The sequence below is a fragment of the Nicotiana tomentosiformis genome, chromosome 12, assembly GCF_000390325.3.
Source record: "Nicotiana tomentosiformis chromosome 12, ASM39032v3, whole genome shotgun sequence".
Classification (NCBI taxonomy): Eukaryota; Viridiplantae; Streptophyta; class Magnoliopsida; order Solanales; family Solanaceae; genus Nicotiana; species Nicotiana tomentosiformis.
In genome coordinates, this window is record NC_090823.1 from 40,020,806 (window position 1) to 40,092,894 (window position 72,089).

A 72,089-nucleotide genomic window follows, 5' to 3' on the forward strand; every position below is an offset into this window, starting at 1 on the left:
TTCGTAAGATTTTTTTTAGATTATTCTGGCATGAGCCGTGAGTTCTTTATTATTGAAAAATATTGTTGTTGATTCTTTTGTGGAAAATTGAAATATTGGGCACTTGAGGTGCAAATTGTGATATATTGTGATATTGATACGCATGCGGTGGTATAAGGTCTGGGTGTTGAAACGCATGCGGTGAGATAAGGGTGGCTTGATACGCGTGGCTAGTAGGGGTGACTACTAGAAGTCATGCGGTGTGATAAGAGTGGCTAAAATGCGGGATGCTATTTCGGGAAAAAAATACTTTCTTTAAATAAATTGTGAAGACTCCTGCGGTGGTATAAGGAAATGAGATATTATGAAATTATTTATAATTTGGGGCTACGAGGCGGTACCTCGGTAGTGCCCTTGTTGATATTGACTTATGGCCATAGATGCTTTCGATTAATTGTTATGATTTTCATAAAGTTAAAAAAAATTATGTTTTGATTCCACGAGATATTATTTGTAATTATTTGGTGTCATTAAATGTGACATACTATTTGATTCATTTCCAATGTTATTTTATTTTACTATATTGATAAACATTTTACCATGCCATTATTATATTCCAGTATGGCCTCACCTGACCTCGTCACTACTCTACCGAGGTTAGGCTTGGTACTTACTGGGTACCGCTATGGTATACTCATACTACACTTCTGCACATCTTTTGTGCAGATCCAGGTACATTTTACCAGCCTAGACGTCAATGAGTTACCTGCGCACGGAGACTTTGAGGTATATCTGCTAGCGTTCGCAGACTCCGGAGTCCCCTTCTATCATTTTATGTTGCTTCCTTATATTTTATTTAGACCTTGACATATAGAGACATTGAGAATAAATTCTTAAAAATTTGTGACTTATTTCTACCGGATTTTGGGAGTTGTAATCATTTGAATTGTAGTTTATTTATTTTTAAATATTTATGATTATTCCGCATTGATAGGCTTACCTAGTCTTAGAGACTAGGTGCCATCACGACCTCCTACGGAGGGAATTTGGGGTCGTGACATGGATATTGTTAGTAAAATGATTGTTAACAAATTTATGGAATATGAAATTATTTATTTAATGGAATATTTTAGTTATTAAGGATACAAAAAGAAAAGGCAAAAAAAGAGAACATGTTTAGGACAACTAAAATATTATCGAACATGTTAAGGAGAACATATGTTGGGAAAGTTCAGTTAAATTTAATGTTAAGATTTTATACACAGTTCAAATAAGGAAGGATTTAATAATTAAAAGTTTAACTAATTTCAAACTCCTAAATATTAGGAAAATAATTTAAATGATAATTTTGTCTAGTGTAAAATCTATTTTTAAGGGGTAAAAAAGGCGAACAATATTTCACTAAGGACCTTCGTGGTTTTAATATAGTACTAGTCTTAGCGTACATGCGTTGCGCGTGTATCCTTTCTATTGAAAATAAAAAATTTAAAAATAACATAAATAATATTTAAATTAAAGATGTATTTAAATTATAAAGTATTTAATAAAAATTACACGTTCTAAAATCGTATTTGATTTTAAAGTCATGCTATAATTTTAGGATTTCCTACAAAATTTATTTTATTAAATTATTTTTAGAAAATTGGTTTACCGTGGTATTGTCCAAATTATCTTTAGGAATAACAGATTTGTTTTAATAGTTTAAGGTTATGGTTTAGGTCTCTTAGCGTTTTGATATTTTAAATGGTTAGTCATTTTGGTATATGCTTATATTTTTATTTCTTTTTGAGAAATGGTATATGTTAATACATTGAACATAAATGATCTTCTATTTAATTATGAAAATAAAAGGTTCTATCAAATATATCTCAAACTCTTTTTTATTTATTCGGAAAATAAATCGCAAACATGCTACGTGAGTTTTAGTAGAAGTATATGAATAACTTTTGAACACCGTTGTTGCTAACACAATAGAATTAAAATTATGTTTCTTTGCTAAAATAAGAGAATGATTTGTATAAGGTAATATTTTACCATTATAAGGTCCTAAATTTTAGGATATTTTAAATAAGGAAATATTTAATAAGTAAAATTTTAGTTGATTTAGAAGTCCTAAATATTTGGAAACATTATTAAATTATAATTTTATCCAATGTAAAATCTATTTTAAAGTGTAAAAAAGGCTAATGACATTTCGTCGTGCTTTTAATATAGTACTAGATTTAGTGTATGTGCGTTGCACATATTTTTGCGTCTATTAATAAAAAGTGTATAAAATTTAGAATAAGAATGAACTACATGTGATAACAATTGACATCAAGATAAATGTAATATTTATTTAAATTAAAAAATAAATATTACATTGATGAAATAGTTGAATACATAATTATTGGTTATCTTTTGACTTTGCAACGATTAAGAATTTATGTAAGTTATTTATATATTTTTTATGAAGACAAGCATGATATATTACGTTTTTGTATCTGACTAATAACTTTTATAGATGATTGTGATGACCCGATAGGTCATCTCGTATTTTGAAACCTAATTCTGTGATCCGAAGCCCTAAAAATCATGATTTAGCCTTCTTCGATTTGCGTGCGCAGTCCGAACGTCTTTCCAAAAAAACGTTTATGTTAAAAACTAATAAAAATGAAAAATTTTGCCTAAAACTTCATTTGAGTTGACTTCGGTCAATATTTTTAGTAAACGGACCCGGATTCGTATTTTGACGGTCCCGATAGGTCCCGTATCGTGATTTGGGACTTGGGCGTATGCCCGAAATTGAATTCGGAAGTCCCTAGCCCGAGATATCGGACTTTGTCGAAATTCGAAAGTTAAAGACTTACTGAATTTGAAATGTTTGACCAAAGTTTAACTTTTTGGATAACGGGTCTGTATTTTAGTTCCGAAATCCGGTATAGGATCAATACCACATTTATGACTTGTCTGTGAAATTTGGTGAGAAACGGAATTGGTTTGACGTGATTCGGACGTCCGGTTGTAAAAATAAAAATTTCAAAGCTTTCTTGAAAAATCTCACTTGATTGGTGTTCAATTCGTAGTTCTATGTGTTATTTTGGCAATTTGATCACTCGAGCAAGTTTGTATGATATTTTTAGACTAGTGTGCACTTTTGGTTTAGATTCCGAGGGCTCGGGTGAGTTTCGGATAGGCTTCAGAGTGAATTTGGACTTGGTGAAATTGCTGGTGTAACTGATCTTATTGCAGGCCTCTGATCTCGCATTTGCGAGATCAGGCATCGCATTTGCGACCTCTGAGGGGTTCACATTTGCGAAGCTTCTCATCGCAAATGCGAAGAGAATCTGGGCCACACATGTTTCGTATTTGCGAAATAACCTTCGCATTTGCGAAGTGGGTCTGGGGAAGGCATCCTTCGCATTTGCGACGATAGTATCGCATTTGCGGTCATCCGGAGTTTGCATTTGCGCACAATTCTTCGCAATTGCTAAGACAATAGAGGGATGAAGGATTTCGCATTTGCGATTGTTTCTTCATATTTGCGGGCTTCGCCCAGGTCGCAAATGCGATATTTGCAGCTAATGAAATAGGACTTAGACAGGATTTTTGGTTTATTTAGCAAATTTTCAAAACCTAAAACCTTAGAGGCAATTTTTCCTAGACTTCTTCTCCCCCCAAATTGTTAGTTAGTGATTCGAACCTATTTCCTTTCAATCTTTCTCTACTTTTCCTAAGATTTCAACCTAAAATCTAAGGTTTTCAGGGTGGAATTTGGGGTTTTGGGGTAGAAATTAGGGATTTGGTAATTTGGGAATTTAGACAGCAAATTGAGGTCGGATTCTAAAATCAATTATATAACCGGGTTCGGGGGTGAATAGGTAATCGGGTTTTGGTCCGAATTCCGGGTTTGGACCAAGCGGGCCTGGGTGTTGACTTTTATTGACTTTTTAAAAAATGGCCTAAATTGAATTCTTTACAATCGTGGGTAGTTCCTAAGGCTTATATTGAATTGTCTGGTTGGTAATTTGCTAGATTTTATCGGTTCAGAGGCTTGTGTGAAAAGAAAAGTTGTGATTGAGTTTTGAGTTTAGCCGTTGGAGCGAGGTAAGTGTCGTGGTTAACCCTAACTTGAGGGATTAGGAATCGTTTGTCTATTTGCTATATGTTTAGATGTTGGGTACAACGTATATGTGAGGTGACGAGTACTTATGCGTTGTTGTCGGGTTAAAGCATGCGGGTGAAACTTGTTCCTTGTAGTTTCTTGCGTACTTGATCTTGTTATCCATGCTTGGACTAGTTACTTACTAAATTGATCGTACTTATTGTGTTTACGGGTTTTGTGATAATTGATTACCGATTCCAAAGTTGAGGTTTGTATTGTGGAACCATTGTTGAAGTAAGGCTTGTTCTTGTTGATTCTATCTTCCTACTATTACTTGTTCATTGATATGTGGTAAGGGAGAGCGTTAATGCACGAAGGGTGATGTCGTACCATATTGTGAGTGTTAATGCACGAAGGGTGATGACATGTCATATTGTGAGTGTTAATGCACGAAGGGTGATGCCGTGCCATATTGTGAGTTAATGCACGAAGGGTGATGCCGTGCCATATTGTGAGCGTTAATGCACGAAGGGTGATGTCGTGACATATTGTGAGTGTTAATGCACGAAGGGTGATGCCGTGCCATATTGTGAGCATTAATGCACGAAGGGTGATGTCGTGCCATATTGTAAGTGTTAATACACGAAGGGTGATGCTGTGCCATATTATGAGAGTTAATGCACGAAGGGTGATGCCGTGAAATTTTCTTCATTATGTTTAGTTGTTTTCACTGGTTAAAAGCATGTTGACTGTTCTGGTTATCATTTCCGCTATATCTCCTATATCCTGCGCCCCTTTAGCATGTCCCCCTCCCAATAGTACATGTTTAGCTGTTATTGTTGTTTTCTTGTACATATACTGTTATTTGCACAGGTTTATTATGTGGGTATCTTGTTATAGCCTCGTCACTACTTCATCGAGGTTAGGCTCGACACTTACTAGTACATGGAGTCGGTTGTACTGATACTGCACTCTGCACTTTCTGTGAAGATTTTGGTACTGGCTTGGGTTGATCGAGAGTTTAGCTATTGGACCCACTATCCGGAGACTCAAGGTAGGTCTGTCAGCATTCACAGACCTTGAAGTCCCCGTCTATCTTTTATGTTTTACTGTTTCTTTCATTCAAACAGTCGTACGTCTCTCAGACTATTACTTGTAGTAAATTCTAGAATGCTCATGAATTGTGACACCAGATACGGGAAGTGGTAAATGATGAAGTTGTTATAATATTGTACACCCGTTATAGCTTAATTACTATTAATTACTGTAATGTATAAAAGTTGAATTCATAATACTTTAACATCGGCTTGTCTAGCAAGTGGGATGTTAGGTGCCATCACGGTCCCGACTATGGGGGATTTTGGGTCGTGACAAATTGGTATCAGAGCACTAGGTTGCCTAGGTCTCACAATTTACGAGCGAGCTTAGTAGAGTCTGGGGGATCGGTACGGAGACGTCTGTACTTATCGCCCATAGGCTATGAAGTTTAGGAACAAATTTCACTTCTATTCTTCTCTGTCGTGCAATTTTGTTTTCTCAATACTGATTGAACTCTTCTACTCTTATTCTCTCGCAGATAGCGAGAACACGTACCGCTTCTTCAGCTGAGCAGCAGCTAGAGCCTCCAGTGGCACCTCCTACGAGGGGCAGAGGTCGAGGCCGAGGCTGTGCCAGAGGCCAAAGTAGGGGCAAGGCTCAGCCCAGAGCCCCAGTAGTGGAGCCTCAGGTAGAGTTTGAGGAGGAGGCTCCAGCCAAGACTGTTCCTGCCGGGCCAGCTCAGGTTCTAGAGGGGTTCATTGCTACCCTAGTGCTTCGGGATGCTTTGGTCCGTTTGGTGGGCCTTATAGAGAGTGTGGCCTAGGCTGGCATATTTTCCATGGCACCAGCCGTCTCTCAGGCTGGAGGAGGAGCCCAGACTCCTACTACTCATGCTCCGGAGTAGATGGCTCCCCAGTATCAGACTCCAACTGCTCATCCAGTCAGAGTAGTTCAGCCGGTTGTTGTGGCAGAGATCGGTGATGGGTCAGTTATGTCTTCTAAGGCTTTATGGAGATTGGACAAGTTTGCCAAGCTCTTCCCGATTCACTTTAGTGGTGCTCCTTCATAGGATTCCCAGGAGTATCTTGACAGTTATCATGAGGTGCTATGGAACATGGGTATAGTGGAGACCAATGGGGTCAATTTTGCTGCATTTCAGATGACTGGTTCCTCCAAGAAATGGTGGAGGGATTATTTGTTAACCAGACCAGCTGGGTCTCCTGCTCTTACTTAGGACCAGTTCTCTCAGCTCTTCCTAGAGAAGTTTCTTCCTATCACAGTGAGAGAGGAGCATCGTCGTCAGTTCGAGCGTCTCCAGTAGGGCAGTATGACTGTTACTCAGTGTGAGACCCGTTTTGTGGATTTGGCCCGTCATGCTCTTCTCCTGCTTCCTACCGAGAGAGAGAGAGAGAGAGAGAGAGAGAGAGAGAGAGAGAGAGAGAGAGAGAGAGAGAGAGAGAGAGAGAGAGAGAGAGAGAGAGAGAGAGAGAGAGAGAGTGAGGAGGTTTATTTACGGACTCGCTCAGCTTATCAGATTGCAGATGGCTAAGGAGACTGGGAGTGAGATTTCTTTTCAGGCGGCTACCAATGTCGCTAGGCTAGTCGAGATGGTTCTTGCTCAGGAAGGTCAGGGGTATGACAAGAGACCATGTCATTCCGGGGGGGGGTTCAGCAGTGCCTCATCTGGAGGCAGGGGTGCTTTTGGTAGAGGCCATTCTCCCAGGCCATTTCATTCAACACTCCAGGCATCCCACGGTGCCTCAGGTATTATTATTATTATTATTATTATTATTATTATTGTTGTTGTTGTTGTTGTTCTTGTTGTTGTTGTTGTTGTGAAATAAACTACCTTATCATTTGTTCCCATTTGGAAAGATTGTTGTGGAGGAAAAATTGATTTGGAAAGATTATTATTATTATTATTATTATTATTATTATTATTATTATTGTTATTATTATTATTATTGTTATTACTATTATTATTATTATTATTATTATTTTATTATCTTATTATTATTATTATTATTATTTTATTATCTTATTATTATTATTATTATTATTGTTATTGTTATTGTTATTGTTATTATTATTATTATTGTTATTATTATTATTATTACTGTTATTACTATTATTATTATTATTATTACTGTTATTACTATTATTATTATTATTACTGTTATTATTATTATTATTATTGTTTCGGATCGGGATGCACGCCGCAGCAGGCCTTATAGGCTTTTGATTAGTGCTTGGGTAGGATCCGCCCCTCCAGAGTCAGACATACAAGTATTAAGCGCAAGCACAATGATATATATACATGTGCTTTGGTGAGGGGCTTATGAGTCGTGCACCCGTACAGTGCAAAGTTATCGTGTGTGCGTGTGTGATGAAGTAGGCATTTGAAACAGATAACTTGAGTATGTTGAGGGTGAGAGTACCTGGGAATATCACCGTGAAATCATTCATTTGACATGCATGCTTGGCATATAAGCAGAGAGTACCATACCTTCTACAACAACAACTATAACAAACATGCCTCAAACCAAAACTAGTTCGGGTTGGCTCACACCAGCAGAGTTGTACCATTCATTCTAGCATATATCAGGTGTGGTTAGGGGCATATTTTTAATCAGTTTTCTTTTGGTTTGCAGCGTGTCCCCTGGAATTCACCCCGTTGACCCCTCATGGCACATGCTTGGCTTGGGCTATCAGAATAAGTCCAACATTGAGAACGTTAAGAAGGCTGCTGTAATTCATTACAATGGCCAATCCAAACCTTGGCTGGAGTTAGGCTTTGAGCATCTCCGTCCTTTTTGGACCAAGTATGTAGACTACTCGAACGATTTTATTAAGAATTGCCACATATTGGAGTAATCAATGGATTATACTTCAAGGACAAAACACAAAGCAGGAATCCGAATGAACCTTTTTGGCTAGGAAACTTCAAGATCCAATTGATAAGGAGATTCTTAGACTGACTGAATTTGGTCAGGTATAATATTCAGGTTATCGGATTTGCTGCTTTGGCTCACTTCTATGAAGAGAACCTGCATTTCTAGCATTGGTATAAGATTCATTCTTTCAGTCTGTAAGAAGTTCAACTATTTTCGTTGACCGGAGATAAATGACATTCTTTTTGGCCTCTTAGCTGGGGTGTAGCTTATTCTCACTATTGTTTAGGGGGCACAAAATGCTACTCATTTGCCATTGGTAATGGGAGCTGATATGAGAAGAAAAACTAGGATGCAGGCCATGTTGAAAAGCTCCTACTTTGGCCCCCTTAGATATAGAGATCATTCTTTTTTATCTTAAAATATCGAATCTTTTTCTTTATATTGTTGACCCACTTCAGCCACGAAGATCATGAGCTTCTTGGGTTTGGAGGGTTATTACCGTCGATTTGTGGAGGGGTTTTCATCTATAGTAGCCTCGTTGACCAGGTTGACCCAGAAGGGTGCCCCGTTCAGATGGTCGGACAAGTATGAGGCGAGATTTCAGAAGCTCAAGATGGCTTTGACTACAGCGCTGGTGTTGGTGTTGCCCACAGGTTCAGGATCTTACACGGTATATTGTGATGCTTCCCGTGTTGGGCTCGGTTCAGTATTGATGCAGGAGGGCAGGGTGATTGCATATGCGTCGCAACAGTTGAAGGTTCATGAGAAGAATTACCCTGTTCATGATTTAGAGTTGGCAACCATTGTTCATGCGCTGAAGATTTGGAGGCACTATCTTTATGGCGTGTCGTGCGAGGTTTTCATGGATCATCGGAGCCTTCAGTATTTGTTCAGGCAAAAGGATCTCAATTTGAGGCAGAGGAAGTGGTTGGAGCTATTGAAAGACTATGATATCACCATCTTGTACCATCGCGGGAAGGCCAATGTGGCGGTCGACGCATTGAGTAGGAAGGCAGTGAGTATGGGCAGTCTTGCATTCATTCTAGTTAATGAGAGGCCGCTTGCATTAGATGTTCAGGCTTTGGCCAATCAGTTCGTGAGGTTGGATGTTTCTGAGCCTAGTCGTATTCTAGCTTGTACAGTCGCCCAGTCTTCGTTGTTTGAGCGCATCAAGGAGCGACAGTATAATGACTCTCATTTGCTTGTCCTTAGGGACACGGTGCGGCATGGTGATGCCAAGCAGGTTACGGTTGGAGATGATGGAGCTTTGAGGATGCAAGGTCGTGTTTGTGTGCCTAATGTGGAAGAACTTCGTGAGATGATTCTTAAGGATGCCCACAGTTCCCGGTATTCTATTCACTCGGGTGCCGCCAAGATGTATCAGGACTTGCGGCGGCATTATTGGTGGAGGAGGATGAAGAATGATATAGTTGCTTATGTAGTTCGGTGCCTGAATTATCAGCAAGTGAAGTATGAGCATCAGAGACCTGGTGGTTTGCTTTAGAAGATAGAGATTCCCGAGTGGAAGTGGGAGTGTATCACTATGGATTTCATTATTGGACTCCCACGGACTCAGAGGAAGTTCGACGCAGTTTGGGTCATTGTGGACAGGATGACTAAGTCAGCGCACTTCATTCCTATGGCAGTTACCTATTCTTCGGAGCGGTTGGCAGAGATATATATCCGCAAGATCGTCCGTCTTCACGGTGTGCCCATGTCTATTATTTCTGATCAAGGGACGCAGTTCACCTCGCATTTCTGGAGGGCAGTACAGCGTGAGTTGGGCACGCGAGTTGAGTTGAGCACAACGTTTCATCTTCAGACGGATGGACAGTCCGAGCGCACTATTCAGATCTTGGAAGATATGTTCCGCGCATGTGTTATAGACTTTGGAGGATCGTGGGATCAGTTCTTTCCCCTTGCAGAGTTCGCCTACAACAACAACTACCAGTCGAGCATTCAGATGGCTCCCTATGAGGCATTATATGGTAGGCGATGCCGGTCGCCAGTTGGGTAGTTCGAGCCGGGGGAGGCTTGGTTGTTGGATACAGATTTAGTACAGGATGCCTTGGATAAGGTCAAGATTATTCAGGATAGACTTTACACAACTCAGTCCAGGCAGAAAAGGTATGCCAACTGTAGAGTTCGTGATGTTGCATTCATGGTCGGAGAGAGGGTGTTGCTCCGGCTATCACCCATGAAGGGTGTGATGAGGTTTGGAAAGAAGGACAAGTTGAGTCCTAGGTACATCGGACCTTCTGATATTCTTTAGAGAGTGGGTGAGGTGGCTTACAAGCTTGCATTGCCACCCAGTTTATCATCAGTTCATCCGGTATTCCATGTGTCCATGCTCCAGAAGAACCACGGCGATCCGTCCCACGTGTTAGATTTTAGTTCTGTCTAGTTGGACAAGGATTTGACTTACGAGGAGGAGCCGGTGACTATTCTAGCCCAGCAGGTTGGTTAGTTGAGATCGAAGAGTTATCCTTCAGTTCGAGTGCAGTGGAGAGGTCATCTCGTCGAGGAAGCTACTTGGGAGTCCAAGTCGGACATGCGAAGTAGATATCCCCACCTATTCACCAATTCAAGTACTTTTCTATGTCCGTTCGAGGACGAACGATTATTTTAGAGGTGAAATATGTGATGACCCGATAGGTCATCTCGTGTTTTGAAACCTAATTCTGTGATCCGAAGCCTTTAAAAATCATGATTTAGCCTTCGTCAATTTGTGTGCGCAGTCCGGACGTCTTTTCGGAAAACATTTATGTCAAAAACGAGAAATTTTGCCTAAAAACATTATTTGAGTTGACTTCGGTCAACATTTTTCATAAATGGACCAGGATTTATGTTTTGACGGTCCCGGTGGGTCCGTATCGTGATTTGGGACTTGGACGTATGCCTAGAATCGAATTCGAAAGTCCCTAACCCGAGATATCGGACTTTGTCAAAATTTGAAAGTTAAAGACTTATTGAATTTGAAATGTTTGACCAAAGTTTGACTTTTTGGATAACTGATCCGTATTTTGGTTCTGGAACCCGGTATAGGTCCAATACCACATTTATGACTTGTCTGTGAAATTTGGTGAGTAACGGACTTGGTTTGACGTGATTCGGACGCCCGGTTGTGAAAATAGAAATTTCAAAGCTTTCTTGTAAAATCTCACTTGATTGGTGTTCAATTCGTAGTTCTTGGTGTTATTTTGGCGATTTAATCGCGCGAGCAAGTTCGTATGATATTTTTAGACTAGTGTGCACATTTAGTTTAGAGCCCGAGGGCTCGGGTGAGTTTCAGATATGCTTCAGAGTGAATTTGGACTTGGTGAAATTGCTGGTGTACTGATCATGTTGCAGGCCTCTGATCTCGCATTTGCGATGATAGTATCGCATTTGCGGTCATCCAGAGTTCGCATTTGCGAACAATTCTTTGCAATTGCGAAGACATCAGAGGTGTGAAGGACTTCGCATTTGCGATTGTTTCTTCGCATTTGCGGGCTTCGCATTTGTGAAGCCCACGACGCAAATGCGACATCTGTAGCTGATGAAATAGGACTTATACGAGATTTTTGGTTCATTTCCCAAATTTTCAAAACCTAAAACCTTAGAGGCGATTTTTCCTTGACTTCTTCTCCCCCAAATCGTTGGTAAGTGATTCGAACCTATTTCCTTTCAATCTTTCACTACTTTTCCTAAGATTTCAACTTAAAATCTAAGGTTTTCATGGTGGAATTGGAGTTTTTTTGGGTAGAAATTAGGGATTTGGTAATTTGGGGATTTAGACATCAAATTGAGGTTGGATTCCCAAACCAATTATATAACCGGGCTCGGGGGTGAATGGGTAATCGGGTTTTGGTCCGAATTCCGGGTTTGGACCAAGCGAGCCCGGGTGTTGACTTTTGTTGACTTTTTAAAAAATGGCCTAAATTGAATTCTTTACAATCGTGGGTAGTTCCTAAGGCTTAAATTGAATTGTTTGGTTGCTAATTTGCTAGATTCTATCAGTTCGGAGGCTTGTGTGAAAGGAAAAGTTGTGATTGAGCTTTGAGTTTGGTCGTTGGAGCGAGGTAAGTGTCGTGGTTAACCCTGACTTGAGGGATTAGGAATTGTTTGTCTATTTGCTACATGTTTAGATGTTGGGTACAACGTATATGTAAGGTGACGAGTACTTATGCGTTGTTGCCGGGTTAAAGCATGCAGGTGAAACTTGTTCCTTGTAGTTTCTTGCGTACTTGATCTTGTTATCCATGCTTGGACTAGTTACTTACTAAATTGATCGTACTTATCGTGTTTACGGGTTTTGTGATAATTGAGTATTGATTCGAAAGTTGAGGTTTGTATTGTGGAACCATTGTTGAAGTAAGGCTTGTTCTTGTTGATTCTATCTCCCTGGTATTACTTGTTCATTAATATGTCGTAAGGGAGAGTGTTAATGCACGAAGTGTGATGCCGTGCCATATTGTGAGTATTAATGCACGAAGGGTGATGTCGTGTCATATTGTGAGTGTTAATGCACTAAGGGTGATGCCGTACCATATTATGAGCGTTAATGCACGAAGGATGATGCCGTGCTATATTGTGAGTGTTAATGCACGAAGGGTGATGCCGTGCCATATTGTGAGCGTTAATGCATGAAGGGTGATGCTGTGCCATATTGTGAGTGTTAATGCACGAAGGGCGATGCCGTGCCATATTATGAGAGTTAATGCACGAAGGGTGATGCCTAACCTCGTGAATTGTGACACCAGATCCAGAAAGTGATAAATGATAAAGTTGTTATAATATTCCGCACTCATTATGGCTTAATTACTGTTAATTACTGCAATGTATAAGAGTTGACTTCATAATACTTTAACGTCGGCTTGCCTAGCAAGTGGGATGTTAGGCGTCATCACGGACCCGACGGTGGGGGATTTCGGGTCGTGACAACGATATTCTTGGTGTAAGGAAAATTTCTCTATTTTTTTATTAAGATACTAAAATTATATACAATTAAGATATTAGTTCATTGAAAATTTAGAAAATCAATTGTAATATCCAATATATAAAATGTTAATGGTAGTTATTATTATATCTAACATGGAAAGTATATTTATGTTGATATATTTATTTCTCATTATTGTTTAAATATTTACCACTAATTAATTTATTCTAATAGAATATAAATGATTAATTATATTTAAGCAAAAAAGAAAAAATAGACAAACCTAACGTGTACTATGTGCATATGGAGAAGTTTACCATAAATTGATATAATTCTTTTATTAATTGAAAAGGTCATAAAATTTCGGAAATGTTAAGGACTTCTTACCTAATTCAAATAAGGTTTGAATTAGTAAATAAAAATTTGATTTGATTTTAAAGTCCTAAATATTAGGAAAGTTATTTAAATTATAATTTTATCCAATGTAAAACTGATTTTTAAAGGGTAAAAAAGGCGAACGACATTTCGCTAAGGGCTTTCGTGCTTTTAATATAATATAGATAGATAGATTTTCTATCTAGAGGCATAAAACCACCATTGTCACGACCCAAAATCCTAACCTGTTGTGATAGCGCCTATCTCGATACTAGGCAAACCGAAAATCTCAATAAACCATAATTTCTCTTAAGTTAGAAATACAATAATTTAATACAATATAAAATTTCACAAATACTGACACGAACACTCCCCAAAAACTGGTGTCACTGAGTACTTGAGCATCTAATATGAATACAAGTCTGAAAAATACGGTCTACAATAGTATGAGACCAAATACAGTAAACAAGGAGATACAGAAGGAGAGAAAAGGTCTGCAGAACATGGCAGTTACCTCATAATCTCCTGAAAATCAACTGCGCGAAATGATCAACACCCGCTATGTTCGGGAGCACCTGGATCTGCACACGAAGTGCAGGGTATAGTATGAGTACAACCAACTCAGCAAGTAACAATAATAACTAAGGAACTGAAGATACTGACGAGCTAAACAGTTATAGTTCACTTTCAGTAATTCCAGAAAAGAAGAGACATGCTTTCAAATCCGACAGTTTAAGTCAAATCAATTTTATACAGTTCAAGTTTATGTAATCCGGATATAAAATCTTTCAGAGATTTCACAACAATGACAGATAACAACCAAGTGAAACAACAAATGCAAAGCAAGTACAGCCTCTTAGGAAACAGTCACTCAACTCATCACAACAGCTCAACCACTCGGCTCTCAGCCGTCAGCCCTCAGCACTCACACTCAATGGGTACCCGCGCTCACTGGGGGTGTACAGACTCCGGAAGGGCTCCTACATCCCAAGCGCCATAATCTGCACAAACAACTCTTGTGCTGCACGGACAACTCACGTGCTATAATATCCTGCACGGACAACTCACATGCCATAATATCCTTACCTCACCGACAGGCCCTCGGCCTTACTCAGTCTCTCGGGCTCTCAGAAATCACAAAGATCAACCCAAACAAAGATAACATAGTGTATCAACGAATATCCAGAAAAGCCTGAGGTATAATACGCAATAAAAATTATGACTGAGTACAAGACAGCAATTAGCAAATAATTCAACAAGTACGCGACATCGGTGGGTCCCAACAGTACTATCACATAGCCTAAGCATGATTTCTAACATGATTTATAGTCAAATTTTTCAACACATAGAGACCATATAGCTAACAAAATATTATTCAACTTTACAGTTTCAAGGGACAGACTAAGTCACAATCCCCTCGCTGCACGCCCACACGCCCGTCACCTAGCATGTGCGTCACCTCCTAAATAATCACATGACACAAAATTCCGGGGTTTCATACCCTCAGGACCAAATTTAAAATGGTTATTTGCCTCAAGCCGTAAAATTCTTATTCTGCAATGTCCTTTCCTCGTGAATTGGCTTCCCAATGCCTCGAATCTAGCAATAAATATTTCGTTTCAGTCAATAAAATTCATTGGAATTAATTCCATAAAAAAATACTAATTTTTAATAAAAATCTGAATTTTAGCCCAAACCTTGCCCGGGGGCCCCATGTCTTGGAACTCGACAAAAGTTACAAAATTTGGGAGCCCATTCAACCACGAGTCTAACCATACCAATTTTATCAAAATCTAACCCCCAACTCGACCCTCAAACTTCAATTTAAACTAAGAGGGTTTTCAAACTCTTCCAACTTAATTCACCAATTAAATGATAAAAACAACCATGGATTAGGGTAATTTAACCAATATTGAGTTAAGAACACTTACCCCGTTGTTTTCCTTGAAACATTCCCGAAAATTGCCTCTTCCCGAGCTCAAATCCGTCAAAAACTGAAAATGGGACGAAGTCCCATTTTCAGAACTTAAACTCTCTTCCCAAACATTTTCTCTACGCGATCGCGAAGAACAATTTTCCATCGCTCAGATTTTACTCTACGCGATCGCGGACTCGTCCACACGATCATGAAGCACAAAATGCGTGACTTCTATTTTCGCTCCACTTACTCTACGCAAACGCAACCTTCTTCACGCACTCGCGAGTCACAAAATCCCAGAGCTACGCGATAGCGTCCCGCTTCATGCGATAGCGAAGCACAAAATGCCACTGCCTCACATTAACCCTACATGATCACAGATATCCCCACGCGATCGCGTAGAAAATAACCCCCACTGACCAACTAAGCCTATGCGATCGCAGACGCATTCACGCGATTGCGTAGAAGGAAAACATCATTAGATAACAGAAAATTTCAGCAGCTATTCAAGTTCAAATTTTTGATTCGTTAACCATCCAAAACTCACTCGAGCCCCTCGGGACCTCAACCAAATATACCAACAAGTCCTAAAACATCATACGAACTTAGTCGAATCCTCAAATCACCTCAAACAACGCTAAAACCATGAATTACACCCCAATTCAAGCCTATTGAACTTTGAAATTTCTAATTTTTACAAATGACTCCAGAACCTGTCAAATCACGTCCGATTGACCTCAAATTTTGCACACAAGTCATAAATGACATAACAGAGGTATTACAATTTTTAGAATCAGATTCCGACCCCGATATCAAAAAGTCAACCCCCCGATCAAACTTCCCCAAAAGTCAACTTTCGGCATTTCAAGCCTAATTCTACTACGGGCCTCCAAAAACTTTTCCGAACACGCTCCCAAGTCCAAAATCACCATACCGAGTTATTGGAATTATCAGAATTTGAATCCGAGGTCATTTACATATAGGTCCATATCCGGTCAACTTTTTTAACTTAAATTTTCAATTATGAGACTAAGTGTCTCATTTCACCCCGAATTCCTTCCGGACCCGAACCAACTAACTCGATAAGTCATAAATAAATTGTAAGGTAGAAATTGAGTAGTAAATGGGGAAACAGGGTTATAATATTCAAAATGACTGGCCGGGTCGTTACATTCTCCCACTCTTAAACAAACGTTCGTCCCCGAACGTGTTTAGAATAATACATGGAGTCTCAAATAAGTGTTGATATTTGCTCTACATCTCCTACTCAATCTCCCAAGTAGCTTCTCTGACTGAGTGGTCTCTCCATTACACCTTCACTGATGCTATGCTCTTTGACCTCAGTTTTCTAACCTGCCGATCTAAAATAGCCACCGGCTCCACACGTAAGTCAAATTACTGCCCAACTGTACTGTACTGAAATCCAGAACGGATCCCTAACATACTTTCGGAGCATGGATACATGGAACACTGGATGAACACCTGATAGACTAGGTGGCAAAGCAAGTTCATAAGCCACCTCTCCAATTTTCTTAAGTATCTCAAAAGGCCCAATATACCGAGGGCTCAACTTGCCTTTCTTCCCAAACCTCAACACACCCTTCATGGGTGAAATCTTGAGCAGAACCTTCTTCCCAGCCATGTAAGCAACGTCATAGACCTTCCTGTCGGCATAACTCTCCTGTCTAGAATGTGCCGTGCGAAGCCGTTCCTGAATTACTTTGACCTTCTCTAAAGCATCCTGAACCAAGTTAGTACCCAATAGTCTAACCTCCCCCGGCTCTAACCAACCCACTAGAGACCGACACCGTCTCCCATATAAAGCTTCATACAGAGCCATCTGAATACTCGACTAGTAGCTGTTATTGTAAGCAAACTCCGCGAGTGGCAGAAATTGATCCCAAAAACCCCCAAAATCAATGACACAAGCGCGTAACATATCCTCCAATATCTAAATAGTGCGCTCGGACTATTCGTCCGTCTAACGGTGAAATGTTGTACTCAACTGAACCCGTGTGCCCGATTCTCATTGTACTGCCCTCCAAAATTGTGAGGTAAACTGCGTACCCCAATCCAAAATAATGGACACTGGCACACCGTGTAGGCGAACAATCTCACGAATATAAATCCCAGCCAACCGCTCCGAAGAATAATTAGTACCAACTAGAATAAAATGCGCGGACTTGGTCAACCGATCTACTATTACCCAAACAACATCAAACTTTCTCAAACTCCGTGGGAACCCAAATACGAAGTCCATGGTAATACGCTCCCACTTCCACTCCTGAATTTCAAGTCTCTGAAGCAATCCTCCTAGCCTCTGATGTTCATACTTTACCTGTTGACAATTTAGACCCCGAGCTACAAACCCAACTATATCTTTCTTTATTCGCCTCTACCAATAGTGTTGCCTCAAATCCTGATACATCTTCGCGGCGCCTGCATGAATAGAGTACCGCGAACGGTAAGCTTCATGGAGAATCAACTCACGCAAACCATTTACATTAGGCACACATAGCCTGCCTTGCATCTGTAATACACTGTCATCTCCAATAGTGACTTTCATGGCATCTCCGTATTGAACCGTGTCCTTAAGGACAAGCAGATGTGGGTTATCATACTAACGTTCTCTAATACGATCATACAGAGAAGACTGGGAAACCACACACGCCAAAACTCGATTCGGCTCCAAAACATCCAATCTAACAAACTGATTAGCCAAGGCCTGAACATCCAAGGCTAAAGGCCTCTCAGCTACCCGTAAGTATGCTAAGCTGGCCAAACTCTCCGCCTTACGACTCAAGGCATCGGCCACCACATTGGCCTTTCCGGGATGATAGAGAATGGTGATATCATAATCCTTAAGCAACTCCAACCTTCGCTGCCGCAAGTTAAGATCATTCTGTTTAAACAAATGTTGTAGACTCCGATGATCGGTATATACCTCACACTGTACAAGTAATGCCGCCAAATTTTCAAGGCATGAACAATAGCTGCTAACTCAAGATCGTGGACTAGATAATTCTTCTCATGTACCTTTAACTGTCTGGATGCATAGGCAATCACCCTACCGTCTTGCATAAGCACTGCGTCGAGACCAATACGCGACGCGTGACAATACACAATACAAGACTCTAAACCTGTAGGCAACACCAATACTGGAGCTATAGTCAAAGCTGTTTTGAGCTTTTGAAAGCTCTCTTCACACTCATCCGACCACCTGAACGGAGCACCTTTCTGGGTCAATTTAGTCATAGGTGATGCAATAGACGAGAATCCCTCCACGAAGCGATGATAATAACCGGCCAAGCCGAGAAAACTCCGAATCTCAGTAACTGAGGATGGTCTGGGCCAATTCTGAACTGCCTCTATTTTCTTCGGATCCACCTTAATTTCTTCATTGGACACTATATGTCCCAAGAATGCCACCGAACTAAGCCAGAACTCACACTTAGAGAATTTAGCATAAAGTCTCTCCTCTCTCAGCCTCTGTAATACAATACCCAAGTGTTGTGCATGCTCCTCCTAGCTACGTGAGTACACCAATATGCGACGCATCACAATACACAGTATAAGAGTCTGAACCTGTAGGCAACACCAATACTGGAGCTGTAGTCAAAGCTGTTTTGAGCTTCTGAAAGCTCACTTCACACTCATCCAACCACCTGAACGGAGCACTTTTCTGGGTCAATTTAGTCATAGGTGATGCAATAGACGAGAATCCCTCCACGAAGCGACGATAATAATCGGCCAAGCCGAGAAAACTCCGAATCTCAGTAACTGAGGATGGTCTGGGCCAATTCTAAACTGCCTCTATTTTCTTCGGATCCACCTTAATTTCTTTATTGGATACTATATGTCCCAAGAATGCCACCGAACTAAGCCAAAACTCACACTTAGAGAATTTAGCATAAAGTCTCTCCTTTCTCAGCCTCTGTAATACAATACCCAAGTGTTGTGCATGCTCCTCCTAGCTATGTGAGTACACCAGAATATCATCGATAAATACCACGACAAATAAATCAAGATATGGCTGGAATATACTATTCATCAAATGCATAAATGATGTTGGGGCATTGGTTATCCCAAAAGACATCACAGGAAATTCATAGTGGCCATAACGAGTTTTGAATGGAGTCCTGAGAATATCCAAATCCTGAATTTTCAACTGGTGATACCCAGATCTCAAATCAATTTTGGAGAACACCCTCGCTCCCTGAAGCTGGTCAAATAAGTCATCAATACGTGACAATGGATATTTATTCTTGATTGTAACTTTGTTCAACTGCCTATAATCAATGCACATCCGCATAGTACCATCTTTCTTTTTCACAAACAGAACCGGTGCACCCCAATGTGACACACTAGTCCTAATAAACCCCTTTTCAAGGAGTTCATGAAGTTGCTCTTTTAATTTTTTTAACTCAGCTGGTTCCATACGATACGGAAGAATAGAAATAGGCTGAGTGCCCTGCACCAAGTCAATACCGAAATCAATATCCCTGTCGGGTGGAATACCCGGCAGGTCTGCAGGGAATACATCTAGAAAGTCTCGCACGACCGGTACTGAATCAATAATAGGAGTATCTGCATCAACATCTCTCACAAAGGCCAAATATGACAAGCATCCCTTTCCAACCATATGTTGGGCCTTCAAATAAGAAATTACCCTGCTAGGAACAAGATCTAGAGAACCCTTCCATTCAACCTTAGGCAACCCCTGCATCGTTAACATCACGATTTTTGTGTGACAGTCCAGAATAGCGTGACATGGAGACAACCAATCCATACCCAGGATTACATCGAAATAAACCATACCGAGTAATAAGAGATCAACTCTAGTCTCCAGTTCCCCAATAGTTACCACGCACGACTGATATACATGATCCACAATAATAATATCGCCCACCAGTGTAGATACACAAACAGGTGAAACTAAGGATTCATAGGGCATATCCAGATAATGGGCAAAATATGATGATACATATGAATAAGTGAAACCAGGGTTAAATAATAAAGAAGCCTCCTTGTGGCACACTGAAACAATACATGTGATCACTGCACTCGAGGCAACAACATCTGGCCTAGCAGGAAAAGCATCGAATCGAGCCTGCCTGCCGCCTGATCGGCCTCCCCCTCTTGGGTGACCCCTAGCTGCCTGACCCCTACCCCGAGCTGGCTGGGCAGGTGGTGTAACTGCTGGTGCTGGTGTCGTTGGTCGAGAACTTTGCTGCGGAGTCCCACTCAACAGCCTAGGACAATCTCTCTTGAAATGACCCAATTCTCCGCACTCAAAACAATCCCTCCTATGACGGAACTGCTACTCCTGATAACTCGAAGAATTGCCTATAGAAGACTGAGCAGACGAGGCATGATGAGAAGTCTGTGCTGGTAGTGCACTGAATGAAGACTGGCCTGAGTGAGAACTGTAAGAACCGTGGCTAGCTGATACACCACGATGAGCTGGACGACCCGCCTGAGCGCGTCTGTATGAACGGCCCCTACCGCGGTAAAACTGAACCCCTGAAGGAACACCGCTGAAATCACCGAAACCACGAGGCCTCTCAGCCTCCTCTCAACCCGCTCTTGGCTGCAAACCATCTCAATCCAACGAGCAATGTCGACAACCTCGTCGAAAGTAGCACCGGATACTCTTTCTCTCTCTTTCTCTAGCCATGAGTAATCGTAGCTGAAAAGTGAGGCTATCTATGAACCTCCTGATCCTTTCGCTGTCTATGGGAATCAACCAGATAGCATGACGGTCCAGTTCTGAAAATCTCATCTCATACTGCGTCGCGGAAATATCACCCTGGCGAAGCTGCTCGAACTGCCTGCGCAGCTCCTCTCTACGGGACTAAGGCACGAACTTCTCCAGGAATAGACCGGAGAATTGTTGCTACGTAAGGGGTGCTGCACCGATCGGCCTACACCTCTCGTAAGACTCCCACCATCTGAAGGCAGCCCTAGAACACTGAAAAGTAGTGAATGAGATGCCACTAGTCTCTAGAATACTAACTGTCCAAAGTATCCGCTGACACTTATCTAGAAAACCCTGGGCATCCTCTGACTCAGCACCGCTAAATGGTGGAGGTCGAAGCCTCTCAAATCTCTCAAGTCTCCTCTGCTCATCATCTGCTATAACAGGAACTACCGGGGCCTGAGCAGCTGCAACCGGCTGGGTTGGTAGTACCCCCGGTATCTGAAGTCCTTGTACTACCTGGTCTAGAGTACGGGCAACAGGGGTATGAGTACCTCCCCCGGCCTGAGAAGTGGAAGGTGCGGCCTGAGCCAAAATCACCTGAGCCAGACCAGTGCAGGCTGCCAATATCTGGGCCAAAGTCTCCTGAAGGCCTGAAATCTCAATGGGCACAGCTGGTGCCTGAGCTGATCATGTCTGCTCAGCTATATGAATTTGCTCCTGAGCTGGAGCAACTGGTGGTACTACAGGTGCTGGTCTAACTGTGGTACGAGCTACACCTCGACCTCTACCTCGACCCCGGCCTCTACCACGGCCCCGGCCTCTCGCGGCCCTAACTGGTGGCACTGGTGGTTGACCGTCCGATCCGGTAGTATGTGTCCTCACCTTCTGTGAGAGAATAGAATAGCAGAAATTTAGTTTCCAGAATCAACAAATTCGCACGACAGAATAGAAGAAAGTGAAATTTTCCTAAGGGTTCTGCAGCCTCTCGAAGATAAGTACACATTTCTCTGTACCGATCCGCAAGACTCTACTAAACCTACTCATGACTCGTGAGACCTATGTAACCTAGGGTTCTGATACCAACTTGTCACGACCCAAAATCCTAACATGTCGTGATGTTGCCTATCTCGATACTAGACAAGCCGGAAATCTCAATAAATCACAATTTCTCTTAAGTTTGAAAATAGAATAATTTAATACAATATAAAATTTCACAAATACTGACACGAACACTCCCGAAAACCTGGTGTCACTCAGTACATGAGTTACAAGTCTGGAAAATACGGTCTATAATAGTCTGAGACCAAATACAATAAATAAGTAGATAGAGAAGGAGAGACAAGGTCTGTAGAATACGGCAGCTACCTCAAAATCTCCTGAAAATCAACTGCGAGAAATGATCAACACCCGCTATGTCCGGGAACACCTGGATCTGCACATGAAGTGCAGGGTGTAGTATGAGTACAATCAACTCAGCAAGTAACAATAATAACTAAGGAACTAAAGATACTGACGATCTACAAAGTTATAGTTCACTTTCAGTAATTCCAGCAAAGAATAGACATGCTTTCAAATCCGGCAGTTTAAGTCAAATTAATTTTATACAGTTCAAGTTCATGTAATTCAGATATAAAATCTTTCAGAGATTTCACAACAATGACAGATAGCAGCCAAGTACAACAACAAATGCAAAGCAAGTACAGCCTCTCAGGCAACAGTCACTCAACTCATCACAACACCTCAACCACTTAGCTCTCAGCCCTCAGCACTCACATTCAATGGGTACCCACACTCACTGGGGATGTACAAACTCTAGAGGGGCTCCTACAGCCCAAGCGCCATAATCTGTACGGATAACTCACGTGTTATAATATCCTGCACGGAGAACTCACATGCCATAATATCCTTACCTCACCGACAGCCCCTCGGCCTTACTCAGTCCTCAATCTCTCTAGTCTCCCAGGCTCTCAGAAATTACAAAGATTAGCCCAAACAAAGATAATATAGTGTATCAACAAATATCCAGAAAAGACTGAGGTATAATACGCAAGAAAAATCATGACTGAGTACAAGACAGTAATTAGCAAATAATTCAACAAGTACGCGACCTCGGTGGGTCCCAAAAGTACTATCACATAGCCTAAGCATGATTTCTAACATGATTTATAGTCAAATTTCTTCAACACATAGAGAGCATATAGCTAACAACAAATTATTCAACTTTACAGTTTCACGGGACGAACCAAGTCACAATCTCCTTGGTGCACGCCCACACGCCCGTCACCTAACATGTGCGTCACCTCCAAAATAATCCTATGACACAACATTCCGAGGTTTCATACCCTCATGACCAGATTTAAAACTGTTACTTACCTCAAGCCGTGAAATTCTTATTCTGCAATGTACTTTCCTCGTGAATTGGCCTCCCAACGCCTCGAATCTATCCATAAATAATTTGTTTCAGACAATAAAATTCATTGGAATTAATTGCATAAGAAAATGCTAATTTTCCATAAAAATATGAATTTTAGCTCAAACATCGCCTGTGGGGCCCATATCTTGGAACTCAATAAAAGTTACAAAATTCGAAAGTCCATTCAACCACGAGTCTAACCATATAAATTTTATCAAAATCCGACCCCAACTCGACCCTCAAATCTTTAATTTAAACTAAGAGGGTTTTCAAACTCTTCCAACTTAATTCACCAATTAAATAATAAAAATAACCATGGATTCGGGTAATTTAATCAATATTGAGTTAAGAACACTTACCCCGTTATTTTCCTTGAAAAATTTCCGAAAATCGCCTCTTCCCGAGGTCAGATCCGTCAAAAACTGAAAATGGGACGAAGTCCCATTTTCAGAACTTAAACTCTCTGCCCAGATATTTGCTCTACGCGATCGCGAACATCCCCACGCGATCGCGAAGAACAATTTTTCATCACCCAGATTTTACTCTACGCGATCACGGACTCGTCCACACGATCGCGAAGCACAAAACGCGTAACTTCTACATCCGCTCCACTTACTCTACTCGAACGCGACCTTCTTCAAGCGTTCGTGAGTCACAAAATCCCAGAGCTATGCGATCGCGTCCCGCTTCACACAATCGCAAAGCACAAAATGCCACTGCCTCACATTAACCCTACGCGATCGCGTAGAACAAAACCCCCACTGACCAACTAAGCTTACGCGATCGCGTAGAAGGAAAATATCATCAGATATGAGAAAATTTCAGCAGCTGTTCAAGTCCAAATTTGTTATCCGTTAACCATCCAAAACTCACCCGAGCCTCTCGGGACCTCAACCAAATATACCAACAAGTCCTAAAATATCATAGGAACTTAGTCGAATCCTCAAATCACCTCAAAAAATGCTAAAACCATGAATTACACCTCAATTCAAGCCTATTGAACTTTGAAATTTCTACTTTCTACAAATGACCCCGAAACCTGTCAAATCACGTCTGATTGACCTCAAATTTTGTACACAAGTCATAAATGACATAACAAAGGTATTTTAATTTTTAGAATCGGATTTTGATCCCGATATCAAAAAGTCAACCCCCGGTCAAACTTTCCCAAAATTCAACTTTCGTCATTTCAAACCTAATTCTATTACGGACTTCCAAAAATATTTTCGGATACGCTTCTAAGTCCAAAATCACCATACAGAGCTATTGGAACTATCAGAATTTTAATCCGAGGTCGTTTATATATAGGTCCATATCCGGTCAACTTTTCTAACTTAAATTTTCAATTGTGAGACTAAGTGTCTCATTTCACCCCTCATTCCTTCCGAACCCGAATCAACTAATCCGATAAGTCATAAATCAATTGTAAGGCAGGAATTGAGCAGTAAATGGGAGAATGAGTTATAATATTCAAAACGACTGGGCGGGTCACAACCATCAGAACATTATTTGGTAATTTCCTTCTCACTACATTGGATACTCTCATTCTAAACTATGTAAAGTATTTCATATTAGTTCCTTTATCAGTTACTCTATACATTACGTGTGGTTTCTCTTAATATTTTGTACATACGTAATTTAATTTGTATACTGATAAAAGCGAAGAACAATCGTGGAAGAACAAAAGAGGCTCGAAATAATAGTTACATATGAATGATAAATTAAGCTATTTAATATTTATACTAAGTAACTAACAACAGATAGAATGATTACTTATTTCTTGCAACTAATACGTATTCCAATTGTAAAATTTAGGCATGATCGTTAGAACTGTGACCAATGTGGGGTCATTATTAACGCGTAACGCACGTTTATAAGAACTAGTACTATATATACTATATTATATTAAAAGTACGAATACCCTTAGCGAAATGTTATTCGCCTTTTCTTCCCTTTAAAAACAGTTTTTATAATGAATAAAATTGTAATTTAAGTTACTTTCCTAATATTTAGGAATTTAAAATCAATTAATTTTTAGTATATTAAATCTTTCCTTATTAAACTAGGTAAGAAGTCCTAATATTTAGGAATTTAAATCAATAAATATTTTACCTTATATGAGCTATACTAATTGACCATAAATCCTTTCTGATGAGAACGTTCTTATATGGTGACTTCAATTGATTTTCAATTAAGAACTTAAAAATATGGGGACATATAAATTAAAAGTATTTAATACAATAACGTCTAAACTAAAAGAAAATTAACGCGAAACAATTAAATGTATTTTAAAAATTCTTATTTTAATCAAACAAAATAATTAATCCATGTTCAATTAAGCACCCAAAATGATTATTTGATGCCTTATTTAATCATATTAAATAGTACAAGCCTAAATTTATATAATAAAAGAACGAAACGTCTACACGAAATATAATTAATTTTTTTTTCTTTAAAACTAAATTTCATGTCGAATAAAAATGCAATGTAAATATTTTACTTATATTCAAGACTTTAAAATTAATTAAAAATTTGCTTTTCTTTTTAACTATATAGGAAATTCAAATATTTAGGACTTTCAAATGACTTATATATTAAAAACAATGTCTAAATTAATATGTATACACACACTTAGTGAATTAAATAAGTTTTTATAGTAATTTGTTCATCCTATAATTTTTTTTTATGTTTTAATGCCCATGCACGTTTTGACAGAGTTATATAAATAATCATAAATTCTTTTCTTCTTTTTATTTTAACAATTAAAACCTCACTACATGGATAATATTGAAACCTTTGAATGGATATAAATTGAGAAAACATATTATTCATATTTTTAAAATATGTTATTCGATAAATCTTTAAAGAATCGGAATAAAAGTCTATACCTTGTTTATGTCTTCTCGAATGAACTTGAGAATAGATTTTAAAAAAAATTAGAATAATCTTAAAGTTTCAAGGGCTATACATTCTTACTGAAACTAACAAAGAAGCACAATATAACTCGTGAAATTAAAATGACAAATTATAAAATTGGAACATAATTAAAAGTTGAATAATGATTGAGGACTTTTATGGAATTTTTTTTTATTGAGTTAGCTATAGAGGATTAATAGTCATCAATTTCAAAAGCTTACATTTTATTTTATAACTCAAACATAATTTAAAAAAATATATGTAATTTTCTTATTAAATATTACTCATTGAGATGGGGAACACGTGCAACGCGCGCGTATACTAAGACTAGTATTTCTTACAAAGCTTGATCTTATATATGTAATAGATCACGTAATATAGTCCTACATCCGGAGAACGAAATTGATAATTCCAAAAAAAAAAAAACTTAAAAAAAGGTCTTACATAATAGGAACAACAAGATTTGACATCAAGTTGGTACTTTATATAGTATGCATTTTAATTATAAGCTCATATGCCACCACACTCAAGCTAGAAATTACAACACAAATGTCTAACTTAAGCCTTGGATTCAGAAGCAGAAGCCATAGTCAATGGGCTAAAACCGTGATCAAGACTTGCTTTCCAGACTTTCTCAATATCAAACATCATGTTCCCACACTCATGCTCATTCCAGCCTTTCAGTGCGTGCAATATTCCAGCTACTCGCCACGCGCTCATCACTCTTCTTGGAAGCCAATTCTATTGTTATTAAAAGAAAAGATTGAATTTTTTAGTGAAAGAAGAAGAAGAAGAAGAAACTAAGGGAATTTAGTAGTATATTATTACCTCACAGGAGTCCACGTTTTCAAAGTGTTTTGGAGTGATCATGGCTGGTGTGTGAAAGTAGAGGCAATCCTTGCGAGCTTTCCTTGGTGGGAATTGTGAAAAGGGAATGAATAATGTTCCTTTTGGTGCTTTCAATTGTTCATCTTCACTCAATCCATCCCCTACTAGCCATATCTGAAATCCAATGCTTTATTAAGTACAGTAACTTTCTTATTTACAAATCTTTTTTTTCTCTTTAATTTGTTCTTCTCGTTAACTTGGGGGACCGGGGGGAGAGGAAACAGGTGTTCAAATGGTATAGAGGGGTTTGTTTTTAATAAAGAGTTTAAGTCATATATATTGTTGGCGTAAATTTTTTTTACTGTGCTATCAAGTAATCCAATTAATATATATAAGTGAGCTTTCTTAAAATATGATATCTATAATCTTAAAAATAAAACAAGCTTTCTGCTATAATAGATAAAAGTGATCTAGTAGTGTAAAAAATTCTTAGATTGACTATAACTTAAACACTTTAATAAATAATCAAGATTAACAATCTTATTTCATTGTTTTTTGACATTTGTACCTTTGAAGCATATGTTTTTGAGGGAACCAAATTAATTGCGACTTCAGGGGTAAGACTTGATTTGAGCTTCTTGTACTCTTCTTCTCGCAATGTCACAACCTATCACAATCACAATAAATGAGAAAAAGGACACCATGTGAGGGAATTCACTATAATAATATTTACAATTAAAGAGACCTTTACTCCTCCTTGGCATAAGGCAAGGGCAATCGCATTTGCAACTTTCGACAAATGGCCTCCAAGGACCACTTGTGTGGTTCCTTTAGGAATAGAGTTTAGGACCACAGCAACAGCTAGGCTACTTCCATCAACCACCTTCACTTTGAGCTGAGGATGCCTTCTTATGTAAAGCTCACCATTATTATTCAGTTGCTCCTCCTGTAAAATTTCATGTATAGAGGCATGAGAGTTAACTATTACATCTATAGAAATTAAATTTCTCCAAGTAAAACTTACAGATAAGCATTATTTGAATCTTAAAACTTCCTCCGTTCCTACATGGTAAGGTTCGTTGTGCCATGTTCAAAGTACTCTAATCTTTTGTGTGAATTCAAATATAAATTTATTTAGAAACTACGTAAAAAGTACTTTAAACCATAATAGTTAATAATTTAAATTATTTATAAAATATTACCCAAAGGCATGGTAAAAAGAACCTGATTGACTCTCAAACAGAATGATATTGCCACATAAATTGGAAAAAAGGGAGTATGTTACTCGCCTGATTTAAGAGTCCAAGGCTCAATACTTTTATGCCTTTTCGATCTGCTTCCATGATAGCTTCCTCAATAAAGTTGTTAATCGTCTCTCTTTGCCATTGCATAAAATACTGGAACCAAATCAGGCCAAAAATAAATAAATACTTGAATAGTGAACAATAACATAGTGAAAATGTTGATAAATATTATGAATACTTACTTGTATGCGATATTTTGGGATCGCCCAAGTTTGCAAATTCAGACTCTTGAACACATTTCTCTCAACAGTAAATGTGTGACCATAAATCCAAGTAATCATCATAGACCACAATGTAACAGGCCACATTAACCAAAAATACCACTTAGAGGTGTAAGGTTCCGAGGCAAAAGAAGCAAATCCTAGCCTGAGATGGTAAATGGATTCTGGGGTTGTTAGGTGTGTTAGGTGCACCACATCCGGCGATTTGCCTTGCCTTTCAAGTGATTTTTCGTATAATGTGTCTGAAGATTTGTCTAGTGTATCGTAAATGTAATCGTACATTGGCATAAAAAGCGAGTAGTTTGTTCTAAATTGAGTGTGATGGAGTGAATGATACCTGTGCAATTAAATAACTGCATTTAGCTGACTGCGTTCTGAAAAATAAAAATCATGAGAAATTTGAAAGCTAACTTTATTATGTGCATCACACAACTCTCCTATTTTCTGGCCTTTTGTCTATCTTTTAATTTTCTTTTAAGGTGAAATAAATTTATAGAATATTTACATAATATTCACAGTATAATTTACGTTATATTATTTTATACAAATATATATTGATGGAATCTGAAGAGTAATAGGTGAAATATTTTGATGAAATATTTACATTATATCCACATTATAATTTCAGTTAATAATGATTTTTTTTATTGAAGGAATATTAAAATTGTATAAAACTTTTACAATATAATATATTATAAATATATTAAATGTATATTTTGTTGAAAAAATAAAACTGTCCACCATAAAAATAAAATATTGGAAGAAAATACCAAAATTCCCCTTGGTGTAAATGTATTTTTGAGGTATAATTTTATTATAAAACATACTCAATTGTGTGTATTTAAAACATCGTATAAATATGATATGTTTTTAATTCAGATGTTGTTATGTAATATTTTTGGTATATTATAGGTATGAAGTATATATAAACGTATATATTTAATATGTCATAATTTAAAACAGACATACTGTATCAAATATTTGGGAAAATCTGCCATACCGATGAGCAATGCAACATATCAGAAAGGAATTTTATACTTGAACACTTTAGTTGTGTGGCAGGTGATGATACTCTATATATTACACCAAATTATATATCATTAAAGAATAAGAAGTATGAGGAGAAAGAAACATTTGGTTTAACTCTTGCGTTGATAATTTGTTAGAAGATTGTGAGAAAGCAACAATAGTATTTGAGCATCATTTTCGAAAAAATAAAGTTAAATTGATAAGTGATGTGAAGAACTTCTACTGATATAAGGGAAGACACGAAACTTCTCTCAAGGAGAGAAGAGAAATCTTCTCGGCGTTTATTTATTATGAGAGAAAAAGAGAAATAAGATATCAAGAATTTAAACATAATCCCTTGTTTTTAGGAAGAGTTAAAAAATAAATACGTTATTATTAAATACTAGTATTTTATTTATATATGTTGTATTTGTAATAAAATGTGCTATTATTGAAATAATCCAAATATGGTAACAGTAATATAAATACTATTTTATAAGAGCCCTACAGTGTAAAAAAATCGAGACAGTACAAAGCTTCACACAGCTAGTGTCAGTTGTGTGAGCCATAAAATAAAAATTTTCTTCTATGATTCAATTCTTTACGGAGATATAAAATATTTTTATTTTAATAAAGTTCGTCTTTCCTATCTCCCAATTTTTTTACAAACTCGTAAGGGCTACATTTGACTTGCTATCTCCCAATTTTTTTAAAGCTTAAGATCTTCCTAAATTTCCAATGAAACCTTCCTAGCTACGTGAATACATAAGTTCGACAAATAAAGGAGAATATATTGATGCACCAAATGAAGATACATATAAAAGACAAGACAAACATATAAGTAGAGGAATAAGAGACTTACGAGGGTGTATACATCAAGTATTTGAGAGGGGGAAAGCTGGAGAACATCCACTTTGGAATGATCTCAAAGTTGCAATGCCCCATGTTATTCATAAAATCAATATAAGTAATATATCCACCAAATGAAACTATTGAAGCAGTCCCAGTTAGCACAGTTGTGAGAAGTGGGATGGCAAATAGCAAGAAGTATGCTATATGCTCTGCAAATGGATGAATCACAGCTGCCAAAACACAGAAATGAACTTTGTAAGGCAATAATTCATGGTTCTTTCTTTTTTTTCAATTGTTATTTTGGTGGAAAGTGGCATAGAAAATATGGATTAAATTAAACATCTAACATAATAATTGCACCTTTCTCTATATGTTCTCAAGTTATCTTTACCGAAATAATCAGCCACATTCACTTTAATTTTATTTTTTTCTAGCCGGTACGCATAGATTAAACACGATATGATATACATATTATATGTGGATATACAAATATTATACGTATGCTGCCTATTTTTAGTCAAAGTAGTCGGATGGACGGCTATTTAATTTAGATTAATCTATATCTATCTATACTATATTAAAAGTACGAAGGCTCTTAGCAAAATGTCGTTCGCCTTTTTTACCCTTTAAAAATAGATTTCACATTAGACAAAATTGTCATTTAATTATTCTTCCTATCATTTTAGGAGTTTAAAATCAACTAAAATTATGGCCATTAAATATTTTCCTATTTGAAATGTGTAGGACTTCCTAATATTTAGGAGTTCAAAATCGATTATATTTTTCCCTATATAAATTCTGCCTTATTTGAACTATATAATATAATTATATTTTTTTAATATTTAAAACTTTGACATCAAATAAACTTTTACTTAATAAAAAAGATGCATTTACAAAAGTACAAAACTTTGAATGAAGTCCGTAATGCAATTTACCTGTTAGAATACAGTTCCTTCAATATGTTCTGTTATTAGAATACATTTAGTTGGGGCCGAGGAAAAATTGTTTATATTTTTTGGTTAATTTTGGATGCTCTTCTTTTAATATTTTGTTACCTTTGTAGTGTGTGTATATATATATATATATATATATATATATATATATATATATATATATATATATATATATATATATATCACATGTTTACTCTATATTGAAGTCATAGATAGGTAAATATTTTAATACTAAGCTCAACAACTAGAATGACAAATAAAATATTTGAGAATATAAATGAGAAAGACAGTGAGCGAAAAGTGGTCAACGAACGTTAAATAGCACTAATGTCCAACAAGCATGAAGATACAAAAATAAAATAGTCATTGATTCTTTACTATTTTAAAATAAAATTTTATTTAAAAATAAAATTTTGTAATGCATTTTATAAAAGTGTAACTACAATTAATATTTCAAATTTGGGACGAGCTATATATCTTAAACTTTTTATTTTATATTTTACACTTAGATTATATCAAAGTAAAAAAATCATCAGTTAAAAATCCGTAATCTATTTATCTACATTAAAATATTTTACACTTTTATTTTATAACTCAAGCACAATTTTTAATATAATATTAATGTGATCTTATTTCTTAAAAAAATAATCATTGTGACGGTACACTAAAACTAGTTATTCTTAAAAAATCATGAGCTATTAGCTACTCTATTTATTTTCAATGTTAAGAACTTCAAGTTTTCTCACTACCTATATATGTAGGCCAATTTAAACAGTCACAAAGAGCCAACTATATTGCACTTTCATTTCTTTTATAATACACTATTGCATTTATTTATTTATTTATTTTTGTAATCAAATGGAATATATTAGCTTAGCAGTTCTTTGTTGCTCTCAGGTTCTTGTTTATTGTTAGGTGCATCTTTGGGGACCTTCATAACGTGCAGTCCTCCATAAATGGGACAGAAATTTAATGCGCGCGAGAATACTTTTTTAGAATTAAAATCCCAATACAAAGGTAGATTACTAAAATAATTACTCTCTCGTTTGAATTTAGATGATGTAACTTGATTTGGTATAAAGTTTAAGGAAAAAAAAACTTTTGAAACATGTGGTCGTAAAAGCTTAAGGGCAAAAGCTTTGTGGGATCATAATATTTTTTTATTAAAGATAAAGTGGATAAAATAAAATGTTTAAAGTTACACTACTTCTAAATATAGAAATGTGTCATTGCTTTTGAAAAAATGTATCATTTAAATTGAAATGAAGGGAATAAGAATTATATTGGACTGTCGTTTTCCTGATTGATATGCAGTTGAAACTATTTAAGAGGAAGGTACAATTTTCCAATTTTGTTTTTCTGGACCAATGTGCTTAAATTAGGTAGGGGTTGTTTTCATAGAAGGATTCGCTCTGAATATGGTAGGATTCATATCATGCCAGCTTGAAAAGTTGAATTGGGTGCTAGAAAGATAGGCCTTCAATTCTATAGTTAATGTCCCAACGTCTTGTCATCTACTTCGCCTAACAAATTACTCCTCCGTTTTAATTTAAATAAAATAGTTTGATTCGGCACGAAATTTAATAATTTTTTCTTTTAAAACTTGTGATATTAAAAACTTAAAGTTAGAGATCTTCCAAATATATAAACATTCATATTACTTTTTTTAACCAGAAATGAAACATATGAAGTAATATATAAATGCTCTTGAAATTTAATCAAATGTAACTGTTGAAATTGAGATGACTTACAAGTAATGGGTTCAGTGACAATGGAGGAATGGTGATGAGAATGATAGCGAGAGTAAAGGAAATGGTGGTGTAAAGCTCTGTGAAGCCAATAGTAGAGAAATTCAACAGGACCAGTTTGGAGCAAAGCTGTCATAATGATCCCATCTGTCCTCCAAATAGGCATGTGATGAGACTGCTCCAGCTTCGTGTATCCATAGTAGAACAGCAGTCCGTTAAGTATGATCTGATCATCCCTGCAAATATAAACTCAGTTATATAAACTAACTAGTTGATTTATCCGCGCGCGGTCATAAAAAAAGATCATAAATTTACGTTAAGAAACAAAATTTTCATGTGTTATAGGAGTATATTGTTACTCCATTCCAATTTATTCAAAGTTGTTTGACAAAATACAGAGTTTAAGAGAAAATTTACTTTTGAATGTTGTAGCCTAAACGTGTCATAAATATATTTGTGGTTATAAAATCATTTAAAATAAAATTATTTCTTTATATAAAAAAATATCATTCTTTTTAACTAAAAAGGAAAAAATATGAAATAAAATGTGACAGAGAATACATCTTAATTTTTATTTTACTTTAATTTCCTCTTACAAATGCAGGGCATGCCCTTACCTAATGCAAAATTATCAACTATTGGAAGAGAAAGCTTGTAATATTATGAGAGAAACCGAGAAAGAGAGAGAATAATATATATCCAAGATTACATCTTTAGCTTTGAGAAAACATCTGTATTTTGAGGGTGTGTTTGGTTTCTCGAAAAATATTTTCTTTAGAATATTAGTAGTTTTATCACTTATTTTCTCATGTTTAGTTGGGGAAAAACTTTTTTCAAAAAATATTTTTTAATATTTGATTAGTATGTAAGTAAGGGAAATATTATTTGTTGGGGTGGAGGGGGGGTAGGGAGTTGAGTGGGGGAGTGTGGGGGTGGGTTTGGTGGTTGTGGCAGGGTGGGCGGGTGGGGTTGGGAGGCTGGGGGCTGGCGGGTGTTGGGGTGGGTTAAATTAGTGAAGTGGGGAATAGAGTGGGGAAGACTGAAAAAGAGTTTTGAAAAATATTTTTTCTGCTATTGGTAGGGAAAATATATTTCTCCAAATGAAGGAAAATGAGTTCATGAAAAAAATATTAAGGCAACGAAATATAAAAAAATAAAAAAATATTTTTCAAAAAATATTATCCTTTCGTACCATACACACCCGGAGACAAAAAATGTACGAACACAAAATTGGGTCTTATAGCTACAAGGGATTTACTTATGCGCCGCGTGAGGAGCTTCTTATTAAATGACCACTCAGTACTCCCATGCAAAGACAGATAAGTGTCTTTTTCAGAAAACTAACTTAGATGTATGCCCCCACATCTCCAAGCTTGGTGCTATTGTTATTATGTACAATGTACTCCTTCATCTCCAAGATTGGTTCTTTTTGCCTATTTGCATTTACTCAATAAAAATATCTCAGATAGACTGATAGAGGCAAGTTTCTGACTGAATAACGCTCTTAAATCTTGCCACCATATTAGCATATTATAGACAAAATATTAAGGTTTGTCAAGATATAGTGTATGAAATTGTGGGCGGGGGTTGGCACAAAAGCACTTTGTCAGGGTACTATTAAAAGGGAAAAAAACATTACTGCAGGCATCAAGATGCAGGAGTTTGTTTTTTTATTTTTTTAATATTTTTTTAATTACTCCAAATGTAGCTCTCAATATGCATACAAGAAAACATATTTGTTACTGCTCAAAAGCACATCGTATATTCTTTCCTGCAAAATTGGCCAGACACTTTAACTCTCCAAAATAAACACTTTTTTTGGGAAGAAAAGTAAAACAATTTCTAAAAGTTTGACCAAACGGGCTGTTAGAAAGATACATACCAGTTTCTTTCTCTGTCAACTTGATCAAATTCAATGCTCTTGTCAACAATTCGGTTATCACCCTTGGCAGTTCTGTAGCGAGATAAGGATATCCATATCTGGTTGTGAAGCATTCGGAAGAGTAGAAATGGAAATATAATTAAGTATGTGATATCCCTCTTGCTTTCATCTTCGCTCATGAAGAATGAGTGTAGGCTGTGAGCCACATATGGTGCCAAAACCACGTACTACATTCAAACAAAATAAAGCGCATGTCAATAATTAATAACGTCCAACTGTTTGTTGAAATTATTTGTACAGACGAAAGAAGGCAGTACACGGTGATTAACTGACAATGACTACCGCACATCAGAGAAAATATCAACGAGAATTAGTGGTATATGGGACTCAAATGTACACTGTGCAATGTGGATGATTGCTACATATTTGTCTTGCTTATTGGATGTATTCAGGGAATAGATTTTCTTTAGCAACAGAGAGAAAATAAGAAGATAGTTTCTTAAAAACTTCCTAACCATACATGTTTTACTGTATAATTTAGCGTATACATGTTTTACTGTATAATTTAGCGTTGGCGAAATTAGGAAGAATTTTTAAGGATGCTCAAAATATATATATAGACACCAAAAGTAGAATTTGACTTATATACATAGTCTAGTTTTTCCTACTAAAGGTGTTCAACAGACCACATCATCCTTCACTTGCTGCAGTGCCGCCTCTGTAGTTTAGTATACATAGATATTTGGACTATAAAGGGAGAATAAATCAGATGGAAAATTCAAGAGAAGCCATGAGAAGAAAGATGAGTATGTATATACCTTGAAGTTCCCAAGCCATGTCCATGGCCATTCTGTTAGAATGCCTGGTTTAGAAGCCATGTTGTTGTGATGTTTAATGACGAGTTTAAACTAAACTACTCCCTAGCTTTACCCAACCTGTTTTCCTGTGCCCTTTTGAGGCTTTGCTTTTGCTTGGACAGAACTGCACTATATAGAAGTCCCTTGTAGAGGCATATTCAATATTGTCATTAATGTTCAACGCTCCCTAATCGCTATGTGACACGTGTCTCTTTCACAACCTTGATCCTGCAACTATCATTTTTACTTGCAGCCTCCAGCTTGCAGAAATTCTCTTTGAAGATTTTCATCGTGCATAGGTCTAATTTTTGGATGTGGAACATCTTTGACCGCAATGGTTACAGAACTTATTAGACCTCGACCTTGTTTAAATGATTTCAATTAATCTAGAAAATAGTAACTGGCCTCGATTTATTAGTTTTTCATCACTTGATCTAAATCGTTCAAATCTTATTTCAATAAGTAAGTGCCTATGTCTTTTTTTATTTTTTATAATTACTTATTTGCTCTGAAGAGGTTTGAATTATCACATTTTGGGAATTTGTATCTTGTTTCATGTTTTGAGATTTTTAATAGGTTGTTAGTACATTTTGAGACTTGTTAGTTGATAGTAGGCTAGAAACTCACATTTTAAACTATGGCTGTCCAACGGAACGAGACAAAATTAACGGGACGGGACGAGACGGCATTTAGCCGGGACGGTGGCGGGACGGGACGAAACGGGATGGGACGGGACGGGATGGGACGGACGGTAGGCCCATCCCGTCCCGCTAACAAACGGGATGGGACGGGTTCGCGGGCCTTAAGTGCCGTTTTTTAAAAAAAAAAATATTTAAGCATTGACTTTGGCAACGGATATTATTTTGACAATGACTAAGTTTTTAAAGTTTGCAACATCTAGTTTTTTGACTTATTTAATAAACTTAAAAATTAAATAAAAATTAGAAAACTAAGTAAAGAATTATAAAATATTAAAACAAAAGACTTGTAATAAAATATTCTAGTAATTATAAATTTATAATAGAGTTATAATTTATTTAATATAATTTCAAGCCATTAAATAACTAAGTAAGAGTGTAAGACAATTCATAAAACAAATTCAACGCTTAAAGCCTTTTATTTTATTAATAGAACTTTCAAATCTCACATACAAATATAATTCTTTTGAAGAGCACCTAATCTACGCAGCCACCTTCTAGGAAGGGTTCTGTTTGAACTAGGCCTCTTAGTAGCCAATTACAAATTATCATACTAATATTTGTAAGCTCCTATATAACTTCGTTGTAACTTATCTATAATTTCTCTCGGACATTGTTCTGGAATTGGCAATGTTGATTGATGTTCCATGAGTTGTATGCCGTCATCGCTCCCAGTGCTAAGTATCTCATTGTATTCTTCTTCTTCCCTAGCGGTTAATTTTTCAAAACCAAGATTTCTTCTTTCTGAATTAATCCAATATCTGAATAATACGGACATCTCTAGGCTGTCCTCCGCTAATGAATGTCTATGATCTCCGATTTAAAATCTTGCCGCGCTAAAAGCACTCGCCGATGCTACTGATGATGCTTGAATAGCAAGGATATCTCGGGCCATTATTGAAAGTATTGGAAAAGCCTTGCCACGCTCCCTCCACCATGCCAAAAGTTGTTCGTTGCCTTCTTCGTCTTTAATACTTTCCAATCCTTGATTAAGTTAAGAATCAAGTTCATCATCAATAGAGGAATCAAAACCTGTTATATCATCCATATCTTCCCATAGAACTTCTACTCTAGACGTAGAAGTAGAAGGAGCAGTTTCACCACCTGTTGTTTTCATAGATTTATATTTATCAAACATTGATCTAACATAAGAATATATGTTAGCTTGGCATTCTTCGAGAGATGGTTGTTCATTTTCTTGAATTGCTAAATTCTCATAAATTTTACGAACAAGTCCCTTTGCACCTCTTAATTTTAAAGATGGGTTAAGTATAGTAGAAATTAAATAAACTTGGGGAATAGAAAAAAAATACTTTTTAAATTTTACAATTATTTCATTAATGGCCGGTACATAAGTTGGATTAGTTTTATACTTACCAAATACAACAGAAATTCCACAAATATACCATAATATTTGTGTAATAGTAGGATAATATATACCAGAAAATTATTTTGTAGCATAATAAATTTTTTTTTAAAAACTTTAGTAAGCTCTTTGATCTGATCCCAATCAGAATCAACAATTTGATCAGCGGGGATACCATTATGCATATTAAATACCTTTTGTATAGGCACCCGATAATCATAAGAAACTTTAAGCATTTCATAAGTAGAATTCCACCTAGTACAAACATCTTTTGGAACTTTTCTATATGGAAGGTTAGCACTAGCACATTGTTGAGCAAATTCACGAATTCTACTCGTTTTATTAGCACGAAAAATATAGCCGCAAGCATGTTGTACTTTACTACAAACATCAGAAAATAAATTAATACCATATTTTATAACCAAGTTAAAAATATGGCATGCACATCTAACATGAAATATTGCCGGATTAATTGGACAAAGTCGAGTTCTTAAGCTAGTTGTTGCAGTTGTGTTAGCAGAAGCATTATCTAAGGTGATAGTTAAAACTTTATCAATGAGTCCATAAAAATTAAGTATTTGTAGAACAGTAGTTGCAATATATGCTCCAGTGTGTTTTGAATCAACAAATTTATAACCAATAATACATTTTTGCATGTTCAAGTGATGATCAACCCAATGACATGTAACAATTAAATAATCACAACCATTAGGACTACGACCTATATCAGATGTGATAGACACTTTACAATCTAAGTGAAAAATACACAACGAATATACTGAAAATATTCAGTTTGAAATTGAAAAACATCATTTCTAATTGTAGTTTTAGGAAAACCTTGAAAAGCAGGATTATAAGTTTCTTGTATATAATGCACAAAAGCAGGGTGAGAAGAAAAAGTAAAAGGTAAGCCACAGACAACCACCATTTTTGCTAAGTTCTCACGATCTCTATCTTTGTTATAGGGGCATAAAATAGTACCAGAAGCTGGGTCAAGCTGCTGTTGTAAAAAATTAAAACCCCCGCCAGATCCACTAGGAGTGCTAGTACCGGTGCTAGAATCCGGTATTTGTCCGGCTTCTATTTTACCTTGTATCCATAAAGCTTTGTGGTCCCTACCTAAGTGCCTAGATAAACCCCTCGTCCCACCACTTTTGGTGTGCGCAAATCGTTGCTTACATATTTCACATATAGCACGTTGATTGACTCTATCATGTTTAAAATATTTCCATACAAGTGATGTTTTGGGACGTTCACCCTTAGGCTTACCCCTTACAGGAGGTACAGGGGGTAAAGTTCCAGACCGAGATTGACTCTGAGTTGGAGCTTGTTTTGCGGGACTAGTGGGTGTTTCATCTAATTCTTCTTCCTCATTTTCTTCATCCTCATTTTCTTCGTCCTCAATAAAAATATCATTGCCAAATTTTTTTTGTAAAGTTTCATGATCTAGTTGTTCTCCGAAATTAATATTATAACATGCGGGGAGTTGAAAAAATGAAGTTTCATCAATATGAGTCATTTCATCTATATGTTTTCTAATTATAGGAGAAGGGCTAGGATTAGGACTAGGATTAGGATTACTACTACTTTCACCTTTACTACTTTTTTTACTAGTTTTTTTAAACACGCCAAATACATTTTTAAGTGCCATAATTTAAATACGAAATTAAATTTAAAAAGTTAACACAAATATTAAAAACACAAATGAAATACGAAAATAGAACACGTAAAGTAAACACAAAAATTAAGCACTAAAATAATGCGCAAAAAATATACATTAAAATTAGGAGATGGAACGAGTGCACCATGATTAAATATTGAAACTTGAAGAAATTGCCCAAAATATTACTCCAAATACTTGATGAATTAATTTGAAGCTTGAAAGTTGCTCCAAATATTTGTCCAAATACTTGACACTTATCACTTGATTGCGAGAAAATTGAGAGAATAATATAGATAGAATGTAAGAGATTTGAGAGAGAATGATTTATTTTTGTGGGAAAAATAAAGAAGAATGAGGGTATTTATAGTAGAAAATAGGGCCAAAGTGTAATTTAATAAACTTCGGAATTATATTAAAAGTTTGGTGGGGTAAGGGGTGTTTTGGGGGAATGGGGGCCAAATATGGCCGTTTTAGCAGTTGGGAACGACTATTTTTGCAATTATAGCCGTTGCCCAACGGCTATAATTAAAAAAAAAAAAGGGACGCGAGACGGGACGGGATGAAACGAGACGAAATGGGACGGGAAAAACGGGACAAAATGGCCATCCAGTCCCATCCCGTATCCCGTTTAACATGAGCCCATCCAGTTTAAAATTAAGTGGGACGGGACGGGACGCGGGACGGGTTGGGACGTCCCGTCCCGTTGGACAGCCTTATTTTAAACTATATTTCATACTCTAATTACTACACTTTGATTGTATTTGAGCTTAATTGTTAGTACTTTATACTTATTACGCGTGTTAGGTTGTGTAGGATGTGATTACGAGTTGAGAAGCAAGTTTAGAGCTAAAATGAATGAATTGGAGCTTTGAAGTCTGAGTAGAAACCTAAATAATTAAGCTGGGATCGTGTTCAGCATTCGAGGACCAAGTCTAGATATTAAAAATTGAGAAAAATAATTACTCTGAAAAAAATACACTATCGCACCGTCGGGCACAGGGTGCTAGTACAAAATAGTTTCCAACTTTTTCCACTTTCGGTTGGAAAGGATAGTTTCGTCCAGGCTCATTTTTACATGGTATAAATACACCAAAAGCACAATTTTTAGAGGACTTTTGACTTACGGAAGATTGGAAGAGCATTGAAGCCTCATAGCACAAGGATTCATCATTCTTTCCTCAACTCAACACCTAAGTTTAGATTGAATTCATATTTTCTTATTATTCAACTTTATTTATGATGACTTTGTCCATGATTATGGAGTAGTTTACCTTAGAGTTTGACGAATATGGTATTTTGATTGATATTTGTAGATTTTAGCAATAGTTCTTTGCATGAATTCGTTTATGGAGTTTTGAATTGAATACAACTTTAGTCACCGGTTTATTTAATCGAAAGAGAAATATTTTGATGATTATCTTCACATTATTGTTTTGGTTTAATTTAGTGATTCTGTTAAGTAATCGAAAGAGCTTATTGAATTGTTGATTAAATCAAGTTAGGAGAATATTCGAGAGACGTTTTCCTAAGGACTAATCCGTTAACGAGTTCTTGCATATCTTTCATAGGGCATTATATTAGTTTACCTCGTAGAGTTCTGATTTAATCAAGAGAGGAGTCTTGGCTACACGTTTGAACTAATCATCGAGTGAATTCGTGAGAATCATTAGAACATCAGAGTGAATTGAACTAGAACTAGATCTCGAATAACTATCTTGCACCTATCCTGTCACGATCCTTATGTCTCCCATTAATTATTTTGGTGTTGCTCAACTCTTGTTTTTCTGTGATCAATTGTTCATTGCTTTAGTTTTCATAGTTTATTTTAGTTATTAACCATCCCAACCAAAGTGTTAATCATCCTGAATAGAATTAAGCTAGAAATTACTTGAACATTATTTAAAGTCAATCCTTGTGGAGACGATAATTAAACTATACTATCTTTGGATAGCGAGCATCAATTTTGTGTTATGTTTTGCTCTCGTCAAATTTTGGCGCCGTTGCCGGGGATTGGCAATCAATAGTGTTCAAAAATAGTTTTTGGTGCTAATTCAAGAATCAATTTTATTTTATTCTTCATGGTGTTTCTCTTCCGTGTGCAGGTAACATGTTAAATTCGTTGGTGTATGACTCGATCTTCTTCAAAGGAAGTGATACCTTACGAACCTAAGTTAGAAAAACACATGCGACAACTGAGAAAAGAGAAAGAACTCACCGAAAAATTCTTGGGACAACCTTCAACCTAATAACACATGGTTAAGAACGATGATGATAGAGTAGACTTAGCTGCAAGAGAGGCAGCACAACAGAGAGAATAATATGCACGGGTAGTAGCTGAAGCAGCCCTTGGAGCTGCTGATAAGACAGTCGATGAGGATGTGGGTCAAAGATTCAATCAAAATCGATCCCTGGTTGAAGACAAGTTCGAAAATATGGCTCCCGGTCCTGGGAGAGAAGTAGGTGACTATGCCAGACCATTCTACAATCAGGGAATATCAAGTGTCATACATCCCCCCATAGCAACAAATAATTTTGAGATGAAGCAAGGCTTACTTCAAACCATCCAGAATAAATGTGTCTTTAGAGGGAAGGTGAATGAAGATCCAAACACTCACTTGATGGACTTTGAGGAAATCATGAACACCTTCCAGTACAATGGAGTATCAAAAAATACGGTCTACTTAAGGGCATTCCCCTTTTCATTGAAGGATGACGCGAAGCACTGGCTTCGAAGCTTACCAACTGGGCCGATCAGGACATGTGAAGATATGACTAAAAAGTTTCTTGACAAGTACTTCTCAGCTATAAAAACAGTGAAATTCAGAAGGGAAATCCACAATTTCTGCCAGAAGGACATTGAAACGGTCTTCGAAGCTTGAGAAAGATTCAAGGAGATAGTGAAAACATGTTAGCATAATGGAATTGAATTGTGGATGCAACTCCAGAACTTTTGGGATGGACTAACATCTTTATCACGACGAACTTTGAGTATTGTATTTGGAGGCCCTTTAATGAAGAAAACTCCTGAGGAGATTGTTGCAATTCTTGATGATCTCTCTAAAGATGCTAACCAGTGGCCCGCTGGGAGTAATGATGGAAGAAAATCAACTGGGGTTCACCAAATAGACTCTAACACATCTGTGCAAGCCTAGCTAGACACCATGGCCAAAGAGATAAGAAAGTTGACCTTAGCCAAGGTCCATAGCCAGCCATCATCAGTTTGTGACTTTTGTGGAATGGGTCATCCAACGCATGAGTTTCAGGCCTCGACTATAGATGAAGTGGTAAATACTGTGGGAATCTTTGATAGAGGCAACTATCAAAGTGGTAATAATTTTAACTCCATGGGGATGAGGAACCCGGGCTTTTCGTGGAGTTCACTAAGAGGTAGTCTGAACTCATGGCAACAAAATAATCAGAGACCCTAGGGACAAGGAGCTCCAGGATTTAAAAATCAATAGAGGCAGCAATACCAACTTCCACAATCTAATCAGTCTAGCATGGAAGATTTGATGACGAACTTTATTATTAAGACAAATGAGAGGCTTGAAACTCATGGCATAGATATACGAGAACAGGGCACAACCATTTGAAACATGGAAAGATAGGTGGGGCAACTTGCTATTCTATTGTTTGAGAGGGTTCCAGGAACTTTCCCTGCTGATACTGAAAGGAATCCAAAAGAAACAATAAATGCGGTGTCCTTGAGAAGTGGGCAAGTATTTAAGGACCCCATAGAAAAACAAAAGGATGAGTTGATATAAAGACAAGTAGAGATTGTGGAGGACCAGAAATATAGCAACAATCAAGAAGGTTAAGTGAGGGTTGATCCAGATGATGGTCTGAAGAAGAAGGGGAGGACTAGAGCTCTAAAAAAGAAGAAGGATGAAAATTCAATGAATGAGGAGAATGAGGAGAGCAAATATATACCTGCTCTACCTTTCCCTCAGAAGAAAAGAAGATAAAAGCTGGACAAATAATTTTGGCATTTTCTAGAAGTGCTTAAGCAGGTGCATGTTAATCTACCTTTCAGGGAGGTACTCTCTCAAATGCCAGCGTGTGCTAAGTTCATGAGGGAGATATTGTAAAACAAGCATAAAGTGGAAGAGACATCGGTTGTCAAGCTCACAGAGCATTGTAGTGCCATTTTGCAAAATAAGCTCCCTCAAAAGTGTGGAGATCCAGGGAGTTTTACTATACCTTGCTCTTTAGGAAGTACTAAATTTGAAAAATCTTTGTGTGATTCAAGTGCTTCTATTAATCTTATGACTTTGTCCATTTTCAGGAAATTGGAGGGAGAGATGGGATAAATCAGATCTATACATGTGTCTTTGCAGCTGCCGGATCAAACCACAATCATGCTTGAAGAAATAGTAGAAGATGTGCTAGTTGGGGTGGATAAATTTGTGTTCCTTGTGGAATTCATCGTGGTGAATATGGAGGTCCCTCTGATTTTAGGGAGACCCTTCTTGGCTACTGGTAGGGCTATTCTGGACATTCAGAAAATGCAGCTCATGCTAAGAGTGGGGAAGAAAGGGTGGTTTTCAAGATGGAGGAAGCAATAGGGGCACTTAGAGAAAGCTGACTGCATACTCTTAATTCAAGGCAAGGGCCCTAAAAGAGAGAGTTGGAAAGGGTAAGCATGATAAGTGTGGGGTATACCCGAAGAAGGCAGAAATTTATTTTCAGCACAGATGTGGCACGGGGTCAGGCGTGCAAAGTGGATCCCGATATCGATTCAGACCCAGACAAGATGATTCAGGGGAGTTTCCTTTACCTCTTGCTTTTTATTCTTGCTTTTTATTTATGTGTCATGGTGACATGACATAATTTAAAGTGTGTGGTGGGGGATTTAAATATGTATATGTATCTCTTTTTATTTGTGTGTGTACTCTCGCTAGCGTTATTTGAAAAAAAAAGTTGACTTTTCTCGATGATGGATTTCCTCGACTGTCTTCATGAGGGTTTAAAGCCGAAGAAAACAAATTTTTGTCTTTCATTTTTGTTTTATTTTCTTAGGTAGTGTAATAATTTTCCCTTGATTTTTTATGCCGTGGTTCTTTTCCAAGGGTTTTGCTTGAAGTAGTTAGTGTTTTTGTTAGGAATAGGGAAGTTTTGTGCGATGGTGTTAAATGGAGATAACTATTCTTAACTCTGTTGTGCCTTGATAGTGGTGAGTGGTTTAGTTGTGACGCATAGGCTCATTTCTTGACTCATCTATAAGTGCCTTAATTTGTTTGATCTCGACTTTGTTTAACTACTTTGACTAGAGAGTTGGGATAGATCTGATTCTATGTGAGTTATGTGCCAATGTGTGTGTGAGGTTTTTGTGATATTCTGTGCATGTCAGTTGATGTTTAGAACTTTCCAAATGCATTTGCAAAGCGAAATAGCAGCCTTGTTCAGTCTAGGAAGTGAAAGAGGCATTGTTTTGTTAAGCTAAATACACATTTCTACCCACCTAATTAATGTATATCTTAGTTAGTTCCTTTGAGACTGTAATCCTATTTTCTTTGGCAACTACCCACTTTTTGTTTGAATTGATTATCTGTTTGAACCTTTTACCTCTCTTGAGCACCTGAAATTATTATGAGCTTGTTAAAGGCTAAGTGGACATAGGGTTGGCATTTGGTTGGAACTTAGAAATTTGGAGAAAGGTGCACTGTTTCAAAATTGTGAGAGCCTCTTGTAAGGAATTGAAAGAAAAAAAGTGAATTTGCTTGAAGGAAAAAATCAGAACTTTGAAAAAGAAAAAAAGAGTTTGCGTATGTATTATAAAGAAAACAAATTGATTCCTTGCTAGCGGTAGTCTCATCTTGTTTGTGCTTAAAGAATTTGGAAGCTTTTGGCTAGTATGTTATGACGGTTGGGAGTGGTACAATACAAATGTGGGGTTTTAAAATGTGAAATTGTATGTTTTAAAGTGCCCAGGGAGGTGTAGTCACTATTATCCAAATTGTACCTTATCTGTCCTGCAGCCTACATTACAACCAAAATAAAGTCCTACTTGATCTTTGATTGATTGCACTCAAACTAGTAGAGTATTACACTATGGACAAGCCTATGATACATCTTTTATGGCATATGAATCTTATTTCCTAGAGTGAGTGAATTATTTCTATCTCGAGCTCTTATTTGTTCTTGAATTTTATTGTGTGTGGAATTACTTTCTATTTTTGGTGTGAAGTCACATGATTTGCAAAGGAAAGGTAATGTCATTGGCCTTTGTGTTAGAGTGAGTGAGCAGGTTGTAAAAAATACTTGGTGCTTTTGGGTCGAGTCTTGAGGCTAGGATGTTATGATATGGTGCTTAGTCTACTTTAAATATTCTTGTAATGATGAGTTAGAGAAGTTATTTGATGAAAAGGTCGGCTCTATATGAAGTATAGTTTGATTGCTCGATGATAAGCAATGATTTAAGTGTGGTGTGTTGATGGTAGGCTAGAAACTCACGTTTTAACTATATTTCGCACTCTAATTACTACACTTTGATTATATTTGAGGCCAATTGTTAGTACTTTATACTTATTACGTGTGTTATATTGTGTAGGATGTGATTTCGAGTTAAGAAGTAAGTTTAGGGCTAAAATGAATGAATTGGAGCTTTGAAGTATGAGTAGAAGCCCAAAGAATTAAGCCAGGATCGTGTTTGGGGTTTGAGGACAAGTCTGGATATTAAAAATTGAGAAAAAATAATTATTAATGAAAGAATACACTACCGCATTGCGGGGTGCACCGCGGGGCATGGAGTGCTAGTGCAAAATTCCTCGAGAGTCAAATTTTCAGCTCTCTGAAAAACCCCATGTGCGCAGCGCATTGGGCACCGCATAGGCTGGCGCGCTAGTACAAAATAGTTTCCAACGTTTATCACTTCGGCTTGGAAAGGATAGTTTTATCCTAGCTCATTTCTACACTGTATAAATACACCAAAAATATGATTTTTAGAGGACTTTTGACCTACAGAAGATTGAAAGAGCAATAAAGACTCAAATCACAAGGATTCATCATTATTTCCTCAACTCAACACCCGAGTTTGGATTGAATTCATATTTTTTTATTATTCAACTTTATTTGTGATGACTTTCTCCATGATTATGGAGTAGTTTACCTTAGGGCTTGATGGATATGGTGTTTTAATTTATATTTGTGGATTTTAACTCTAGTTCTTTGCATGAATTCATTTATGGAGTTTTGAATTGAATGCAACTTTAGTCACCTGCTTATTTAATCGAAAGAGGAATATTTTAGTGATTATCTTTGCATTTGTTTTTTGGTTTAATTAAGTGATTCTGTTAAGTAATCGATGTAGAAAATCACAAGACTGAGAAAGAGTTTTATTCAATAGTCCTATGTTCTCACACTGGTTATAAAGCCACAAGTGATTACATATATAGAAGTCACAAAACAATCGAAAAACTAGACTAAGTATGCTAAGGGATAATTTCTACAAATGACTTAGCGTTCTACTACATGTATGACTATTACTTTGGTTTGAGTACAAACTCTACAATGCAATCTAATCAACCTTATCTCGTGTAAGCTTGTCCTTATCCTCAAGCTAGTGAGGGCTGGACTTACCACTCCCAGCTTGCTTCGAAAACCTGCAATCATCTGCTTAGTCAATGCCTTAGTATGATGTCTGCTAGCTGTTCCTTTTATCTAACAAACCTTGTGACAAGCTAACCACTAGCAACTTTTTCTCTAACAAAATGGCAGTCTATCTCAACATGCTTTGTTCTGGCATGCATTACTAGATTGACTGTCATATATAGTGCACACAAGTTATCACAGAATAATGTTGGTGCAGTCTTTAAACGAACCCCAATGTCATTGCGAATGTAGGTTATCTATGTCATTTCAGCTGCTGTCGAGGCTAGTGCTCTATACTTAGGTTCTGCACTAGACCTTGCCACTATGTGTTGTTTCATGGATCTCCAAGATATGTAGTTAGCTCCTAGGTAGATATTGTAGCATGTAGTTGATCTTCTAGTCATAGGACACCCTCCCCAAACTGCATTAGAGAAATCATATAACCTGAATGGTGACTAAGAGAAGATCATTAGACCAAACTCAATTGTGCCCTTCACAGATCTAAGGTTCCTTTTTACAGCTTGGTAATAAGTGTTGTTTGGACTTTGCATGAATTGAGTTTCCAAATTCACTACATGCGCTATGTATGGCCTTATGAGAGTTAAGTACCACAGACTGCCAACAATACTCCTGTATAGTAAAGCATCCATTGGATCATCCACAACTTCTTGTAGACCATACTTATGTGATAGAGGTGTGCATATTGGTTTAACAAGTGCCTTGCTAGTCTTGGCAAGTAATTCTGCAGCATACTTACTCTGATTCAGATAAATGCCTCCAGTAAAGTAGGTGACCTCAATACCCAAGAAGAGGGTATAAACCCGGAGAATTTGATATCGTGTGACTATTTAAAGGTGATACCCACGCTAGGTGACGGACGTGTGGGTGTATACCACAAGGGATTGAGAATTGGTCCGTCCTGTGAGGTCTCATTTCCATCATCTGTGTTTACATAGTTACTTATTGTTGAACTTGTTTGCCTTCATGTTAGAGATCATGCTTATTCATTCTCACATTATTTGTACTCAGTCATAGAAATTATTGTACATGCTTACCCCAGTCTCTATTATTTGCTAATATGTTGTGATACTTGATGTGGGTTGTGTTCCCTTATTTGTTGATGATGGTGAGGCTAGTGAGGTACATGATTGAGTGAGGCCGAGGGACTGGTTGTGAGGATATTAATACCATAGCGCGTGAGTTGTCCGCATAGCACGTGAGTTGACCGTGCGGGTCTGGGTATTGATACCATAGTGCGTGAGTTGTCCGCGTAGCACATGAGTTGACTGTACGGATCCAGGTATTGATATGATGGCACGTGAGATGTCCGTGCTTAGCGCTTGGGCTTTGGGAGCCCCTCCGGTGTCTGTACACACCCCAGTAAGCGCAAAGTGTTGAGCGTTGAGTGCTGAGTGTGAGTGTTGAGTGATGGAGTGACATTGCTGTGAGGTTGTATTTACTTTTATTGTTGCTGCATTTACCTGTTAATTTTCCTTATAGTCTTACTGATTTATGAAATTACCTGTCTACTCCTGTTTGTACTTAATGGTGGAAATAATAATTGGATTATTCTGCTTAGCTCGTCACTACTGCTCAGTTCCTTAGTTATTTCTGTTACTACTGAGTCGGTTGTACTCATACTACACCCTGCACTTTATGTGCAGATCCAGGTGAGTTAGAAGGCGGCGATCATTAAATTCAGGCCGGCTATCTTTGGAAACTGCAAGGTAGCTGTTAGCGTCCGCAAGACTTTGTTACTCCTCTTTTCATTTTTTTTGGACAGTTAGACAACTTATATATCTTAGTTCATAGTTTTAGATGCTCATGACTTAGTGACACCCCGATGTTTGGGGCTCGTTTCTGCATTTTCTATATTATATTTAGAGTTGATTTAGTTTATGAGAAATTCAAATGTTGGTATTGTTTTATTAAATTCTTATAATCAATTTAGTAGTAATATTTTAGGAAATAGGTTTGCCTTGTAACACGATAGGCACCATCACGACCATGGTTTAGATTTTGGGTCGTGACACACAACTACTGAGAGAACTACTCTTATAGTGGTTACTTTAACAACTGGACTGGAGGTTTCTTCAAAGTCTACTCCTTCAAGCGGTGAATAATCTTTGGCAACTAGTCTTGCCTTGTACCCGTCGATGGATCCATTAGCCTTTAACTTGGTTTTGAGTACCCACCTAGAGCCAACTATGTTCATACCAGGTGCCTTGGGCACTAGTGTCCAGGCCTTATTTTGGTGAAGTGAATTTATTTCCTCTTGCATAAATGCAAGCCATTTTGGTGAGCTAAGTGCCTCATTTATTGTCTGTGACTCCTTAGTTGCTACCAAACACATATGTCTCACTGGATGTGTGATCTTCTGGTTCTGCATCATTAATAGGTTATGCTTATGTTGGTATAGCTTGTGTATCCTGATTGGTTTCAGTGTTGAACCAATGAGACAAGTCAACTTCAAGCTGAATTCACCGTGGATCATAAACTGAAAAAACATTAGATTCAGACGGTGCATTGTCCTGAGTTGAGCTGTTTGATTCTTAACTTGATCCAATGGATTGAGGTTCAGTAGGAGCATCAGTAGTGATCCAATGAAGTCTGGGAGTTGCTTCAATCATGTGATCATCTGTTGTTGCAGGAACTACTGCTAAAGGAGATTCGACAAGATGGTTAGTTGTTGGTGTAGGTCCTGTAGAATCAGCAAGAGCATCAATGGGTGCATCAGCAGGAGAATCAGATGTGGGTTGATCACGTGGTGGTGATCCATTCAACACTGGTGGTGGTGCATTCACATCAGCTGTGGGCCGATCACCTTGATCACTTAATAGTGGTCCAGTCAACACTTCTCCTAAATAAGAAGAGTCCACATCTGAGCTTGAGGTATCCTGCAACCTGGAGAAAAACACATAAAAGGTAGCAAGGTGAGTAGAGTCACTTGAACTGTCTAGTGGTGCATCTGGTTACACATAGGGCAATATGTTTTCATCAAAGATCACATGTCTTGAGACAAACACTCTCCTGGTAGGCGGGTGATAGCACCTGTAGCCTTTAAGAAGGCTATTGTATCCAATAAACACATAAGGATATGTCTTTGGGGAGAATTGTATTTTTCCTTTCAAGTAAGAAAAATACCTGCATCCAAATACCTGTAGATTATTATAATCTAGATGCTCTTAAAAGAGCTTAAAGAATGCAGTTACCATTTGTAACACTAATTAAGGCATTCTGTTAATTAAGAATCCATCTATCAAGAAGGTTTCTACCCAAAGAAACTGTGGTAACTTTGTATGAAACATCAAAGTCAGACCAGTTTCTACTATATGTCTGTGTTTCCTCTTAGAGACTCCATTACGCTCAAGTGTATGAGGACATGACATATGTATAATAATCCCACAATTATCTAGATGCTCAAAAAATGCAGTACCATTGAATTCACCACCTCCATCACACTGAAAAATCTTAATAGCCGTTGTGAACTGTTTCTCGACCATTTTTTGAAACTTAACAAAAATGTCATAGAATTCAGATTTCCTTCTTAGTGGATAGAACCAGGTATATCTTGTACAGTTATATACAAACACCACATAGTATTTCATATGTTGAGATGATTCAACAGGTGCTGGACCCCAAAGATCACAATAAATTTTAAGCGAAAGGCTCTTTTTTAATTTTATTTCTCAATTCAAATGGAAGCTTACATCCTTTTCCTAGCTGACAACTATCACAAAAAGTAGGTACTTTATTCTAGTACTTGACATCAATACACTTATTACTAATAAGAATCTTTAAAGACTTCAAAATAGGGTGTCCTTATCTAGCATGCCAAATAGTGTCTGTATTCTTCCACTCTTTTGATGTGTTATTGTCCTCCAGTGCATATAGGTCATTCTTCTTAGATCCCTTGGCCAGAATTCTCCCTGAGCTCTTTTCCTTTACAACAAAATCAAATTCATCTAACTCAAGTATAGAAGAATTGTCCTTAGTAAGCTTATTAATTTATATCAGTTTCTTTTTAATCTTAGGGAGAACAAGAATTTCCTTTACTTTAAGTCCTGATTTTGTTGCATTACCAATATGTGTGATGTCATGTTTTGATCCATTCCCAACTATTTTCTTATCAGGACCAATATAAGGTTGAAGGTTTGACAGATTACCTATTGAATTAGTTATGTGACTGCTTGCACCAGAGTCAACATACATGATTTTATCCTCAGCCTGTGTATTCTACAAGTTAACAATAGAAAAAGCCTGTGGCAAGTCTTTTGTAGCCTGGTAGGAATAGCACCACCAGTAGAAGCATTTCGAGGCTGTGTGGTTTTTCCTTCCACATATTTGGCAGTTTTCCTTGCTTTTTGGTTGACTTGAATTTCTAGTGTTCTGGGAAGCTTAATTAGTCTGGTTGTTACCTTGTCCTGCAGATCTGATACCTCTTCCTTTTGAGGAGAAGTTTGAGTTTCCTCTTTTGTTAGAGTAACCCCCACGACCTCTTCCTCTTTGAGCAGCAAAAGTCATATTGTAGCCTTTTTGAGTCATTTCATCTTCATATTCTCTCATGTCAAATCCTTTAAGAGCATTGATAAACTCGTTCAAGGTAGGATATGGAGCCTTTCCCAACTTGATAGTCCTAAAGGTCTTGTACTTTGGACCAAGTCCTCTAGCAAAGTTGATCACTTTGCTATCTTCATCAACATTCTTGTGTATGGCTGAAAGACCATCATATATGCCATTGAACTCCTTCAGATATTCATCAAGACTTTTGGTTTCTAGCTTGATATTCTGTAGCTGTTGCTTAAGCTGAAATTCGTTATCCATGGTTTCCTGTCCTACATTTGTTTGGCAGTTGAACATCCCACAATGAGGTACATGCTTTCCTCATCCATTTTAGTAGAGATCCAACTCCTCAGAAGCACATCCTTTTACTCCCAGTCAGTGTTGTCATCACCTTTGTCAAGTGCCTTATCTGCACTAGCAGAAGTGGATGAACTCCTTGTGTCTGGCTTGCCTTCGTTGATCAGATTTGTCACCTTCATTACCTGAATCAACTGGAGTATTTGTGTCCTCCAGATTAGATAGTTTGATGGTTTTAACTTAACTGGACAGGAGGAAATGAGGTGAAGAAGTGAAGTAGGTGATAGACACAAATAGGTTGAGGGTGTTGTTATGGCCATGTTTGATCTGGTTTCTGGTGTGGGAAGCGTAGCTTCAGAAAGCTCTAATACCATATAGAAAATCACAAGACTGAGAAGGAGTTGTATTCAGTAGTCGTATTTTTCAGACTGGTTACAAAGCCACAAGTGACTGCATTTATACAAGTCACAAAACAATTGAAATACTAGGCTAAGTATGCTAAGGGATAACTTCTACCAAATGACTTAGAGTTCTACTACATGTATGACTATTATATTGGGTTGAGTACAAACTCTACAATGCAATCTAATCAAGCTTATCTCGTGTAAGCTTGTCCTTATCATGATCAGCTTTTTCAACAATCCAAAGAGCTTGTTGAATTGTTGATTAAATCAAGTTAGGAGAATATTCAAGAGACGTTTGCCTTAGGACTAATCCATTAACGAGTTCTTGCATATTTTTTACAGGGCTTTATATTAGTTCAACTCGTAGAGTTAAGATTTAATCGAGAGAGGAGTTTTGGCTACACGTTTGAACTGATCATCGAGTGTATTCATAAAAATAATTAAAACATTAAGTGAATTGAACTAGAGCTAGATCTTGAATAACTATCTTGCACCTATCCTCCTAGGTATATAAGGATAAGAATTTTTAGGGATTTTATTTTTATTCATCTTTTTTGGATATTTTGAGTTGGGTACCGGAATTTATTTTTGTGGATTTCGACTACAAGTTAGGGGTAAATGTTCTAAAAATTGATTTGAGATTTTATCTGGATTACCTGTTGATTATTAAAATTAAAATATAAATTTTAATAGTGGAATTTAGAAATTTTAAGCATAACCTAGAATCACTAATTTCTTGACTCATCTATAAGTGCCTTAGTTTGTTTGATCTCGACTTTGTTTAACCGCATTGACTAGAGAGTCAGGATATATCTGATCCAAAGTAAGTTATGTGCCAATGTGTGTGTGAGGTTTTTGTGATATTCTGTGCATGTCAGTTGATGTTTAGAACTTGCCCAGTGCGTTTGCAAAGCGAAATAGCAGCCTTGTTCAGTATAGGAAGTGAAAGAGACATTTCTTTGTTGAGTTAAATACATGTTTCTACCCACCTAATTAATGTGTATCTTAGTTAGCTTCTTTGAGACTGTAATCCTACTTTCTATGGCAACTACCTCCTTTTTGTTTGAATTGACTATCTGTTTGAACCTTTTACCTCTCTTGAGCACTTGAAATTGTTATGAGCTTGTTAAAGGCTAAGTGCACATAGGGCAGGCATTTGGTTGGAACTTAGAATTTTGGAGAAAGGTGCACTGTTTGAAAATTGGGAGAGCCTCTTGTAAGGAATGGAAAGAAAAAAGGTGAATTTGCTTGAAGGAAAAAAATGAGAACTTTGAAAAGGAAAAAAAGAGTTTGTGTATGTATTATAAAGAAAACAAATTGATTCCTTGCTAGCGGTAGTCTCATCTTGTTTGTTCTTAAAAAATTGGAAGCTTGTGGCTAGTATGTTATGATGGTTGGGAGTGGTACAACACAAATGTGTGGTTTTAAATTATGAAATTGTATATTTTAAAGTGCTCAGGGAGGTGTAGTCACTATTATCCAAATTTTATCCTACCCATTTCACAACCTACATTACAACCAAAATAAAGTCCTACTTGATCTTTGATTGAATGCGCTCAACCTAGTAGAGTATTACACTATGGGCAAGCCTATGGTACGTCTTCTATAGCACATGAATCTTATTTCCGAGAGTGAGTGAATTATTTCTGTCTCGAGCTCTTATTTGTTCTTGAATTTTATTGTATGTGGAATTACTTTCTATTTTTGGTGTGAAGTCACATAATTTGCAAAGGAAAGGTACTGTCGTTGGCCTTTGTGTTAGAGTGAGTGAGCAGGTTGTGAAAAATACTTCGTTCTTTTGGGTCGAGTTTTGAGGCTAGGATGTTATGATATGGTGCTTAGTCTGCTTTAAATATTCTTAGCATGATGAGTTAGAGAAGTTATTTGATGAAAAGGCCGGCTCTATATGAAGTATAATTTGATTGCTTGAGGACAAGCAATGATTTAAGTGTGGGGTGTTGATGGTAGGCTAGAAACTCACGTTTTAAACTATATTTCATACTCTAATTACTATACTTTGATTATATTTGAGGCCAATTGTTAGTACTTTATACTTATTACGTGCGTTATATTATGTAGGATATGATTTCGAGTTGAGAAGCAAGTTTAGGGCTAAAATGAATGAATTGGAGCTTTGAAATATGAACAGAAGCCCAAAGAATTCAGCCAGGATCGTGTTCAGGGTTTGAGGACAAGTCTGGATATTAAAAATTGAGAAAAAATAATTATTCTCGAAAAAATACACTAGTGTGTTGCGGGGCGCACCGCGGGGCATGGGGTGCTAGTGCGAAATTCCTCCAGAGTAAAATTTTTAGCTCTCTGAAAACCCCATGTGCGCAGAGCATTGGGCACCGCATGGACTGGCGCGCTAGTACAAAATAATTTCCAACGTTTCTCACTTCGGCTTGGAAATGATAGTTTTATTCGGGCCCATTTTTACACGGTATAAATACATAAAAATATGAGTTTTAGAGGATTTGTGATCTACGGAAGATTAGAAGAGCAATGAAGACTTAAATCACAAGGATTCATCATTATTTCCTCAACTCAACCCCCGAGTTTGGATTGAATTCATGTTTTTTTTATATGTGATGACTTTCTCCATGATTATGGAGTAGTTTACCTTAGGGTTTGATGGATATGATATTTTGATTTATATTTTTGTATTTTAACTCTAGTTCTTTGCATGAATTCGTTTAAGGAGCTTTGAATTGAATGCAACTTTAGTCGCCCGCTTATTTAATCGAAAGAGGAATATTTTGGCGATTATCTTCGCATTTTTTTGTTTGGTTTAATTAAGTAATTTTGTTAAGTAATCGATGTAGAAATCATATGGCTGAGAAGGCATTGTATTCAATAGTCTTATGTTTTCACACTAGTTACAAAGCCACAAGTGATTACATTTATAGAAGTCACAAAATAATCGAAACACTAGGCTAAATATGCTAAGGGATTACTTCTACAAATGATTTAGAGTTCTACTACATGTATGACTATTACTTTGAGTTGAGTACAAACTCTACAATGCAATCTAACTAAGCTTATCTCGTGTAAGCTTGTCCTTATCCTCAAGCTAGTGAGGGCTGGACTTACCACATCTAGCTTGCTTCGAAAACCTGCAATCACCTGCTTAGTCAATGCCTTAGTATGAATGTCCGCTAGCTGGTCCTTTTATCTAACAAACCTTGTGACAAGCTGACCACTAGCAACTTTTTCTCTAACAAAATGGCAGTCCATCTCAACATGCTTTGTTCTGGCATGCTTTACTAGATTGACTGTCATATATAGTGTACACAAGTTATCTCAGAATAATATTGGTGCAGTCTTTAAATGAACCCTAATGTCATTGCGAATGTAGGCTATCTATGTCATTTCAGTTGCTGTCGAGGCTAGTGCTCTATACTTAGGTTCTGCACTAGACCTTGGCACTATATATTGCTTCATGGATGTCTAAGTTATGTAGTTAGCTCCTAGGTAGATATTATAGCATGTAGTTGATCTTCTAGTCATAGGACACCCTCCCCAATCTACATCAGAGAAATCATATAACACGAATGGTGACTGAGACAAGATCCTTAGGCCAAACTCAGTTGTGCCCTTCACATATCTAAGGATCCTTTTTATAGCTTGGTAATAAGTGTTGTTTCGACTTTGCATGAATTGACTTGCCAAATTCACTGCATGAGCTATGTATGGCGTTGTGAGAGTTAAGTACTGCAGACTGCCAACAATACTCCTGTATAGTGAAGCATCCACTGGATCATCCATAACTTCTTGTAGACCATGCTTATGTGCTAGAGGTGTGATTATTGGTTTAGCAAGTACCATGCTAGTCTTGGCAAGTAATTCTGCATCATACTTACTCTGATTCAGATGAATGCCTCCAGTAAAGTAGGTGACCTCAATACCCAAGAAGAAGTGTAGATGACCAAGATCCTTCATAGCAAATTCTTTTCCTAGTTCACCAATGATTTCTGAAATTAGAGCAGTGTGACTCTAATTGACAATTATATCATCAACATACAGAAGAAGCCAGACTATGCCTTTTTTATAATGCATTAAAAGACACACACTGTCAGGATGCCTAGGATCTTTAAAACCTGGTGGCTGACTCATGTACTCCTCCTCCTGTAGATATCCATGCAGAAATGAATTCTTTATATCTAGTTGCCTGATACACTAGCAGAGACTCATAACTACTGAGAGAACTACTCTTATAGTGGTTACTTTAACAACTGGACTGAAGGTTTCTTCAAAGTCTACTCCTTCATGCTGTGAATACCCTTTGGAAACTAGTCTTGCCTTGTACCTGTCGATGGATTCATTAGCCTTTAACTTGGTTTTGAATTCCAACCTAGAGCCAACAATGTTCATACCAGGTGCCTTGGGAACTAGTGTCCAAGTCTTGTTTTGGTGAAGTGCATTTATTTTCTCTTGCATAGCTATAAGTCATTTTGGTTAGCTAAGTGCCTCATTTATTGTCCGTGGATCCTTAGTTGCTACCAGACACATGTGTCTCACTGGATGTGTGATCTTCTGGTTCTGCATCATCAATAGGTTCTGATTTTGTTGGTATAGCTTGTGTATCCTGATTAGTTTTAGTGTTGAACCAATGAGACAAGTCAACTTCAAGCTGAATTCACCGTGGATCATAAACTGAAAAAACATTAGATTAAGAAGGTGCATTGTCCTGAGTTGAGCTGTTTGATTCTTAACTTGATCCAATGCATTGAGGTTCAGTAGGAGCATCAGTAGTGATCCAATGAAGTCTGGGAGTTGCTTCAATCATGTGATCATCTGTTGCTGCAGGAACTACTGCTAAAGGAGATTCGGTAGGATGGTCAGTTGTTGGTGTAGGTTCTGTAGAATTAGTAGGAGCATCAACTGGTGCATCAGCAGGAGAATCAGATGTGGGCTGATCACATGGTGGTGATCCATTCAACACTGGTGGTGGTGCATTCACATAAGATTTGGGCCGATCACTTTGATCACTTAATAGTGGTCCATTCAACATATTCCCTGAATTAGAAGAGTCCACATCTGAGCTTGAGGTATGTTGCAACCTGGAGAAAAACTCATAAAGGTAGCAAGATGAGTAGAGTCACTTGAACTGTCTAGTGGTGCATCTGGTTACACATAGGGAAATGTGTTTTCATCAAAGATCACATGTATTGAGACAAACACTCTCTTGGTAGGTGGGTGATAGCACCTGTAGCCTTTAAGAAGGCTACTGTATCCAATAAACACACAAGGATAGGTCTTTGGGGAGAATTTTGATTTTCCTTTCAAGTAAGAAAAACACTTGCATCCAAATACCTTTAGACTAATATAATCTGGATGTTCTCAAAAGAACTTAAAGAATGGAGTTACCATTTGTAACACTAATTAAGGTATTCTGTTAATTAAGAATATATTTATCAAGAAGGCTTCTACCCAAAGAAACTGTGGCAACTTTACATGAAACATCAAAGTTAGACCAAATTCTACTATCTGTCTGTGTTTCCTCTCAGAGACTCCATCCTGCTCAAGTGTATGAGGATATGACATATGTCTAATAATCCCACAGATATTTAGATGCTCAACAAATGCAGTACTATTGAATTCACCACCTCCATCACACTGAAAAATCTTAATAGCCTTTGTGAACTGTTTCTCGACCATTTTTTGAAACATAGCAAAAATGTCATAGAATTCAGATTTCCTTCCTAGTGGATAGAACCAGGTATATCTTGTAAAGTCATCAACAAACACCATATAGTATTTCTTATGTTGAGATGATTCAACAGGTGCTGGACCCCAAAGATCACAATGTATTTTAAGCAAAAGGCTTTTTTTTAAATTTTATTTCTCAATTTAAATGGAAGCTTACATCCTTTTCCTAGCTGACAACTAACACAAACGATAGGTACTTTATTCCAGTACTTGACATCAATACACTTATTACTAATAAGAATCTTTGAGGACTTCAAAATAGGGTGTGTTAATCTAGCATGCCAAATAGTGTCTGTATTCTTTCACTCCTTTGATGCGTTATTGTCCTCCGGTGCATATAGGTCATTCTTCTTAGATCCCTTGGCCAAAAGCAATATTGTAGCCTTGTTGAGTCATTTCATCTTCGTCTTCTCTCATGTCAAATCCTTTAAGAGCATTGATAAACTGGTTCAAGATAGGATATGGAGTCTTTCCCAACATGATAGTCCTAAAGGTCTTGTACTTTGGAACAAGTCCTCTAGAAAAGTTGATCACTTTTCTATCTTCATCAACATTCTTGTGTATGGCTGAAAGACCATCATATATACCTTTGAACTCCTTTAGATATTCATCAATCCTTTTGGTTTCTATCTTGATATTCTTTAGCTGAAATTCCTTATCCTTGGTGGCCTGTAGGTATGCTTCCTCTAAGCATTCCCACATTTGTTTGGCAGTTGAACATCCCACAATGAGGTACATACTTTCCTCATTCATTTTAGTAGAGATCCAACTCCTCAGAAGCACATCAGTTTCTTCCCAGTCAGTGTTGTCATCACCTTTGTCAAGTGCCTTATCTTCACAAGCAGAAGTGGATGAATTCCTTGTGTCTGGCTTGCCTTCCTTGATCAGATTTGTTACCTTCATTACCTGAATCAACTGGAGTATTTGTGTCCTCCAGATTAGATAGTTCGATGGTTTCAACTTAACTGGACAAGAGGAAATGAGGTGATAAAGTGAAGTAGGTGATAGACACAAAGAGGTTGAGGGTGTTGGTATGACCATGTTTGATCTGGTTTCTGGTGTGGGCAGCATAGCTTCAGAAAGCTCTGAAACCATATAGAATATCACAAGACTGAGAAAGAGTTGTATTCAGTAGTCATATTTTTCAGACTGGTTACAAAGCCACAAGTGACTGCATTTATACAAGTCACAAAACAATCAAAATACTAGGCTAAGTATGTTAAGGGATAACTTCTACAAAATAACTTAGAGTTCTACTACATGTATGACTATTATATTGGGTTGAGTACAAACTCTACAATGCAATCTAATGAAGCTTATCTTGTGTAAGCTTGTCCTTATCATGACCAGCTTCTTCAACAATCCAAAGAGCTTGTTCAATTGTTGATTAAATCAAATTAGGAGAATATTCAAGAGACATTTTTCTTAGGACTAATCTATTAATGAGTTCTTGCATATTTTTTACATGGCTTTATATTAGTTCACCTCGTAGAGTTAAGATATAATCGAGAGAAGAGTATTGGCTACATGTTTGAATTGATCATCGAGTGTATTCGTGAGAATCATTAGAACATTAGATTGAATTGAACTAGAGCTAGATCCTGAATAACTATCTTGCACCTATCCTCTCACGACCCTTATTTCTCCCATTGATTATTTTGGTGTTGCTCAAATCTTGTCTTTCTGTGATCAATTATTAATTCCTTTAGTTTTTGTAGTTAATTTTAATTATTAATCATCCCAACCAAAGTCTTAATCATCCTTAATAGTGTTAAGCTAGAAATTACTTAAACACTATTTAAATCCAATTATGTGGAGACGATAATTAAACTATACTATATTTGGCTAGCGAGCATCAATTTCGTGTTGTATTTTGCGCTCGTCATTAATGTAGCTTGGGTTGGGAGATGAGGACGTCGAGGTGTTTCTGCTCATATTTGTATTAAAAACTCATGAGCTGGTGCAAATTTAAACTTGGTGCACGACAATTGATGTTACCAAATCTCAATTGCGAAGAAAGGGGCTGACAAAATTCCTCAATTGTGGAGCATAATTTCTGTGTGATGGACAAGTGTTGGCTTCTGCATTTGCAAAGGTCTAGGTTGCTTTTGCAAACGAAGTTCGATTAGGCAGCTTTCGCTTTTATGGGCTACAGGTCGCAATTGCATAGGTCCCCTAGACAACATTTGCAAACTAGCAGCCACACTTGCAAAGGTCGCCCGGTATATAAGGATAAGAACTTTTTGGGATTTTATTTTTATTCATCTTTTTTTGTATATTTTGAACTGGGTACCGAAATTTAGTTTTGTGGATTTTGACTACATGTTAGGGGTTAAATGTTCTAAATATTGATTTGAGATTTTATCATTAAAATATAAATTTTAATGGTGGAATTTAAAAATTTTAAGCATAACCTAGAATCAGTAATTTGATGACTTGAACACCAAAAATGAACTCCAAACAGAAATCTAAGCATAGATAAACTGATTTGACTTTTGCTCTAGGGTTTCAGTATATGGTGTTGGGATTGACCTTTTGTGTTAACTTTGACTTTTACAGAGTCTTAAATTATAAAATTGAATCCAATGACTTTGTTTGATATTATTGAATATTCTTTTGAATAGATAAGTCATTCGGTCGATTTAGTGCTAGAAAAGGTTGTTCCTAAAAGTTAAGTTGAGTTTCAGTCGAGGTAAGTTATAACTTTCGCGTAACCCGGAATTTTTTAATCTAGAAGTGTTTTACATAGACTACTTATATAAGGGTAGAATATATATGAGGTGACTAATATATATGCGGATACCGAAGTTATATATGAGATATATTATCGTTACTTGCTTTACATAACTTGCAATTTCTGTAACACGACTAATTGTATAATCTTCACATGCTAGTATATTATTATAGGCATTCTTCACATGATAGTTTAACATTATAGATCACATGCATGTCATATATTACACATATAGTCATGCATATCACACATATATGTCGACTCACATGTTCACATTTATTTATGATATTGGGCATGTGAATTGTCCATGCAGATCGAGATTCAGACGTGTTGAGTTGTCCATATTATGATGATTATGTCTAAGATTCCGGTAATGGTATGCGGATTATATGCATCCCTCATGAGTAGCTTATCTTGGAACCTTTCTTGATAGTGTGCACGCAGGTTTTAGACATTGGACTGTGTTTATGAGTAAAGTTTGAATCTTTATCATGTATATTGATTTTTGTAACTTGTTATTGCTTTTTTATTAAATGTTGAACTCGTGTACATTGGCTTTATGTTTCTTTTGTGCTTTATTATTGTTATAGTTGGTTATAATATTTGCACATGTGATTTAAAGTAAGTATTTAAACCTTCGTCACTACCCTGTTGTCGGCAGTAGTATTACTTATAGAGTACTTCCAATACAAACCAAATATTTTCTATACTTTGTGTGTAGATACGAATCATATTTCTATTGAAGCACGTTCATGAGCATTTAGTGATTGCTAAAGTTCTAGTGGTTAACTACTAGACTTGTTCTTAATAGCTTACAATCTTTAATTTTATTTTGACATTTCTAACAAGTTATGTAATATTTTGATATACATTTGTACTATTTCTACTACTGGTAGCTTAAGACTAGTACTATCAATTTTTAGAATTGTATTGGTTTGCTTTCACATTGTATTAGATTTCAAATTTTATTATCTATGTTAGTTCTTTATTTTAGATGTTAATATCCATTATTAGAAACATGTTTAACTATTTACTATGTTTTAGATCACCCACTATAGGATTTGTTGGGTACCCTCACAACTTAGATAAATTGGATCGTGATAAAGTAGTATTATAGGCTTGTTTTGGAGCCTCCTAAATTGCCTCTTTGTTATCTACCCTCATGATCATCTTTTCTTCTAAAACTTAGATAATTACATCACCAGTAGCTAAGAGAGGATATCCAAAAATGATACGAACTTGCTCATCAGCCTCATAGTCCAAGATGATAAAATCTGATGTCAAAATAAATGAACCAACTTGCATCAACACATCCTCAATAATTCCTTCATGATATGCCAAGGATTTGTTAGCTAACTGTAGCATAATTATAGTAGCTTTTGGAGCTCCTAAGCCCAGTTTCATAAAGACTGATAATAGTATCAGCTTTATACTTGCACCCAAATTATATATATCTCTACCACATCAACTTTACCCGTTTGTTCAGGGATGGGGAAGCAGCCAGAACCTTCAGCTTTTGAGGAGCTTTATTTGAATCCTACAAGTGCACTCTTCCTGTGAGTGCGACGATCTCAAACTCATTCAACTTCTCTTGTGTGCTATAATGACCTTAAAGTACTCAACATATTTTGGGACATTACGAAGCATGTGCACAGTTGGAATGTTTAAATGTACCCGTTTTAACATATCTAGAAGCTTGTTAAAAATGTATTCATCATTTTTATTTTTCAGCCTCTGAGGGAATGGTGGTGGACCCCTCCGACTACTACTTTATTAGACCCTGCAATATTTTTCTCAGTCACTTGTATAATTTTTGGAAGTCTTTCCTCTTTCAAATAAGACTGGTCCTTCTTCTTTTTTTGTATCTCTACCAATTCTCTCTCATTCCTCAATGTCATTGTATTATCTTGAGGATTTTTATTGGTATCACTAGGAAGGGCTCCAACAGGTCTAGTTGCTTGGTTACTCGCAATTTTTGAACCTTGCCTCTCAAAGTTTCAAAAATATATCCTAAACTACCAATTTTATAACCTTATTTGTTGATTGTCAGTCAACAATCTTTTCAACAAGTCAATCACACTCTTTTCTTCTTCCTATAGTGGTTTTTGCGATTGTTGATATTTCCCTCGAGGTGTGTTGTTTATTTTATTTTTAACTATGAGAAGTTAGGGTGATTTATCAAATTTTGGTTGTAAGTGTTCCCCATATTGAGTATTCTGTTTCATTGGACCCCTACTTTATTGTACCATATAGTAAATTGACTCAGGATTCAAAGAGCATTGGCCAGCCGTACGCCCATCTCTATATATCTCACAACATATAAGCATATGTTGCACATGCTGGATCAGTAGCTCCTGTGCCATAGTTAACATACCTAACCTGATTTGCAATCTTTGCTATATCAACTCTCATAGTTGTAAGGACATCAACATCAATATACTACCTAATTTCTGCTAGACTGTTCTACTCGGTTCTCCATTTCCTTGCTAATTCTAATCATTGGAAGTGAAATTCTTCAACTATAATGATTCAGCCGGTTATTTTTGTATATTATAATCTCGTTTCTCTATTTATTATCTCTTCTATGTTCTTTTATAATTTTGTGACTTTTCGGGGTGGCTGGATTGGTTTCGGGGATGTTTCGGAGTGAATTGGGAACTTAGTCTCATGGTTGGGGGCTTAATTTGGAAGAGTTAACCGGTGTTTGACTTTTGTGTAAACGACTCCAGAATGAGATTTTCATTGTTTCGATTGCTTCATATGGTTATTTTGGACTTAGGCGTATGTTAGGATATTGATTTGGAGGTCCGTAGGTTGGTTTGAGACTTTTTATCGAAAGTTGGAAAGTTAAAGATTTGGAAGATTTAGAGGTTTGAGCGAGAGTCGACTTTAATAATATCGGGTTCGAATTTTAGTTGTGGAGGTTGGAATAGGTCCGTTGTGTCCTTTGAGACTTGCGTGCTAAATTTGAGGTCATTCAAAATTTTGAATTTGGGCCGAGGCAAGTTATAACTTTTGCGTCAACCGAAATTTTTCAAGGTAGAAATGTTTTACATAGACTACTTATATAAGAGTATCATATATAAGAGGTGAATAATATATATGCGGATAACAAGGTTATATATGAGATATATTATCGCTACTTGATTTACATAACTTGCTGTTTCTGTAACACGACTAATTGTACAATCTTCACATGCTAGTACAATATTATAGGTATTCTACACATGATAGTGTAACATTATAGATCACACGTATGTTAGATTGCATATGGTTGTACTGTTTTAGTCATGTATATTACACATATATGTTCACTTATTGTCATGATCCAAAATCCTAACCTGTCGTGATGGCGCCTATCGTGGTACTAGGCAAGCCGACATTTATGAAATAACTCCAACCTTTAACAGAAAACGGATTTAAAATAGTTTAAATGATAATAACTTCCCATATACAAGATAAAAATCCAAAATAACACGTGGAAATCTCCAACATCGGATGTCACCGAGTACATGAGCATCTATACATCACAAGTCTGAAAAATACTGTCTATGAAAATCTGAAACCAAATACAATAAGTGGAAAGACAGGAAAGGAGAAACAAGGTCTGCGAAACGCCGGTAACTACCTCGAAATCTCCAGAAGATCAACTGTGCGTGAAAATCAACACCCAATGTATCCGGGAATACCTAGATCTGCACACGAAGTGCAGGGTGTAGTATGAGTACAACCAGCTCAGCAAGTAACAATACTAAATAAAGAACTAAAAGTAGTGACGAGCTTCATAATTATAGTTCAATTACAGTGATTTCAACATAAGAAAGTAGGCATGCTTCCAAGTTCGACAAAAAGCCAAAACAGTAATTTCCTGTCAAGTTCAACTGAAACAGAGTGTAATATCTTTCAGAAATTGTAAAGACAGTGATACATGGCAGCTAAGTGCAACAAATATGAAATCAAATGCATCCTCTCAGGGCCACAGTCACTCAGCTCTTCCATTCACTCAACACTCGGCACTCGCACTCAGTAGGTACCTGCACTCACTAGGGGTGTGTGCAGACTCCGGAGGGGCTCCTTCAGCCCAAGCGCTATAATCCTCATGGACAACTCACGTGCTGCACGGACAACTCATAGGCTATAACATAATATTTGGATCCGCACGGACAACTCACGTGCTGCATGGACAGCTCACATGCTAAATCATAATATCTGGATCTGCATGGACAACTCACGTGCTGCACGGACAACTCACATGCTATAGTATAATATCTCACCATCAGGACCTCGTTCTCACTCAGTCATCAACCTCTCTAGTCTCTCGGACTCTCAGAAATCATAATAAGCAGCCTAGACAATAATGATATGGTTCATCAAAAATGAACAACAGAGACTGAGATGTAATATACAAATAAACTATGACTGATTATAAGACAACAATTTAGCAGATAATTCAACATGTATACAACCTCTGTGGGTCCCTATAATGCACACACATAGTCTAAACATGATTGGTGTTTGAATTTTCTCTAATACATGGAGAATAACAGAGAACAACAGATTATTCACTACACAGTCGCATGAAATTTTAATAAAATAACAATCCCTATGGTTCATGCCCACATGCCCGTCACCTAGCATGCACGTCACCTTAAAAACAAATACATGACACGTAATACGGGGTTTGTACCCTTAGAACCAAATTTAGAACTGTTACTTACCTTAGTCCGAGCAAATCACTATTCCAACACACCCTTGCCTTGCGAAATAGCCTCCGAATGCCTCGAATCTAGGCATAAACAATGCGATATAATCAATACGGGGCAAAGGAATCAATTCCACAAGAAAATGTTAAGTTATTAATCAAAATCAAAAATCGACTCTAAAGCCAGGCCCCGGGCCCACGTCTCAAAATTCGATAAAAGTCACAAAACCCGAAAGCCCTCTCAACCACGAGTCTAGCCATACCGAATCTATTCAAATCCGACACAAAATCATCCCCCAAATTCCCAAATCAAACTCTCCAAATCCCTAGCCTTAAACTCCCAATTTACACCTTAAATATACACCAACTATGTGGGAAAATCAATGGGGAAGCAATATTATTGATCAAAAATAAGCACAAGGGACTTATCTCAAGAATCCCCTCGAAAACCCTCTAACAAATCGCCTAAACCATGCTTGAAATGAAGCCAAAATCGCGAACCCTTGTTTTAATAATCTGCCCAGGCTATTCGCACCTACGACCATATATCCGCACATGCGGAAACCGCTTTTGCAGTCAATTTCCCGCTTCTGTAGAAATCACTTAAGTCCCTCTGGCCTGTATCTGTGCTCTAGGTTCCGCACCTGCGGAGGCACTTCTACGGCTCTCTACCCGCTTCTTCGGAACCAAACCCTTCTTTCAATTCCGCTTCCGCGGGCTCGTAGATGCGGTTAGACGTTCGTACCTGCGTCCTACCCAGGCCAGCCCAGCTTCACTTCTGTGGTCCACCCCTCGCTTTTACGAGACCGCACATGTGATCCCCACTCCGCAGGTGCGATTACACCAGAAGCTGGTGAGCTTCAGCCCTTCTCTCAAACTTCAAATCGATCCGTTAACCATATGAAATCAACCCGAGGCCCCCAGGACCTCAACCAAACATACCAATAGTCTTAACACCTCATAGAAACTTAGTCGAGTCTTTAAACCACGTCAAACAACATCAAAAACATGAAGCGCACATAGATTCAAGTCTAATGAACTTTGAACTTCCAATTTCTACAAATGATGTCGAAACCTAACAAATCACATCCAATTGATCCCAAAATTTGCACACATGTCACAAATGACACCACAGACCTACTTCAACTTTTGGAATTGGAATCCGACCCCGATATTAAAAAGTCCACTCCCGGTCAAACTTTCCAAAAATTCAACTTTCGCCATTTCAAGCCATATTCCACTACGGACCTCTAAATCACAATCCGAACACGCTCTTAAGTCCAAAATTACCTAACGGAGCTAACAGAACCATCAAAACTCTGTTCCGGAGTCGTTTACTCAAAGATCAACATCCGGTAAATTATTTCAACTTAAACTTTCAACCTTGAGACTGAGTGTCTCATTTCATCTTGAAATCACACCGGACTCGAACCGACTACCCTAGTAAGTCACATAATAGCTATAAAGATTGAAATGAGCAGTAAATGGGGGAACATGTCTATAACTCTCCAAACGACCGGTCGGGTCGTTATATTCTCCCCCTCTTAAATAAATATTCGTCCTCGAACGGGTCTAGAAATATACCTGGAGTCTCAAATAGGTATAGATCATAAGTCATATCACCATCCAACTGAGCTGTGCTGAAATCCAAAACATGAGATAGGTCGCCGACATACTTCCAAAGCATAGAAACGTGAAATAATGAATGCACACTCGACAAACTAGGTGGTAAGGAAAGCTTTTAAGCCATCTTCCCAATCTTGTAATGTACCTCAAATGGCCCAATATACCGAGGGCTCAACTTGACCTTCTTCTCAAACCTCATAACACCCTTTATGGGTGAAACCTTGAGCAGTACATTCTACCAAACCATGTAAGCAACATCCCGAGCCTTCATGTTGGCATAACTCTTATGTCTGGACTGCGCCGTGCGAAGTCGCTCCTGACTCATCTTAACCTTGTCCAAAGCATCCTGGACCAAGTCAGTACCCAATAGCCTAGCCTCCCTAGGCTCAAACCAACCCATCGGAGATCTACACTGTCTCCCATACAAATCCTCATACAGAGCCATATGAATGCTTGACTGGTAGTTGTTGTTGTAGGCAAACTCCGCGAGTGACAAAAACTGACCCCAAGAACCCCCAAAATCAATGACACAAGCGCATAGCATATCCTCCAATATCTGAATAGTGCGCTCGGACTGTCCATCCGTCTGAGGGTGAAATGTTGCATGGCTCTCCAAAATTGCTATTTGAATTGCGTGCCCCGATCTGAAATGATGGACACTAGCACGCCGTAGAGGCGAACAATCTCTCGGATATAAATCTCAACCAACCGTTCTGAAGTATAAGTAGTCCCAACTAGAATGAAGTACACAGAATTGGTCTACCAATCCACAATCACCCAAATAACATCGAACTTCCTCGAAGTCCGTGGGAGACCAACTAAGAAATCCATGGTGATCCACTCCCATTTCCACTCTGGAATCTCTAACCTCTGAGGAAATCCACCTCGCCTTTTTTGCTCATACTTCACCTGATGACACTTGAGGCACCAAGCTAAAACCCCCACTATATCATTCTTCATTCTTCTCCACCAATAATGCTGCCTCAAGTCCTAGTACATCTTTGCGGTACCCGAATGAATGGAATACCGCAAACTGTGGGCCTCCTCAAGAATAAAATCACGTAGCCCATCCACATTAGGCACACAAATCTCACCCTGCATTCTCAATACCCCATCATCCCCAGTAGTGACATCTCTGGCATCACCGTGATGAACCGTGTCCTTAAGGACATCAAATGAAAGTCATCATACTGGCACTCTCTGATGCGATCATATAAAGAAGACCGAGAAATCACACAAGCCAAAACTCTGCTCGACTCGAAAATATCCAATTTGACAAACTGGTTAGCGAATGCCTGAACATCCAAGGCTAAAGGCCTCTCTGCTACTGGTAGATATGCTAAACTCCCCAATCTCTCCGCCTTGCGACTGAAGGCATCGGCCACCACATTGTCCTTTTGTTGGATGATAGAGGATGATGATGTCATAATCCTTAAGCAGGTCCAACCATCTCCGCTGCCGCAAGTTAAGATCCTTTTGTTTAAACAAATGCTGTACACTACAGTGATCGGTGAATACCTCACAAGGAACACCATACAAATAGTGCCGCCAGATCTTCAAGGCATGAACAATGGCTGCTAACTCGAGGTCGTGGACAAGATCACCCTACTATCCTGCATCAACACTGTGCAGAACAATACGTGACGCATCATAATATACGGTATAGGACCCCAAACCAGTAGGCAACACTAACATTGGGGCTGTACTCAAAGAATTCTTGAGTTTTTAAAAGCTCTCCTCACAATCCTTGGTCCACCTGAACAGAGCACCCTTCTGTGTCAATCTGGTCATAGGTGCTACAATAGATGAGAAACCCTCTACAAAGCGACGGTAATACCCCGCCAAGCCAAGAAAACTCCGGATCTCCATAGCTGAGGATGGTATGGGCCAACTCTGCACTGCTTCAATCTTCTTCGGATCTACCTTGATCCCCTCACTCGACACCACATGGCCCAAAAATGCCATTGAATCTAGCCAGAAGTCACACTTCGAAAATTTGGCATACAACTTCTCTTCTCTCAAGGTTTGGAGCACAAACCTCAGATGCTGCTCATGATTCTCCAGGCTCCGGGAGTACACCAGAATGTCGTCAATAAACACAATGACGAATGAGTCAAGATAGGGCTGAAATACACTTTTCATCAAGTGCATGAATGCTGCTGGGGAGTTGGTCAGCCAAATAGATATCACAAGGAACTCGTAATGACCATACCGTGTCCTGAAAGCAGTCTTCGAGATATCTGGCTCCTGAATCTTCAACTGATGATACCCTGAATGCAAGTCGGTGTTAGAGAACACCCTGGCACCCTGAAGCTGATCAAATAGGTCATCAATACGTGGCAATGGATACATCTTCTTTAGTGTAACCTTGTTCAGCTGGCGATAATCAACACACATTCGCATAGAACCATCCTTCTTCTTTACAAACAATATAAGAGCACCCCAAGGCGACACACTAGGCCTAATAAATGCCTTATCAACGAGTTCCTGCAGCTGCTCCTTCAATTCCTTCAACTAAGCCGGTGTCATACGACATGGTGGAATAGAAATGGGCTGATTACCCGGCGTCAAGTCAAAACCAAAATCAATATCCTTGTCGGGCGGCATGCCCGGCAGGTCTACAGGAAATACATCCGGAAAGTCTCGCACCACCGGGACAAAATCAATAGCAGGAGAATCAATTCTAATATCCCTCACAAAGGCCAAGTAAGATAAAAAACCCTTTCCAACATCCGCTGGGACTTCAAATATGAAATCACTCTGCTGTGAACATAATCTAGAGAGCCTCTCCACTCGATCCTTGTAAACCCCTGCATCGCCAATATCACGGTCTTAGCGTGACAATCTAGAACAACATCACATGGAGACAACCAATCCATACCCAAGATCATATTGAAGTCCACCATACTAAGCATTAGGAGATTAGTTCTAGTCTCCAATCCCCCAATAGTCACTACACACGACCGATATACACGGTCTACAACAATAGTATCGCCCACCGGCGTAGATACACGAACAAATGAAACTAAGGACTCACAGGGCCTATCCAGATAATGAGCAAAATACGATGATACATATGAATAAGTGGAACCAGGGTCAAATAAAGCAGAAGCATCCCTTTGGCATACTGAGACAATACCTGTGATCACTGCATTGGAGGCAACAACATCTGGTCTGGCAGGGATAGCATAGAATCAGGCCTAACCGCCCCCTGCTCGACCTCCCCATCTAGGGCGACCTCTAGCTGCCTGGGCCCCACCTCGAGCTAGCTGAGTGGGTGGTATAACTGCTGGTGTTGGTGCCATCGACCGAAAACTCTACTGTGGAGCCCCCACTCAATAACCTAGGGCAATCTCTCATGATATGGCCAAAGTCTCTGCACTCAAAACAACCCCTCATGTGAGGGAACTGCTGCTCTAGGTAACTTGAGGAACTAACCGTAGAAGCCTGAGCGGATGAGGCATGGTGAGAACTGTGCGCTAGTAGTGCACTGAACAAAGACTGGCCTGAATGAGCACTATAAGAACCGTGGCTAGCTGATGCGCCACGATGAGCTGGACGAGTCATGTGAGCGGGCCTATAAAGATGACCCCTGCTGTGGTAGGACTACCCCCAGAAGGTACACCACTGAAACTACCTGAACCTCGAGACCTCTTGCCTCTTTCTCACCCCGCTCCTGGCTACAAACCATCTCTATCTGCCGAGCAATATCAACCACCTCATCAAAAGTGGCACCAAATACCCTCTCTCTTGTCATAAGAAACCACAGCTGATACGTGAGGCCATCAATGAACCTCATGATCCTCTCCCTATCAGTGGGAACCAACCAAACTGCATGACGAGCTAACTCAGAATACCTTATCTCTTATTGGGTCATTGATATGTGATCCTACCGAAGCTGCTCAAACTATCTGTGCAGCTCCTCCCTGCGAGACTACGACACGAACTTCTACAAGAAGAGAACAGAGAACTCCTGCAATGTAAGTGGTGCTTCACCAACCAGCCTGCGCCTCTCATAAGCCTCCCACCATCTGAAGTCAGCTACATAAAATTGTAAAGTAAGGAACGAGACCCTACTGGTCTCCAGAATACCTGTTGCAGGAAGCATCTGCTTGCACTTGTCCAAGAAACCCTGGGCATTCTCCGACTCAGCACCACTAAATGATGGAGGCCGAAGCCTCACAAATCTCTCAAGTCTCCTCTGCTCATCATCATCCATAACCAGAACCACTGGGGCCTGAGCAGCTACAACTGGCTGGGCGGGTAGTACCTCCGGTATCTGAAGTCCCTACACCGCCTACCCTGGAGTACGGGCAATGGGGGGTATGAGTAACTCCCCCGGCCTGAGAAGTGGCGAGCACGTCCTGAGCCGATACCACCTTAGCAAGACCAGTGCAAACTGTCAATATCTGGGTCAACGCCTCCTGAAGGCCTGGGATCAAAATGGTCATAGCTGGTGCCTGAGCTGGCCCCACTGGCTCAACTATATCTGGAACCTGCTCTTGAGCTGGAGTAACTGGTGGATCTGTAGGTGCCGCTCTAACTGCTGTAGAGCTGCACTCTAGCCCTACTGTAGCCCCTACCGCGACCTAGGCCTCTCGTGGCCCTAACTGGTGGTACTGGTGGTTGTTCATCCTGTCCGGTAGTATGTGTCCTCACTATCTGTGAGAGAATAGAATACAGAAGTTTAGTTACCAGAACCAACAAATCTGCATGACAAGAAAACAAGAATGTGAAATTTCATAAGCGTTTGGCAGCCTCCCGAAGATAAGTACAAATGTCTCCGTACCGATCCGCAAGACTCTACAAACCTGCTCATGACTCGTGATACCTATGTAACCTAGG

At 37.9% G+C, this 72,089-nt stretch overlaps 3 protein-coding genes and 1 non-coding gene across 4 annotated transcripts; 1 reads left to right on the forward strand and 3 right to left on the reverse strand.

Annotated features, from left to right (window-relative positions):
- Positions 1–9,016: 9,016 nt before the first annotated feature.
- LOC138902519 (uncharacterized) lies at positions 9,017–9,499 on the forward strand. The gene has a single exon (XM_070190394.1). The coding sequence runs from the start codon at positions 9,017–9,019 to the stop codon at positions 9,497–9,499; it is 483 nt and encodes a 160-aa protein (XP_070046495.1).
- A 17,070-nt stretch (positions 9,500–26,569) lies between these two features.
- On the reverse strand, positions 26,570–36,010 carry LOC104106154 (very-long-chain aldehyde decarbonylase CER1-like). Its single transcript, XM_009614644.4, has 10 exons — positions 35,851–36,010; positions 35,033–35,259; positions 33,154–33,386; positions 30,460–30,679; positions 28,551–28,926; positions 28,354–28,461; positions 27,810–28,010; positions 27,633–27,731; positions 27,065–27,238; positions 26,570–26,977 (listed from the first exon to the last, which is right to left on the reverse strand). The coding sequence occupies exons 1-10, from the start codon at positions 35,908–35,910 to the stop codon at positions 26,795–26,797; spliced, it is 1,881 nt and encodes a 626-aa protein (XP_009612939.1). The 5' UTR covers positions 35,911–36,010; the 3' UTR covers positions 26,570–26,794.
- Positions 36,011–42,432: 6,422 nt separating this feature from the next.
- LOC117279175 (small nucleolar RNA R71) lies at positions 42,433–42,539 on the reverse strand. Its single transcript, XR_004509594.1, has one exon. It is a non-coding gene; the product is annotated as a small nucleolar RNA R71 (small nucleolar RNA).
- A 4,924-nt stretch (positions 42,540–47,463) lies between these two features.
- LOC138902520 (uncharacterized) lies at positions 47,464–49,595 on the reverse strand. The gene is made up of 3 exons (XM_070190395.1): positions 49,275–49,595; positions 47,816–47,964; positions 47,464–47,650 (listed from the first exon to the last, which is right to left on the reverse strand). Exons 1-3 carry the CDS (start codon positions 49,593–49,595, stop codon positions 47,464–47,466), a joined length of 657 nt encoding a protein of 218 aa, XP_070046496.1.
- Between the last annotated feature and the right edge of the window lie 22,494 nt (positions 49,596–72,089).

What these genes read in the sequence shown, in the direction of transcription:
- LOC138902520 (XM_070190395.1), bottom strand. Translation starts at nt 49,595, where the DNA reads ATGCAGAACCAGAAGATCACACATCCAGTGAGACATATGTGTTTGGTA. An exon ending in CCTCCAGTCCAGTTGTTAAA is followed by an intron (nt 47,965 to 49,274) that starts GTAACCACTATA and finishes TATCTGAATCAG; the next exon opens with AGTAAGTATGCTGCAGAATT. An exon ending in AGTATTGTTGGCAGTCTGTG is followed by an intron (nt 47,651 to 47,815) that starts GTACTTAACTCT and finishes GTCACCATTCAG; the next exon opens with GTTATATGATTTCTCTAATG.
- LOC138902519 (XM_070190394.1), top strand. Translation starts at nt 9,017, where the DNA reads ATGGGCAGTCTTGCATTCATTCTAGTTAATGAGAGGCCGCTTGCATTA.
- LOC104106154 (XM_009614644.4), bottom strand. Translation starts at nt 35,910, where the DNA reads ATGGCTTCTAAACCAGGCATTCTAACAGAATGGCCATGGACATGGCTT. An exon ending in TATGCCAAGGAGGAGTAAAG is followed by an intron (nt 27,732 to 27,809) that starts GTCTCTTTAATT and finishes TGATTGTGATAG; the next exon opens with GTTGTGACATTGCGAGAAGA. An exon ending in AAAACGTGGACTCCTGTGAG is followed by an intron (nt 26,978 to 27,064) that starts GTAATAATATAC and finishes TAATAACAATAG; the next exon opens with AATTGGCTTCCAAGAAGAGT.